Genomic DNA, 72,089 nt, shown 5'->3' with positions numbered 1-72,089 from the left:
GGAACTGTTCATGAAGAGCTGCAGCCCCACAGGAGGGATGCACATGGGAGATGGGGGGAGAGTGTGAGGATGAAGGAGCTGTAGAGCTCCTGACCATAACTCCTATTGCCCATTCCTGGTGCATCGCTGCGAGGGAGAAGGTAGAGAATTCTGGAATGAAGTCAAATCCAGGAAGAAGGGAGGGCTGGGGTGGAAGGCATTTTAAAGTTTGGTTTTGTTTCTCTTTGCACTACTTTGTTAATAAAATAAATCAATTTCCTTGAGTCCAGTTGCTGTGAGCGTAATTGCTGAGTTATCTCTCCCAGATCTTATCTCAATCCATGAAATTTTAGTTATATTTCCTCTCCCTCATACAGTTGAAGAGGGGTGTGACAGAGAGGCTTTGAGGAGAACCTGGCTTCCAGCCAGGGTCAACCCACTACGCTGGACAACTATATAAAGCAACAGAAAATAACTTATTCTGAAGTTTATGCACATAAGATGAGCAGAAGCCATATTGTCTTGAGTGGATCCTTATCTTTCCTCCTAACAGAGGAAACATGTTACTACATACACACAGACACAGAAATAATATAAGATACGGTAATTTCTAGTTAATGTGAGGAGAAATATTCATACTAATCCATGAATATTAATTATCTCATACTACAAAACACCAATTTCTCTAATCACTGAATATTTCAACCATCTTTCTGTGGCCTGTTTTTTATAGTAGCAAGAGAAAACAGAAGACTTGCTATAGACCCCTTAAAAATAAATTGATACGGTATGCAGAATGTTGCTCAATTACTCTTAGGCTGTGCCTTAAGCACCTCAGCTACAATATCCAGGATCAGGAGGAAGGGTTGGGAGATTAAAACAAACAAACAATCAAACAAAACAACCACACAAACCCACATATATCTATAGAAAAGAAAGCTATAGATATCACACAGAAAAACTGTATGAGCTTGATTTTTAAACAGATTCACACAGATTTGTCTGACAAGGCAAAAAGTGACAAGTGGGTAGTCTTAGGCAGCTATTGTCCATCCTCTGAGCCAACAGGAAAAGAAAATAAACGAAATAATATGATGACTTTTGAAATATACAGATATTAAAAAATGAAATTTAATTCACTGTCCTATATTTCTAAGAAAGCTATATTTATAGAGAAACTGTGATAAATACTGTTGAACCAGATTAAGTTCTATCATTTGAGAAAAGTATATAAATTGATAACAATGTTGAATTTGTTATTAGAGTTCAAAGTGGTTGATGGTTCACTGGAGAACACATTGCCTGTAAAGTATATTGCAAGCCACAAGTAAGGGCTTGCAAAGCATCCACAAGAACCTCTGCATATTCAGCCAGCAATGAAAGTAAGCAAATCCCTTTATTCAAATTGAGAGCAGTTGCACTAACTGCATTCTATAGGCTCAGCTAGTCATGAGTCAAAAACAGTTTGTGGTCACATCTACGTAACCTAAAAAGCTGCCAACATGACAACATAATGAAACAATTGGCACAAAATGTGCAAGCTGCCAAATGTCAGACAGAACGTTAAATTGCTTTTGGGAAAGAGCAGAGTAAGAGCTGAGAGTTACAGTGCCACTTTATTTTCTCATCTCTTCAGGTCTGACCACTCAGTAATCAAGAAGATATGATGCCTTATGAAGGCTGACCTAAACAGAGAGTAGATGGAGCTAAAGAATAAGGTATTTATTAAGGTAAGTGTTTATTAAGAGGCCTCAAATAAATCTACCTTGGGCCGCACAACCCAAAATGGCCACAGAAATGGACAACAGGTCATGGATTCTCACATTTTTGTAAGTTTTGGTCCATTAACATATTGGAGCTAATTGTCCAATTACAGCTTTAGCCCGTGAAGTCCCATCCTTCTTGTTTTCTCTCTTCAGTCTGCTGTTGTTTATCCTCTTGGGCCTGAGCTCTAGATAGGCTGTCCTTGGGTCCCCAGCTAGAGAAGGAATTGTTTTGTCTACCTACTCTGTGAAGAGAGCTTACTATTCCCTAATATGAAGCTAGACTTACACACTAAAGCAGAATAAAATCTGAGAAATATAAAAGCTAAAAGCTGATGCATCAGATACATCATAAGTGGGAAGTAGAAGAACCTTGATATAAGCTCCCTTTGGATAACAGAAAACATATATTCCCCAAAAATCCACCCCAGAACCAGAGGACATGTACTAAAATTAAACAGCAACAAACTCAAAAAGTTTGTTTGTGGTTTTTTATTACATGTTCGAAGTTAAGTGCTTAGAATCACAGAAGCTGTTAGGCAGTCATTGGGATTTGGAAGGGACACAGAGAATCATTAAGTCCAAATCCTAGCCCTGCACAAGACACCCCAAGAGTCACATCATAGGCCTGAGAACGTTGTACAAACACTTCTTGAGCTCTGTCAGACTTGGTGTTGTGACCACTTTGCTGGGGAGCCTGTTCCAGAGCCCAACCAACCTCTGGGGGAAGAACTTTATCCAGCCTAAACCTTCCCTGATGCAACTTCAGGCGAGTCCCTTGGGTCCTGTCACTGCTCACCAGAAATCAGTGCCTACCCTTCTTTGGGTGCTCTCTAATGGTTTAATTACTTTCTTATGCTGTAGCACCCAGAGCTGCCCCCAGCACTCGAGGTGAGGCTGCCCCAGAGCAGAGCAGGACAATCCCCTCCCTTGCCCAGCTGGCGATGCTGACCCTGATGCCCCCAGGACACAGGTGGCCCTCCTGGCTGCCAGGGCACTGCTGGCTCATTCTCAACCCCCAGGTCCCTTTCCACAGCTCATCTTTCCAACTTCTTGTTGCCCAATCCAAACATATTTCAGGATGTATAAATATAAATAAAGTTATTCTATGTCCAATGTAAAAGTGTAAATAACTTTCCATTTTTCATATTGAAGAAAATGGCTCTTCAAGAAATATGCCAGGGAGGAAGAGATTTTTTTTAATGGATAAACCACAATGTAATGAATAGGATTCCGAGTTCCTTTAGAAACATCTTTCATTTTTGATGCAGGATACCAGTTTTTTTCACTGGTATAACTTGTTCTTTAAAAAAAATGAGACAAAATCATCAGTGTTGAAATGTGTCTGGATATTTATACGTAATTTATACTATAACCTTTTTAGGTGTCATAATGGAAGAGCACAGTATCTTTTCCTCTTAAAAAACGGTGTTCAAGTTCCTTGGCAACAAAAATGTTAGACAGTGTATTCTAGCCAACTGACCTTTAGAGCTTATTTACTTGACTATCAGGCACTTTTGAGTATGTATAGATTTGGCACTAGACACATTCTTGCATAATTCCTGCTTCTATAATACATCTGATGAAGTTCAGGAGCTACTGAAGACAAAAAAAAAACAAAAAACAAACAAACTAGCAAAAACCAACTCAAAAAAAAAATCCAAGAAAACAACAAAACAAAACCCAAAAACAAACAAAAAAAAACCCCAAAACCAAACAAACAAACAAACAAAAAAAAATAACCCACAGTGCCAAACCACAACCTTACAAAAGTAGCCTTTATCAATGGCTGAACCAGAGCTTTCCATTTACTGAGTTTCCTGCGTCTCACCTTAATACCAGCAAACATCAGCGCAAAGGAGTTCCTCATTCTCCCAGGCTAAAAATGGACTGGAGAAAGTACCACTTTTTTGAATCTATTCCCTTTTACCTCAAAAGAACTTAACAGCTGGAACTTATCTTGCTCTGATAAGCCAGTGGAAGCATGCATTTGAGATAGGGTTTTTAGATCAATAACATCTACATGATTAATATTGCAGGGGGTCTAAATAAAGAGATACTTATTCATACTTAATTTTACTTATAAATAGAGAAATTGTTCTATGAAAATTATCTACAAACTTTAGAGACAAACTCTTAAATGCTTTTAGTGAATGTATTTGTCAATATCTTAATTGCTGAAGGATTTATCCAGTGTGAGAGACTTTGAAATTGAATCTTACTAATGAGCCATGCAATAGGAAAGGAAAAAGGCTCTTTCATTAACATAAGGAACCTAGGTTAGTCCAGTATAGAAGATAACACCTAACACAGGTAAAACAATTCTTGTTTTAATTAAGAATAATGGCTGGCTGACTCAGAACAGAAAAAAGTTGAGCTTTGGGAAAAAAGACAAAAACTTTATAAACTTTTCAAGTACTACTTCATTCTGATTTTAATATTCTTTTGTTTAAGGTGTTGTTTAAGATTCAACATTTTTGTAAGCATTTTCAGTAGTTACATTTTTCCACTACTATAAAAAATAATTGGCTCCTAAACACTAATCCAGATGTGCCTGGGTTGGATTTCTAATTGATTTAGTTTGCTATGCTTCATCTCTTAGACAATGAGATCCTATTACTAAAATTTCTCTCTTCATAATGATGCAGTTGTCTCTTGAAATACTCTGAATGTTATGCAGATCTTTTGATAGGAACATCATTACAAACTATACAAGAAATTAAAAGGACATATCTAGAAGGAAATAATGACATTTAGGCATACTAAATGAAAATTCTCAACTTTTAGATAATACAGGATAAAAGCCTTTTTTTTTTTTTTTGAAACTTCAGCTCAAAGAGCACACACTTAAATCTTTAGGACAAGCTACCCAGACTGAAGTCAAAGAATTTGTAACTGTGTAAACATGACAACCCTTACCCAGGACAGTTTGTTAAGATTCCTAAATTTGCTTGTCAAGAAAGGAGTTAACCAAGGCAGCAATTAGGAAACAGTTATAAAGAAATACAGTCACTAAAAACAGAAGTGTTCACAAGAAAGAGGAAGAGTGAAATAATTCAAGAGGCTGTAGTCAGAAAACCAAAAGTCAGTTTGGGTTTTTAAGATGGGGAAGGCAAAGAATCCATGACATGGCAGGGGAGCAAAAGACTTGTTGCAAGAGAAGAGATGTAGTACACTGGGGTTAATGCTGAACATCTGTAGCTGATATAAGTTTTGATGCTTGGACCATTTGCCTGAAGAATCTCACTGGTGTGAGACTCTGGATAAAAGCTTACCTATTAAGTGAAAGAAATGCATTTGGAAACAGAACTTTGAAATATGTTCTTCTGCTTTTCAACGGCATGGCACATACAGGAGGGCTGGCAACCCTGCAAAGGCAGTTGCATGGTGCCAATCAGTGAGATTCACAGGCAGCTGCTCCAAACAAAGGAAACCCCATGTCTCAGTAAAAATCCAAAGGATGATTAATGTGAGGCATTTCAAGTGCTACTAGCAGTGTGTATATGTAAGATTAAAAAAAAAAAAAAAGAAAACAACATTTTGCTTCTTTACCATCTAGGGCAATGCCTCAGAACTTCCTGTAAAATCAGGACAGCCTGCAGCAAAATTATTGTTTTCCCAGAATTATAGTGCCATTACCAATCCCTCAAAGATACAGTGACCCTACAAAAGAGGCACAGTATCTTCAAAACTCCCCTGAAAAAGAAGATGAAACAGAATAGAATTCCAAACACAAGATGTTTCAGCAGCATTGAAAAGACTGGAATTGCACAAAATATCACAAGCTTTCTAAGACCCTCCCAAAGTGCAGGCAATGACATAGGCTCACTGAAAGAAGCATCGTTGAGGTATGAGAGAGAAAGAGAAGGTGGAATAGGGTGCATAAAAAGGAAAAGAAAATCCACAATACTAAAAGATTGCATGAGCTACAGTAACAATAGAGCATATTTGGAAGAAATAAAACATATGAACAAATTCTGTGCAGTTTGTTATTCATATACAGATCATCATAGAGATACTTCTTTGATAAAAAATGAAACAAAAATTGCTGTTACTGTCATATAATTTGGACTTCTACCTGTAATATAACATCATTCTCATACATTCCCTGCAAAAGAAAGTCAGTTAGAACCTGGACTGATTTTTGATTTTTTACAAGAATTTGTAACCATCAGTTATAATTATGAGGGTCAAAATCCTTACACTTCTTAAGCAAAGATATTGCCCTAACTGAGGCTCCAGGAACACCAAACCTGCTATGTATTACTTAGATAGTAGCATACCTATTGTCCATACATTTTTGAGGTAGCTGTTAGTGTAACAGCAAAATATTCCAAACAGACATAGATATGTGACTATGAAAAATAAATGGTGAAAAAGTTCCTAACTTAACCCAAAAAATCTTTTGCAAAAACAACATAACAATTAGCACTTTTAAGCTTTGTAGACAATCTGAGGAAATAGTCCTACTGCCACAAAGATTTCTAAAATGGGATGCAAAATAGAAAGGTATCTCTGCTCATGGAGGTATTGCAGATGCAGACTACCCATCAATCTCTTTCTTGAAACTCACAGCAGTCAAACACAATTTATATTACAGCATAGTATTGCAAAGCAAGCATCCTTACAGAAAACATTTTATGCAGCATATAGAAAGGCAAACACAAGACAAAAAGCATTCTTGATGGCATATTTTTGCAACTTCCCTGTTCTTTAGATATGGAAATGCATGTGATACTAGAAAGGTTAAAACAGTGGAGATATGCCTCTAATCCTAACAGGTAACACAGAACCATTCATAGTTTCAGTTTTGCTCCTGAAAATGCTTAGTAGTTTTTTTTACTTCTCTCTTCAAGTAAACTTGCAAGGGTTTTTCTGGTAACAGAACACCACATGGTTCTATTATTGTTTATTGCAAATTAACAGTCCTTTAAAAAGTTGCATGAAAGATGTCTCCAGAGCACATGTTAGCTTTCAACCGTTCTTCACAAAGAACTCTTGGACACCTTTTCCCTCCCACAGTTTTATATTTCGTTTTGGCAAAGACAGAAACAGGTTCCCAGGTGAAAACCACCCAGCCAACTTCTTGCCTTCAAAGAGACCTATGAAGAAAACTAAAATATATTGGGCTTTCCTCTTCCCTGATAAATCCCTAGCTACCCACAGGTAAACATCTCTGCTTTGCAGGTATTCTCTTAGTTTAATATTCATTAAGAGAATATCAAACTCAGCTAGTCTGATTACTGAGTCTTTTTGATTACCCTCTTGTGTATTATTTTATTTTCTGTTTTTCATACGTTCATGTATAAAGCTGAATTAAACCATACTAACAGTGCCAGAGAATTCCCATATAACTATAACAGACATCTTGACAGAGAGAAAAAGCTCAGCTTCTTCCAATATTACTCCTTTTATTTGGTCCAAACAATATCTACTCTTATGCCTCACCTTTCTACATGCACCCATTTTCCCCCCATCTCCTCTTTTCATTAACCTCAACAATTTCATTTATTCTTCCAAACTTGCATAACCGCAGAATAATTATTGATGGAAAAGATCTCCAAAACTATTGAGTGCAACATTTGACCAAACACCATATTGTCAGCTAGAACACAACACTAAGTGCGATGTCCAATCATTTCTTGAACATGTTCAGGGATGGTGATTCCATCACCTCCCTGGGCAGCTTATTCCAATGCTTGACCACCCTTCCAAGGAAGACTTTCTTCCTTATGTCCAGTTTAAACATCTCCTGGCACAGCTTGAGGCTGTGCCCTCCCATTCTGGCAGTGGTTGCCTGGGAAAAGAGCCTGAACTTCACCCGGCCACAACCCCCTTTCAGGCAGTTATAGAGAGCCATAAGCTCTCCCCTGAGCTTTCTTTTCTCTGGGATAAACACCCCCAGCTCCCTCAGCTCCTTCTCAAAGGACTCACTTTCTCTACCTTTCTCCAGCTGTTGATCTATGGTTTTTTGCAATGTTTCAAGCTAACACTCTACATACACAGACTAATAGTCTGACTACTCTTGTAGGCAATCAAATGCAATCATGGAATCATACTTAGAGAACTTGATTCATGAGAAAAAAGTTAGGAGATGGAATTATAGAGGTCATGCGCAGAGTCTGGTCCTTATTCTGATAACAGAGCATGTCTAAGTGTTCAATATATTAGCATTAGAAAAAAATGTGAATGCTATGCCATTAAACTCTGCAATGCCATGGTTAGGTAATTTCCAATTTCTTAAAGCCTGCAGTGACAAAAGTTTGTGGTTACAAACAAAAAGACTTTTTTTCCCAAGCAGACAGTTACAAATGTTGAAAAACCCTTCCCACCAAAAGTATACACCTTGGAGAATATATGCTCAAAAAAAACATCTAAAGCTCTTCCTAAAGTTCATAAAAAGGGATGATTCACATTTGTGTTTTTGTCCTCTTATCTGTGAAAATAAATAAAGCTTTATAGAAAGAAAACTTATTCTGATGTTATGAACCAAGTCTATTTTGGTCTTTCCTTACATATTTGACATTGAAATTCACTAGAAGTCTTTTCCTTTGGTTCATTTTCCTGACATGAAAGCAGATAAAACCTGACAAAATTTTTTATTTATGCTCTTAAATACCTGTAAAATAAGCATAGAGGTAATCTAGAAGAAATAATTAGTTATTTTATATCAGTTAATATTTTGCAAATATTATGAGTATAATCAAACACAAGCAAGTATGCAGAATAGTTGGGGAAATCAGGCAGTAAAACAGGATGCCTGGCTCAAACCTTGACTCCCTCCTTTTTCTTTCCTAAGAAAGTGAGAGCACTGTAAGAAAGTGAGTACTACCACAGTAAGCAGCTGCACATCAGCTCAAATTAGCTGGCTACAGAAAAAACAGAGCTCAATATGAACCTGCAGCTCCTGGAGGACCCTACTCCAGGGCAGGTGGATGCCTGAAGGATGGTGTGAATGGGAAGCCCATATGGGAGTAGGCTCCTGGCAGGACCTGTAGCCCCACAGAGAGAGGAGCCCACTCTGCAGCAGGTCTGCTGGCAGGACTTGTGGAGGAGCCACACCGAAGCAGGCAGTTCCTGCAGAACTGGGCCCTGTGGGAAGAACACACACTAGAGCAGTTGTGGAGTACTGTATCACCATAGGAGAAACCCACAATGGAGAAGTTTGTGGAAGACTGTTTCCCATGGGTGGAACCCCATGATGGAGCAGGGGAAGAGTGAGAAGAGGAGTGCCAGAGATAACGTGATGAACTGAGTGCAACTCCCACTGCCCATCCCCTTGCACCACTGGGAAAGAGTGGGTAGAAAATTTCGGAGTAAAATTGAGTCTGAAAAAAAGGGAGGGATGGGGGCAAGGTGTTTCAAAATTTGGGTTTTATTTTTGTCATTATCCTACTTTGATTTGATTGGCAATGAATTAAATAAATTTTCTTGAGTCAAGACTCATTTGCCCATGTCAGTAATTTGTGAGTTATCTGTCCCTAGCCTTATCTTGATCCATGAGCCTTTTCTTATAGGTACTCTGCCCTGCCCAGTAAAGAAGACAGAGAGAGAGCAGCTGTGGTGGGCACCTGCCAAGCAGGCAGGATTAATCAACCACACCTTCTTCTTGCCCCAGTGTAGGAAAAAAGAAACTGGATTGTTCCAGAAGAATAGCCATTTTGTTTATCTGCCTCACAATCTACCATGCTCTGTTGCTAAGAACAAAAATGGGTTGATGTTTTCTCTGTTTAATTCTATGTGTGGAAATTCAGAAACACATACTGGGTAAAAGCATTTAGATCTTTTGAAGATTTAGGATGAGCTTGGATGACAGCATCCCAGAAGAACCTAAAGATAGCTGTGTGTTTCCATTCACACAAATTTCTTGTTTGAAGTAAGTGTATGGATGAGGTAAGTTTGCACAGACTTTTTGGCTGCAGATTGAAGAGGTTGCTAGCTGAGGCTTACACACTGGTGTGACAGCTTGAGAAGCAGGCCTCTCACTCCAAAACATACCAGGCATTTCTGCATTGTGTTCTGCAAAGTTGTGGAGGGCAGCACAGTGCAAATGTCCCAGTGCTTTTCTGCTTAGACAGTCTAAATTCAATTGTGTTAAATTTAGTTCACCTGGACCCAAGCTAAGTCAGTTCAGAGCACCTGTTCCTGTACCTACTTCTGGTTCTTTTTGCTAAAGGAAGGCTTATTAAATTGAAGAGTTTCTCACAAGCCTGAGGGTTATATAACAACAGATGTACTGGACAACAGTCATTGTGCCATGGACAAAACACGACATATTAACCTACTAGAGCCAAGAGCTAGGAAGCACATAAAATGATAGTTATTCATGCAAAGTTTTTCACAATATCCTTTCTTTTGCACACCTGTTAAGGCTAGGGCTTAAAAGCACAGACTGTTAAGTGCACAGGCTGTTCAAAGCATTCAACACTATTTTTAAAGCATTCAACACTATTTTCATTTCAATAGAGTGGACAAGAACAAGAACAACATCACTGTTGCTGATTAACCTCAAATAGAATTCTCTGTCTTAATACTGTGGTTTTCTTATCTCCAGCAAAAAGCACATTCAAAAAGAAGTTATTCCAGTATTCTGGTCACAGCAGATTAATAAAGTATTTTGTTTTAAAATTCTTATTTTCTCTCTCTAATTAGAGAAGATTTTTGTAAGATAATACTCTGACTGGTGGTTTTTGGGTGGTTTGTAACTAGCTTTTGCAGAAGACAAACATAGTAGCTGCTCTTGTTCCAAACTGACCTTGACTCCCTGATGACAAAAAAAAAAAAAAAAACAAACCACCAACAATAACAAAAAAACAGAGAAAAGTGGAAGAGGTTCTTAAAGAAAAGCAAGCATTAAAAAGCAGAGTGTTTATTCCTGAGACTGATTTTCACATGCTGACTAGCTGCTGCAACAGGCACAAGATATGTCATCAGCCGCTCCAAAGCCTCGCAATATTGTTCTTATTACAGGGTTTGTAACATCTGAAAACCAACTTCAGAGTATACAAAAAATATGTAATAACAATAAAGGAGTAAAACATCTTTGAGCAGTTCAGAAAGTGAACTGGCTAAACAAAAGGCAACATGTTTTCCCAGTTCCCAATGTCATGCTCATGTCATTTAATCATCTTCTATTGCAGGAAACTTAGTTGTAGCCTTGACAATGGTGTTATAGCATGTTCAGTTCTACTGTTTACCTGGATAAAATTACTTTGGTGTTAGTTCAAGGTACAGAGATTATGCTCAAGCAGAGCAAAGAGCAATTAAATCAGGCACTCCTGAGACTGCCTATTGAAACAGAACTTACAAACCAGTAATCCAATTTAAGACAGGACAGCCACTGTTCTTGAGAAGGATTATGATCTGAGTCATCAAGTTTATAAAAAATTAGACCCTTATTAGTATTAAAAAAGCCACCACTGATTATGAGATACAAAATGGAAATCGCATTTTACAATGTAAACAAATCATTGGTGCTTTTGAGCTGGAATAGGGTATGAACACTATTTTCCCTTAAGTCCTTAAATTTCAATTTTTTAGGCATCACAAAAGAAAAAAATGCTGTGTTTGTAGGTATTTCCAAATAATAAAAAGGCAAACATCTTAAAATAGTTGTAACAATTTTATAAAACTAATAATATCCCTATTATATAAATAGAAGTTTCACTGAGATGTTTAAGTCATACATCTAGCTCAACACAGCAATATCACATCAACTTGAATTTGCAGGAATATATTTTATAAAATGAAATTCTAAAGACTTATTATAAAAAGAACTTTGACCCGACTTAATTTCTTTGAGCATTTGTTTTGAAAAATGCCACAAGACTGACCTCTGCTGGGTCATAAATTATCAAACATCTGAAGTGGTACACAAATATTAAAAATTCATTTAGTATGAGAAAAAGCAGGAATTTTTTTGTGTCCCAAAATACTTTTTATAGATCTCAACAGAAAAAGGACATGTTATTCTTCACAGTCTCTCACAGGAAGTTAATATGCTGCAAGACATTATAATAAACAAGAAACAAATGATCCCACTTATTTGCTCACCAGTATTTGAATATAAAATCAGCTAAAGGACTCAGAACTACTGCTTTTTCTGAAATTAAGTTTAAAAGTTAGCACTGTAAGTATCCTCGAAATCACACAAGTCTTAGTCATTCACAAGGCCAGATCCTCACATGAATAAGTGCTCAGGTAAAAAAAAGGAAAAAAAAAGAAGACTTGCAGATATATAAACACATTACATAGTGCCTTTTATTCACCTTCGGAGTCTGCCTAGAAGTATCAAGGTCAGTTCTTCCTCTATTCAGCAGGAAACCCCACAAATGATTCCCAGAAGCTTCTCTCCATCACCACTGAAGTTTCAGAAAATCTTGAAGTGATTTCAAATCACAGTTATAAAGTGTAAAAAAATTCTCAAAAAGAAGCAGCAGTACACACCCTTAGACAGCCTTAAATTAGCATCTATGTTACTATAATTCATACCAGCCACCAGATCATGCTTCTAAGTATCTTACTGTCTGTCTCAACCCCAGGCAACGCAACTGCAGCATACCAGAGACATACCTTACCCTCCTTGACCAGACTGCTGGGCAGAGCAGAGATGATTTCCATTATCCTCAGAATTAGTCATGCCATGGCAACTCAAAATGTAACCCCTATTTGCCATAAACAGAGATTTTACTGAAGAACAAAAAGTAGTTGTTTTCTTTAGTTGCCTCAAAAATCAAGAGGAATGAAAAAATAAACTGTTTCACATCACTCAATAAATATCAAGACACTGACTGAAGCGAATGAACTTAAATAGATGTGTGACTCACATATGAAAATCCATAGCATGCAGACTGAAGAACCGTGAGATTTTGTCCAATCTTCTACAGATGATGAGCCATAATATTTACCCTTTTCTCACTATGCCTTGAGCTCAGTGACTTGGGTTTCAATAAATATCTAACAGATATGTCTTCTGAAGAAACAATAAAAAGTTATGATATGGATATGGAATGATATTCCATCATTCATATGATATTCCACATGTTCAGTAGCCTGAACATAAAAAAAAATCCCAAAACACATCCAGCTCAATCTTCTATCCAAAGAGTATTATACTCCCTTCTCAACTCAAATCTGCTGCTTATCAAGTACTGTTGTATTGTAATGTACCCCACAAGATAATCAACTGAACTCCCGAACAAGGTTGACAGAATACAAGAAATGATCTGTGATTCGGGTTTTGTTTTTTCTGATAAATGGGAAAGACTGATGTAATGTGAATTCTCAGTTGAAGGAAATAGTTCCAAATACCTTGCATAACCTACAGTTTTACAAAAGCTGCAAAAATGCAATTCTCTAATGTCAGACAGTACTGAGTGCAGAGGTCCCATGAGATGAGTCATCTGATTTTATATAACAATCTCCAATTTAGACTGTCAAAAACCACATTAGCCCCTTTGCCTCAGCATTATGTCAGGAAGCCTTGTTGTCTGCAAAAGAAACTTTTTACACATCTGTGATTTTCCAGGACATAGTCTTTCCTTTCTTTTTTTTCTTTCTTACATGACCTACTCATCTTTTTATCAGACATTTAAGTTAGAAGTGACCATGGTAGAATTTATTTTTGACCTGCGCTGTTCCATATTAATGCCTCTTGTTACTGAACAGTCTGAAAACATTGATAAGATTAGCTAACGATGCTAACACATGTTTTTTTTCATATCCCCAAAGAGAATTAACTGATAGAAAAATATATTGATTTGATGCAAAAACCTATAGGGCATCTCTCCAACATTATCCCTTATCTGTACATTTAGGGGCTTCTTAATCATTAAATACTTACAGTTATCCAGGAATAATTTTATCAGATGCTACTAAATGAAATGTTATAATGAGCTTATTGTATCCACAATATTTGGCCATATCATTGGCTCCATCAGTTCTTCCACGGAATCCATAAAAACCGGATAAGAGTCTATTGTTAATTTACCTAAATCTTCTATATAAATAACCCACCTTCATTAAATTTTCAGCAAAACCCACCAAACATTATAAAATAAATGTGTAAGCTCCATTGCTAAGGAAAGCAACTTTGCCATGCAAGATTATGTTCACTATAAAGAATTAAAACAATGCATTTAATAGACTTTAGCTCTACTATTGTTCTTTGTGTCTTCCCACAAAAGTTCTGAATAATTTTTCCCCATTTTTGCCCAGCTTTTCCATCAGACCCATTTACTATTGGCTATTTGGATTATTCTCAATTATTATCTTGAAAAATGGTGTTTGACACTGTTCTGCTATTATTCTGCCTTTGTCAGGATGATCAAGAGATTTTTTTCAGCTATAGATACCAAAAGTTTAAAAAAAGGCAATGAAATTGAAAATTGCTGTCTGGAATCAACCCTGTTTAAATATCCTGCTTCTTTTGATTACTTTTATAAAGGACTTCACAAACATGTACCAGCTTCCTTCTTTTTAAACACACACTAAATCTTCTCTTTGTTATTTAATTAGTTTGGCAATATTAAATGTGAGTTAAACATACAAACAAGAACTCAGGAAAAGAAAGTTATGTCATATAATTTTATATAATTATATTTAGTAACTCACTCAATTCCTTTTAGTCAGTAGAATGCAACACTCACTTCTAAAACATGATTTATATGGAAAAAGAAGATGTCCCAGATGTGCAACTATTCTATAATCTGAGATTCTTCAGAAAAAAAAAAATCTAACCCCAAAACTGACATTTAATAGGAGGAGATGTTGATTAAAAAATATTATAGTCCAAATCTATTTCCAAAGATTTACAAATAAATTTGCAGTGAAGATGTGCAGTAAAACCCATTTTATAGACCTTCTTTTTCTGAAAAGCTTCTCTCCTCCCACTTCTGCTTCAAGACTAATGAATTCATGAAAATAGTAGTGTTAATGCATGACAGCTATTATAAAGTACACCAAAAGTTCCAAAATAATAAAATACCTACAGAGCTGTATCTGTGAGTTTGTGTATTTTAAATCTAAGACACGAGATTATCTAGAGCTAGAATCCTAGGCTCTCAGGCAATAGGAAACTCTAAAAATTGTGATCAAGAAATAAAGCCAGTTATTTGACTTAGCACAGTCTTTGTGAAAGTCAGAGATGCTCTTACATTGTAAAATATCTTCATATAAAAGAGGGCAACAAAAGCTATGACACATCACCACAATAAATTTAAAAGTGTGGTATATTAACATACTATCTACTTTACTTTAGTTCCTGTTTCCATTAATAGAATATGAAGGCAAGATCACATAGATTTTGCCTAAGCTTCCTCTGATATGAAGTAACATCTGAAAATAATTTCAGAAAATAACATTAGTCATCAATCATTCTCTGTAGTCATTAGTGTAAACAGCTGATATCACAATCTTGGCACATCAATGAGGAGTTAAAGAGACCTCTAACAAAAACATGAGCAATTTAATAATCCTTATATATTAGCAAATAAGATAATAATAAGAATAGTAGCTATTACTCAATTAAAAGCACAAGACTAGACTAAAGGGTTTTGCAGATGGCTGATTGTTAATTTAGGAGCTGCAACAAGCTGTGTTTGTGTAAGGAGAAAGAGCAATGTTAAGTGAAGATTCAGCTCCCCTCTCAAGAAAGGAAGATAAATACCATTATTTCCTCTTTGAGGAAGTGCTGGAACAAAATTGTCACAGATGTGTCACTAATAACCAGTAGGTCAGGAGAGATGTTATGCTCAAGGTAGAGTAGAGAGTGATGGAAAAAAGATTGCTCTGCAGGGGGCAAAGAACACAGCAAAAAAAAACAAACCCAAACCAAACCCAAACCAATCAACCAAAAAAAAAAAAACAAAAACCCTTGCAAAAACCAGACCAAAAAAACAAAACAAAACAAAACAAAAAAAAAAAAAAAAAAAAAAAACACACACACAAAAAAAACCCCATACAACGGCTGAAAGATCTTGCTCAAAAAGTCTAATATTATCCAAATTTAACAAGAACTAGCTCCTACTTACATGCAAGATTACACCAGATGTTCCACTTAGATGACAAACATAGGTTTAACTAGGCCAAAAAAGCAGCAACATCTGCCTTTATTGAGTCTTCCTCCTGATGTGCTTTAAAAGAATGTCAGCTAGTCCTCTGAAGACCCTTAGTGAGGGTCTTCAGAACAGTTACTAGGAGAAGCAAAACAAGGTTTGGCTTGTGGGCCTCATGGTTCAAAGGAAATAAACCCAGGGAGGCCATGATGCTCAGTCTTGGCAATATCAAGACATTGCAGGGCTTTAACACAGAAGTAAGTGTTAAATTCCTGAGAAAGTTAATATCAAAAGTGAAGTTTCTATTACCTACAGTTTAGGGTTAGAGAATCTTTATTTTTTCTGACATATTTTACCAAGCTTACAGTCTTCCCTGAATTAGGTTTCAACCTTACTTTTTCTAACCTGCACCCTGAAAGGAATAGGCAAGTTTACTTAGCTAACCTTACTTTTGTGTTCCTACGCTATTCATCTTGGATATTTGCACTTGGTTCAGCTGTAATAAGGAGCCATACTCACATATCTTCTGTTATTGAAAGAAGCTTTTCTGAAGTGTCTCCCAAGACAGGAGCACAGTTAAAATTCAGTCTGTGAGATTATGATCTCAGAAACATTCCCTCCCTAGTTTCTTCAAGTTTTTCAAATATATTTTGTATTTTTCACAGCCTTGAAAACTGTGAGCAAATGGACCTTTTTGGTTTTTTGGTTTTTTTTTTCCACAGTCATGGAACTAGATCTCTGAAACAAAAGAATGATCAATTCATAGAAACATATGTGTTATCTTCAACTTCTCATAATGAAAACTAATTGGTAAACTTTAATTGCTGTTTAAAATAGACCCAAAAAGTCTACATATTTTTTAAAAGGGATAATAGGGAAAATTTCAACAGCACAGCAGAAGGCTTATTGGCAGGCAGTAAGATTATTTCAAAGGGCAGATAGATTGTCTTCAACTTCTCCTCTGCAATTTAGGAAGTGATGGCAGAGATCCCTTAGGATGAGCTTCCACTTTTATGCAAGACTTGCTTCCAACAAGCCTTACTCATTATTATACTTAGCGAAGTAACAAAATATATGTGTGTAGTCTAGCTACAGTCAAAGTTTGACAGCATGTAAACATACACAGAATACTGTCTACACATCTTTTATCACTCTTGAAGACCTAGCACAAAAGGTTAGAAATGGCCTCAGAACATTTTTAAAAGAAATTTTTATATTTTCTTAATATTTGAAAAGTGTATCTTTCTGTATCAAATTTGCTTAATATTATTGATGTGACGTTCAAGTATGTCTGCGAGAACAGACCATGAAAACATGTACTGTTCAATATCACACTGCCTAAGAAATAACCCAATCTATTAAAGCAACCACCTTGTTATGTACATAAGGAAACTTACTGACTGGTTAGGAAGTCAGCAAGGTACAAATCAATATTGCTGTCAACATTTTCTACTAAAATGTTAGAAATTTGTTGAGAAGTCAGCTGTCTTCTTTCCAGCACAGACTACCCTGACATTCAATATGCTATGAAATGCCCTTCTTCAAATCTCTAATGAATAGCATGAAATCATGACTCTAGGTATATAGAGGAAAAGAGCAATGCTTTAATAGATAAAAAGTAGTCTCAGAATCAACTATGTAATATGTACAATCAGGTTATAGGTACACTAGATTTCATAATGCAAAATTAATCAAACCAATAAATGCATGTACGCTACAATGCCACTTCAATATTTGAATTCCATTTTTAGAGGAACCTCAAGGCTTTAAAATTTTCTGAGAAAGTATATTCTATTGTCAAGCACCCAGCTTTGTACAATATGCAGTCAGAAAATAGGGGAAAAAGACTGCATTGCCTATCAGAATAGGCCCACATTACATAAAGTTAATGGAATTTCAAAGGAAGTTCACTCAAGCTGTAATGCACATATGAATCAGAAAATAGAGAATTACTTTTCAAAAATAAATCTGCCATGTCAGGGTCAGCAGTGTTACAACATGCCCCTGAGGCAGGTTAACTGAGGTTCTTTTGAATAGATCTGTCAGGGCAGACTAGAGTGACACAACACTGAATGAATGGTGGGTTTTTTTATAAATAGAAAGACAGAAAGATAGATAATTTTCAAATAATTTGGTTTAAATGGAAAGGAAGTATGTAGCAGATTTAGTTATTATCTATAGAAATATAGCAATATAAAAGTAAAATTATTACACCTGAGAAAATATACAAGGAAAATAAAAAGAAAGGATAAGAACAGATAGTGAAAAGGTATCACCACCCTATGAAAACTGATTGTTCCAATTTAAATGTCCAGTGGTTGAAGTAACAGTTACAATTTTGATCCATCAGGGCCAGAGGAAATCCTTGAAACCGAAAGTCCAATGGATTCAACAGGTTCAGGTGGGAATGCCCAGGTACTTCTCCTCAGGGAGGAGTTTTACAATTTCTCTTTTAACACTGTGGATCACGTGCAGTCCCAAGAAATGAGTCTGGAGGCAAAGACACAACCCATGTTTATCATGCCAGCGTAGTTGAGCCAGTTCTGCCTTAACAGATGGGATGACTACGCTCAGGCTAGGTGTGAATGTCCCTGTATCTCTCTCAGGATGGGAGAGAATTTTCTACCTGAGCCAGTTGCATAAGTGAGGCAATTGGCATGGTTAAAACAAGCATCCCACATTGCAGGATCTACTTCTTGGAGGAGTTTTCCCTTATCTGTCTCAAACCCCAGCTTGCTGCTACACAAAGATGGGTTTGTCATGGTCATCTTCTGGTGATAGGTGCTCATCCCCTCTGCACCTGGGCAGACCTAGAAGTTTCATAACCACATACCCAAAAACACTCCCCTTCCCCTATGGTTGAGGGGTGCAAACAGCCAATTGGTTGCATCATTAACTTTTAATATTATAGTCTCTCACAAAAAGCAAAGCAAAATCCAGTGTTTCATACTTACTCAAGCATGTACAGTAAGTTAATTCCTCACACTATATGTGCACAAATACAGCCTAGTTTATGCAAGACACTCATTTTCAGGGAGGAAAAAAAGCTGTTGACTAGTTACAAATAATACATTACATACAAATACATTTAGGCCTTAAAATGATAGTCAAACAAAACCACAGCAAGTGCACATTATCACCCATATATAGAATAATCCCCTTGAGTGTGTGGTGGGTTTGTTTGTTTTGGTTTTTTTGTTACTGTTTTTTGTTGTTTGATTTAAAGTAACAGACATTTTAAAAAAGAATGCTTTACAAAAATACTGATAATGGTTCACATTACTACGACCTCAATACTCTCCTCTTCTTTCAACATTTTTTATGATCTTAGCAGTATCCCCAATAGGTTTTTTGAGTAACCATGTGTGGCTCAGGCTCCTTTTGCATGAGATCCGTTGACAATACACTGTGTCTCTGTTTGTTTGCTGATATATTTCAAACCATTTACATCCGAAAGCTTCTCGTTCTGTGAAATGGTTGAAAAGGCCTTTTTAAGGCCCACATCAGTATTGGTGGTTTCTGTTTAGTTTTTTCAGGAAATAGCATCGCTTCGGTTTCAGGGCTAGGAAATCGTACTCTGTACACTTCAGGGTAAGATTTCTGAAACTAGAAAAGTACATTAATTCAAATTAAGAATTTGTTCAAACATGTACAATAAACTATTAAAGTGAAGCTTGCATTTCTGGAGCAGGGATATTATATCTCTAATGGACTTTTACACTGCTATATAGAAAATTAGGCAGTATTTCTGATTTGGGTTGAGTCATCACAGTATACTTGCTCTAAATTATTATAAATCTTGAAATCCCCATATGTAGCCACTGTTTTCAATTTCAGTATTTCTCTAGAAGAAAACATGTCTAAGACTTGATAAATCTTTTCAAATTAAAATTAGAAACTATGGAGAATTTTTTATTTACTTGCTTGAGCTTCTTTTTTTTATCTTTCACAGATATTTCTTTGTTCATTACAATTTCTTCCAACAAAGCTGCCAGCGGTTCTTGAGAGCCAGTTGCCCTTTGGTATTCAAATTCACCTGTAGTGATTTGGTGACAAAATGATGGAGGAGGAAGTGCTGCATCACTATCAGCCCCAGAGTATTTTATCTGAAGATACAGTAAAAAAAAAGAATAGCTATGTTTTGTGCAAAACACTTGCATAAATTGGCTTAATCTATTGACCACTGCAAGACATTAATTAGAGGAAATACTGAATAGATAAATTATTATCTCCAGCCCTAACTGAGTGAGTTGCAGTAAGTCAAACAACATGACACATAGGAAGCCTGTTCAGCTCTTGAAATAAGTTTACTTTTCTAGTAGAAAATAGACAAAATTGACAAAATGTTTCATCTTTGAACAAAAAGAAAATATGGTATCAGGAAACAGAAGGCTGAAAAAACTGAGCAAGTAAGGATGGTTCTAAAGAAAAAAAAAAGTTGGAACATTAATGGAAACACTTTTTAATAATTCTGTTTTCTTCACTACCACATAGTTTGCCCATTCCATGGGAAGACAGTGCTGACAAATAGGAAAACATATTTGAGAATTCTTGTCTCTAAACAAATTCAATATTTGTTTAGTTTCATTTGAACACACAGTTATGGTTGAATATCAGTAGTAAAAATTAATTAGTTCTCAAAAGTTAACAGAGATAAAATAAAGTCTTTTAAGAACTGTTGAAATTCAGAGAACAAAGGATAAATTCACTCTAGAAACAGAGAGACATAAGGGTTTTTTTCACTAGAAACTTACTTGGACTCTCTGGAGATGTACAACATGATCCTCTATGGCAGACTTTAAAGCAGAAGGAACACTTAAGATCTCTTGACAATTATCCATGAGAAAAGATACTAGTTTAGCAGCAAGAAGTTCATCCAAGTCTATTTCATCCTTTGAGCAGAGAATACAATGGGAAAACGCCTGAACCATCTGAGGAAAAAAACCCACACCATTATAATGTATTTTTCTGTCTGGGAGTGAGGAGTAGAGAATCAGGCTACATTTAAAAAGTGCTCTTTTAGAACAAATATTTTAACACCATAATATTTTCTGTACTTCAAACATATCAATATTTTTTAAAAATGTATTATGTATGGTGACATTATGTGAGTGCATTGAAGATTGCTCTTGCCTCATATAGATAATCCACTCCTGAATTTCTATATAGAATGAACAAATTCCATTTAATTCTCAAGACTTTGTCAAATAGCCACTTCACATGGCTATTTAAAGAGGGCATATGTATTCAGAGATTTTTTTAAATAACACAGAAATTTAATAGAAATTAGGCACCAGAGGGAAAACTTGAAAACACTATTCTGAAATCATCAAATCAAGTTTCAGGTCCAGTTAACTTCAGGTAGTCTTGTGCTCAAGCATTCAGTTACAAGAGTTTATTTTTGTGCACCAGTCACTTGTAACATTAAAATCACAGAAGGTAATACAGATTTCTGTCATGTACCATATATTACATTGCTGAATTAAAGCTTAGTACAAAACACTCAGACTGTAAGGATTCACTTCTAAAAACAACATTTCAATTACAACAAAAATAGTAATGAAAGACCACTTACAGTTAATTAAATTGCAACCTTGGCAGTAAAAAATTTAATTATTTTAATCAAATACTATTCATAGTTCACTAAAAACTTAATTGCTGTGGAGTGCATTTAGATTTGTGCAAGTTGCTATAGGATTTTTACAGAATGGCTCTGCAGCTTAGTTTTCCATCACACTTAATTTTTAAAGACTTTTAAATTAACCAAAATAAATACATGTTGTTAGCTAGTTAGAACAGTTAAGTTATGTAATAACTTTGTAATAAGGTGGTATTGCAAACATCAATGCAGTGATATCACTATATAAGCTCCAACAGAAGAAGAAGTAGCAAAAACTGAAGCTTACTTTAAAAGACTTCTGTGTGTGATGAAAAAAAAGAAGTACTGAAATAAACAATTGGGATTTTAATTTTTTTGAATGGCTGAAAACAGGTCAATCAGAACATTCAGCTCCATATTTTTAGCTATGACTGAAACAGGCAGCCTTTTTCATTCACACGGTCTGCAGTGATAAAGAACACTAGAGACCTCATCTGCTTTTTTTTTTTGGTTGACTTTGCTTGTTTGTTTGTGGCTTTTTTCTACTCTACAGTGAAATCAGTGGTGATTTGACTTTGAAAGGTAAGGAAGCCTCTAAATTCTGAGCAAGTTCTTTGTGCGTTCACAAATCGCCATGAAATCCCACTTTATTCAAATTCAGATTAGCTTTCCAAATAGCTGGGCCAGACAAACCAGTTCCTTAAACAAGTAAACTGTATTTTGTTTGTACTCTCCAGTAAGAACGTTTAACCTGTGCTGCTCCAAAAGTCTGTCCAGACCTTTTACCTTACACTTATACATACCAAAGTTCTGGTCCTCACTGATTCAGAAAGACGTGGCAAATCTTGGTTTACACTAATTCTTGCCATCATTCTCACCAATAACTGTAGTCTTTTCCTATTTTCTGGTGGCAGTAGGAGACAAGATATCTGAAGAGCTTCTACAGCCTTGCTGGGTTTTTGCAGTAGTCCTGGTTTATATGAGATCAGAAGGTTGGGGAGCATTTCTCAGTTATATATTTCCATCATATTTAACATAATATTTCTATATCTAACTCCCAAAATTCCCCTCTTACTCATTCAAGATTTCCTTAGAACTCCAATCCCCAATGAGACTAGAAAAGTATCACTAGGATTGGACTACTAGGACTTGTTTAAGTTTTTAGAAGATTTTCTTCTGATGCACTGTAAGACATTGATAGCCATAACCAATAACTCTAAATATTACAATACACAAAAAATTACAACGTTTTGTTTCATCCTTTGCTCTTTTATTACCTCTGCATAAACACAACCAAATGGTATGCATAGATATAGCAACCATGTTACATAAAATGTTAAGTCTGTGACAACAATTAGAGGGAAAGAAAATGTTCTTAGGCATCAGTGACAGCTATGACAATACCAACATGTGCCTCACACCTATGGACATTAAATCTGTACCTAACTCTGCTTACAGACTCTTGAGAAAACACTCCAGTGAGCATGGCAGAGATATTTGAAGACTGGATAGGCACAGTAGAAAGTGATAGTAGTTTAGGCACCTACAGAAAATCACCAAAATATCATCTTATTTTAGGTTGATAAGTCTCTGCCAAGGAAGCATCTATTATGATTTTGTCTAAACAGCACTACTATCAGAACAAAAGTCAGAAAACAAAATATCTACATGACTGAAATCTACCAGTAATTTCTGTCAGAAAAGGAACAAAGAAGAAAACTGAGCCTTTTTTTTTTTTCCATAGGACTATAGAAGTTGGAAGAGTTCTCTGGAGATAATATAGACCTCTTCACATGCTCAAAACAGGTTCATCTACAGGAAGGTGCCCAGGACTATGTCCTCTCAGGTTTTGAATAGCTCCAAAGACAGACCTTCCACAGCTTCTCTTGTAAACTACTTCCACTGTTCGATCACCTTCCAATTAAAATGCTATATTCTTTATGAAAATGAGGTTTCCTGTACTTCTGTTCCTGCCCACTGACTCTTGCCCTGTCATTGGGTATCACCAATAGAAGTCTGGCTCCTTCCTCTTCTTTATTCTTCCCGTATCAATCTTTTATACAGACTACTTAGATTCTCGCTGAGCCTTCTCCTCTCCAGACTAAACAGTCCCTGTAATCAGACTCTTCCCATATGACACATGTTCCAAGATAATTAATAATTTAATAATTTTTGATTTGTTTCACTGGACTCATTGACTAGTGCTGAGGAGACATCTCTCTTGACCTATCAGCAATGCACTTAATGCAGTTATGGATGCTGCTGATATTCTTTGCCTCAAGGACATACTGCTGGCTCATGGTCACATTAATGCCCACCAGGACTTCCAAGTCCTTCTTAGCAAAGGTGCTTTCAAACCAGTCACCCTCAGCATTTACTAGTGTATGGGATTATTCCTCCCCAGGAGAGGACTTGACATTTCTCCTTTTCTGAACTTTTTAAGATTCCTGTTTACCCATTTCTGCAGCCAGTCAAGGTCACCCTGCATGGTAGTACAACCCTCTGCTGCATAAGCTACTCTTCCCCATTTTAGTTTTTTGCATGCTTGTTTAGGGCATTGTGCCCATGGACAGAATGTCCAGGGCATGTTTAGGGCAGAATGTTTAGGACAGAGTGTGCCACCATCCTGGTCATTATCAAAGTGTTAATCATTACTGGCCACACTACCAGCCTGTGTTGCTCCCCACTGACTGACATCCAGCCAGACTTTGTGCCACAGCCCTGAGCCCAGCAACTGAACCAATTTCTGAGTTTCCCTCACTACCCACCTATCCAGCCTGTGCTTTCTCAGGTTGCCTAAAAGGATGGAACACAAGTGTTGAAAGCTTTACTGCTCTGAACATAAATAGTATTCACTGCTATTCCCTGATCCACCATTTTGGTCAACTCCAGGGTGTAAAACATGGAAACTGTTTCTTATTGAAAAAGAAGTGTGGAGTAGGTAAGGCATTCCAAGGAGAGGGGTAAAACGCTGAAGTTAATTTTCATAGGAAAGCTTTTTCTAATTTCAAAGGAAGATTTGGCAAGCATATTAATGCATATGTTTAGAAGAGTAAGGAATGATTCCATATCAACACTTCACTTTTTTTTAAAGAGAACACAAAATTAATGTTTGATTTCTTGAAACATCGCATAATTTTCATTGCTTCCTCATACATATTGGCATGAAATCTTTCTTCTAATTTTACATTTACAAAATACTGTGAAATGAAAGTAGTAAAACCTGAAAGATGTGAAAAAAAAATGGAAAAGCAAACAGAAACAGTATGAAAGCAGAAGAGTAAGTTTTAAAGATATCAACAAGAGTTGTCTAAGAAAAAGAAGTCAGAAAATTGAATTATATTCCATATGAAGCAAGATGGACAACTCATAAAGCATATACACTAAAGTCCAGAAACAGAAGTGTCATTCTGGATTCCTTTCTCATCTCAATAGTTTACTAAAAAGTGTTGTTCACACAGAAAAAAGCTCAAAAAACTAGCATGCTACAAAGTGGGTTTACTTTTCAACTCAATCGTTCTTTCTCAAATTTGATTACATAAAATGTAATCAAGCATCTTCCTCTTTACTATCTTTCAGTGAGCCATCTGTAAGATCAAAATTGCCAATTTTAATATAGTGTGAACCCCTGGGAAGTTCTAGTTAATAACTAAAACATTGCTTTTTTTAAACACTACATTAATTAACGTAATTTCTAAATTAAAGCAACATAGTATTTCAATTCCCTTCAAATAGCATATTTCCGGGGTTAAAAACTGCGTTTAAAACCCTAATCCTTTCTAATCTAGACTTCAGTCAAGCAATTTCTAAAAGCTTATGAGAGTTTTTAAGACATTTAAGCACTTGTAAAAAAAGAAAAATCTGTTAAAATCCATCTGTTGGATGCTGAGCAATGAACAGAGGCCTTTAATATTATAAAGACAAGCAATGAAAGACTTTTGAAATGATGTGGTCAAAAATACAAAAATAAAACCACCATGTGGTATGAAATAAATTTAAATATTAAACTGTTCTCTATGTAGAATGGAAAGGACAGGTCCTAAAGAATTCATCTGTGATAGTATTTAAGTAAGGTAAAATAACTCCAGGAAATTAGAGAATTTTTTTTCATTAGATTCCAAACTACTTACCTAACACACTAACAAATATATCAAAAAAATGAAATGTGAGAAGAGGCTCTTTCATCTGGCCAAAGTAGTCCACTATAGTTTTGAAGACATCTCTTTCAAAGCCTGAGTACGTAGGCTGCTTCATATCTGTACAACTGGGCCCTACAAAGAACAAAAAAAAAAACAAAACAAAAAAGAGAGAGAACACTGATTTTCAGCCACCAATCAGATCACTATTTTCTAATCCAGCCCATTAAAATGGATCATTAGAGGAAAAAAAAAATTTAAAAATTGATTCTTCAAAATAAGTGAAATTTTATTGATCTACTACTGGACTGATCTATTTCCAATAGGTCTAATGAAGATACAAAGCAGAGGAAAAACATTACTAGAGTAGTTAAATGTTTATATAATTCATTTAAATAAGCTACACTGGAAGGAGAATACATGCTAACAGGTATTTTCCAATTTTATTTTAGAAAATCATCATAAAAAGACTAAAAGTGAATATAAACAGGATTTAATAAAGTGGTGAAGACACAGTCAGTTCCATTTATTTTTTTGGGGGTGGGTTGTTTGCGGGATCTTTTTCCCCTTCTGAATTTACTTACAATTTGCTAGACATTTCATTGCAGATAATATCCAATGAGGTAGTTCCTCTGCGCAGGGAAGAAACAGAAGTTAAAGGACAAAAAAGAAAAAAAAATATTCAACTGTTGGACAAAAGCAAAGCTGAAAACACTTTAATATGTTTCTCCTCTGTAGTAAATCAAATTACTCCAAAGGCAGGCTATACCTTAATGTAGGATCTAGCTTGAATTATATCTATACTTCAGTTTCTCCACTACTATCATACAGTTATGCATTCTGCCCTTGCAGCTCAATCAGCAAAACAGGTCATATCAGAAATCTTTAACCTACTCTTAAAAAAAAAAAAAAAACACAAAAAAACCCCTATATAGTTCATATATAGCCTTCCCCAGTGCTATACAATAGTGTTTACTTTGTACCAAAGATAATGAAAAGCACTCATATATTCAGTTTTGCAATTTCTGCAAGGAGGAAGTTAATATTTTGAGATGCTCCAACTGCCTTTGAAATGAGCACAGATACGCTCTGAAGGCATATTTTATTCACAACCAAATCAGGTTTCAATGTCATATTTAAATTTCTCTACAAATCATATGAAAAACATGGTGGCAATAATACTGTGATATTTTACAGCAGTAAAGATGTTTTATTCTTCCTCTGAGGTGCAAAAGAGTTTTAAACACGGTACTATCTCCAAAACACATTGACTCAAACTCTCAAAACTCTCTCAATGTACATTTTGGCTCTCTTGTAATTTTTAATATATTTTTTCTTCATGTAAACACTCCAGGTAATTAAAAGTGTAGGGCCAAGAAAGTTACCTCAAAGTGATTATTAACCCTATATTTATAAATGGTTAAAAGTTGCTGCTGTGTTACATTCATTTTTCAACCCTACTAAAGCCAGAATTTGTTTAAGAGAGCAAATATAAAATAAATCCTGACTCTTACCATTGGGATACCAGAAGAGAACAATAGCATTTTTAAAAAAATAGCATTGCAAAAACTAGAGTTTCTACAAAGTACATTTCAATATAAAAAAATTAAATTAAAATTTCTAAAATACTTACTTGATTTGTCCTCTAAAGTGACAATGCCTTGCTTATTGACATTATAAACATTTTGAACTATATGTTTTGAATTCACAAGTTTTGTGTCTAACACTTCATCCAGAGAATCCAAACCCAACACCTTTTGTAATCTGCAAAAATACATAAACACACAGTTCATACACCATCTAATCTGGAAAGGGCAAACATGAAATATTAGGATACAATTCGGAAAAAAAAGAGACCTTCATTTCATAGAGAATATCTCCAGCTGGATGACAGCTGTAAGGACCATTCAGCGCAAGTCCTGCTTCTCTCAGAACAGCCTAGATTTATAGAATAGCCTAAACTGGAAGGGATCCACAAAGATCAACTCCTGGCTCTGTGCAGCACTACCATAAAAAATACCACATGCCTGAGACCACTGTCCAAACACCTCTTGAACCCTGTCAGGCTTAGGTGCAGTGTCCACTTTGCTGGGGAGCCTTGTTTCAGTGCCCAACCACCCCCTGGATGAGCACTCTTTTCCTAACATCCAATCTAAACCTCCCCTGACAACTTCAGGCCATTCCCTCAGTCCTGTCACTGGCCACAACAGAGAAGAGACCAGTGTATTCTTCTCCACTTCCCATCACAAATTGCACAGTAATGTCCACTCGGCCTCCTCTTCTCTAAGTTAAAGAAGCCAGGAGACCTAAACCATTCCTCATATTTTCCCCACTAGACCCTTCAAGATCTTCATAGACCTAAAAAAGTTTTGTTTTAGTACCTAGAAAAAGTTTAGTAATTTTAATAACTAAAACTATACCATATAACAGAAAGCGCTGCCAATATGTTCCTTGAACTCTGTCAGCCTTGGTGCTCCCTTCCTCAAGGAGGCAGATCGATTGCCCAGTCACCCTCTGAGTGAAGAACCTTTTCCTAATGTGGAGTCTGAACTTCCCCAGCTGCTTGATTCCATCTCCTTGTGTCCTATCACTGGTCACCAGAGATCTTCCACATCTCCCCCCACTGCCCTCTCTGGAAATTGTAGGCTGCAATGAGGGCACCCCTCAGCTTTCTCAAAGCTTTCAGTGACTGTACAGCTCTTTGCTCTATCCAGATCTCACTGCAGGCCCTGTCCACCCATGAAGGAGTCCAAAGTTCCTTCTAACCTAGTATCGTGGACAAACTTAATGTACATTCAATTCCTCCATCCATATCTTTTACAAAAACATGGAAGAGCAGTGGCCCTAGAATGGAGCCCTACAGAGGGCCACTGATGACTGCTCACCAGAGATAACCACATTTACTACAATCCTTTGTGCTTGACCCAAGACCCAGCTGCTCACCTGACAATATTATGGGCTCATCAAGCTGCATGCTGGACAGTTTATCTAGAAGGATACTGTGAGAGACAGTATCAAAAGCTCTGCTTAAATGCAAATAAACCACATCAACTGCCTTCCCTTGGTCAACTAGATGAGTGACCTTGTCATAAAAGAAAATTTAATTGGTTACGCAGTATTTTCCCCTTCTAAAACTGTGCTGGCTATGACCAATGACTGTGTGTCTCTCAAATATTTTATTATTAATGACCAGAATTTTATGGGTGTAAAATTATTCCATAATTTTATGGGCACTGAAGTGATACTGACAGGCCTGTAATTAACAGGGTTTTTGTTCTTTACTTTCTTAAAATTGAGAAAATATTTGCCAGCTTCCAGACAACAAGGACCTCTCCAGAATCCCAAGATAAATGAAAAAAGAAAAAAAAATGCAGGAGAGAGATCCTGCAATAACGTCATCCAGCTCTTTCAGTATCCGGGGATGAATACCATTGGGCTTCATAGCTTTAAGCACATCCAGCTGGAACAGAAAGTTTCAAACAAATTCAGGGTCAGCTATGAGTCTCCCCATTCCCACAGTCATACTCTTCCAACACAGAGCTGTTGGAGTCCCCATGTAAATTAGCAAACTTAAAGAGTCCAGGACTTTCTGTCATGTGAATGCTACTGCTCCCTGATCAAGCTGTCAAGGTTTCAGCATCCTTCCACACAATCTGCTGTGCCAACCCTGTCTGCCCACCCTTGTCTGTTGCTAGAGCTCTATCAGGGCCTTTATGCGAAGGAGGGGCTTGGCCACCACTGCCCCTGCTTTCATTTGCCCAGGTCCTATCAGCTCTGCCATGTGAGCTCCAGGCTACCAGAGGGTCTCTCCATTTCCCTGAAGTTATCTTGGTTCAGGAAACCCAGGAATACACATGCACTAAAGTGATCTGCTGCCCATCATGCTCTCACCAAAACTGCTCACCTCAGCACCAATGCATGACATGTAGATAATGTGCTAGATTTACACTAAAGTCATCATTAGTAAGACCTCAACTATGCCGTAACATCAGCTAGTACGTATTATTTTTCCCTTGCAGAAATAGTCCAAAGCAATCGCTTTAATTTTGCATAGGAGATTCCATTTGAATATAGTAAAGAATATCTGAATCTCAAAGCTTCAGCACTCAATTAGCTACGCTATTTATCTCATACAAAGTATTGTACTTGCCGTTGAAAGGTTTCATAGCACTTCCATGGAAGTGCTTTTATTTCCTAGCAACAAGAAAAAGAGACACAGAAAAGAAGTGATTAAACAAGACAAAGCCCACACAACAAAGACTTCTATAACACAACATGCAAAAGTCAAAAGGTACTAAGTACAGTAAAGTTTTTTTTTTTTGCAGACTTTATTTGCTGAATTTGTTAGCCAAATAACAAGTGGTGGAGTTAGTCTAGACACTATGGCTTTGAAGGCAACGATGAAAAGTGAGTGGGTGAAATTACAAGTGTTACCAGAGAAGACAGACAAGACTATTACCTACTACATGGTTTTACTATAACAGCAAATGACTCATAAGTATACTCACTGTGATAAAGTCATGGATTTCCATATCTCTTCTATATTTGCTTGTGTTAGCTCTCTGCGGAACACAAGTTTGCATGCCGGTACTTCCCCGATAGCTATGCTGTGTCGCTTGTACCACATCTCAGAGTTCTGAAATCAGAAAAAACTCTCCTCATTAACTGGTCACTTTTCAAGCGTTAAACAGTATAAAACATTTACAGTACAGAATCGCAAGTGTTCTTAAATTCCAGTGAAGTCTTCAGGATGCAAAGTAAGTATTTGTGTTTAAGAGAAATGAAACATTTTCTCAATCTTACACACATATATTTTTCAATTCCATAACTTGTCCAAAGCTGAAAAATTACGTGAGTCAGAATAGCCATTAAAGTTCAGGAGTCAATGGCCTTTAATCCTATGTTCAGGTCCTATCCATGATTAAAATCAGTTCATCTACCATTTTTAAGATTAAACATCTGTTTGTGGAAAAGTTACTGGAGAATTATGAGATACCAAAGAACTAGAAAAAAATAATCCTTGTTCAGCATAAACTAAAATAACTAAACATTAAATCCAATAACAGGTTCTATACATAAAGAAAGTAAAAGCAAATCACTACATCTGAAAGCACTCATCAGATCTAGTCCACCATTATTAAAGTGTAAAGTAAATCTGAGAATGCAGAAGACCACTATCCTTCATGCAACCTTCACACCCAAGCTTGATCCTTGAACATTGTCATCAAGGTATCAACGGGTGGACATACATTGCAGCTTGTATCAGCAGCCTCCTTTTCAAGGCAAAACTCCTAACCATTCCAGTTTACACTACAGAACAGTTTTAAAGCACATTAAAAGTATTCCTTACAGCCAAACCACAAAATGCATTCCAGGAATGCACTTAAATACTACAAGCACTAATTGTCTGTCACTCCATGGCAGACTAGACTAGAGCTATTTCGAAGCAAATAGCACCCTGTGAAATTAAAGGTCTGGTCTTTCACATCAGTATTTCATGACACAGACCAAAGCTCATCAATCCACACACAGCCACTAAGTACTCAGATTGGTGCTGAAGCAATTCAAGGTACCACCATTTTCAGCTGTCTACTTCAGCATTCCAGTAGAAGCTAGACCTAATTATAAAAAAGGCAGCAGAAAGCTTACAGCTTTGCCTCACTTACAATCCACTGTATTAATCCAAACTGCCAATGGAAGAGACTTTCAGCTATGCCAAACTCTATACTGTTGTATCTGAGTGAGATGCAGAGGCAGACTTTTATTAATTCTTATCAGGCCAGGATGTTTGGATGGAAATTTATAGCACAGTTGGAGGCTGTATTATATTACATCTTCAACAGATACTTGCTCAGTAACTAAAATACTCTATTCTCTTTTCCTGTCTTTGGCACCATCTTTTCTTCTACCTACTATTGAAGCCCTAAGGACCATGTTTTTCATCTTCAGAAGCTTGCTATACAAGAAGAGTACACTTTATATGCATACAATTGGATTGTAAATATGGAATAACCATTCATTCAGAACATATAGATGTCCAGAAAAATGGTAGGAGATACTTTTCCAAATAGACTATGGTTTATCAAGAAATCTAAGGCCAGAGTCCTGCACCAAAGGATAGTAATAAAAAGGCAAAAATCATCAAAGAAATCCTCAGTTCACCAATTATGAGAACGCACACATATAAGATACACTGAAGGAAGAGCTTAGAATATACACAACTCCAGAAGCCTAGTCTTTTACTAGTCTTTTACTATGGCTGATAGTTTTTTACTATGGTTCATAAAATTTTTGTTTACTAATAAAAGGAAGTTTTTTCAACAACTTTACAAAGGCTGGATCAATTCAGATAAGTATGAGGCAAGATGACTTTCCAAGCTTACAAAGGATAGCTGAAAGATCAGGACCACTTCTCCTTAGCCAAAACATATTCCTTATGGAAAAGAAAATTGAGTCAGTAACAGCCTTATAGCAGCTAGGAAGGTTGTAACAACTGTATATATTCCAATACCTGAAGTGTCCAAATAAGAGTTGCAGTGTGACTATTTTGTCTGGTAATATAATAAATGCCCTATTGGATTTTGAGCAAACTGGAATGAAATATGGGAAAATACACCCATGCAGAACTCAGATTGCTCAGGACATTGCAATGTGTAGCACAAAGAACACTAAAATCTTACTTCTCCAGCAAATTCTAAGAAAAACTTAACTTCACAAAAGTTTAGAATAAAAGTATTTAGCATTTAATTTTATAAGCAAGTACTTTGTGACACAGCATAGAGGTCATCAGATCAGTTTTACTTTCCAAATATGCTTTTGTCCAGGGAAATAAAACTGGGTGCCTTACCATTGTGACAGATTTCACTGGGATGTGTTCTTGAGAAGGGCCAGCCCTCGGTTCATTCCAGTCTGGAAATTTAATTACTTCCTTTCCGCATGTAGGTTTTTTTGGATATGACTTCAGTGGTGAGGAAGGAGGAAATCTAGAATTAGAGAAAATTTTTAAAGCCTCTGAATGCCAATCTAGTACATATTTACCAATGCAAAACTGCAGTCAGCCTTCACATGCAAAAATACAACAAATGCTTTGGACATTCACAGCCCAACTTCGTTCGCTGTAGACTGGTATTACATGATATGTAAAACATCGTGGAGTGTCTTGCTTGCCCTTCAGCTGCTGCTCCAGAACAGTTCAGGTCCTTTGTACCTCCCACGACATAGCTGAGCCTTGGGTGAATGTCTGATATCCCAGTGCATCTCATGTAGCACTAGCTGTCTTTGCATAGACAATGACATAGGTCTTCACTAGAAGATATTGATTCTGCTGAAAAAGCCATGGGGATGTTTTCCCCCTGTCAAGTGCTTTGTTAGCATGCATTTCCTAAAGCAAAGCTACATAGCTAAGTCACATGACTAACACTCAGATTTAGTTAGAGCGCATGCAAGTGTCCACACAAAGTTTTGCCCACATTACCAGGTTCTCCTGTGTTTACATGCTTTCTATGCGAAGATCATATCCTGCAGTTCTTTTCTGGATCATATCCTGCAGTTCTTTTTTCCAGCTGGTTTTGCAGGTAACTATTTGACTTCTTAAGGCATTTCAAGAAGTGCCTTGAAGAAATTAGCAGAAATAAGCCCTAAACCAGCCCTTGTAGAAAATAAGGAAAACAAACTATCCAGGCTGACCAGCATCAAATTATTGCTAAGCTTAGGTCAGAGCACGTACAAAGGAACTAATGACAGCATATCAGAAAGACAAACCAGTTAGATGGAAACACCTCTTCAGACTGGCCGAGATCCAATCGTGTCTACTTTCACTCCCAGGTTTTAGATGCTGAGATTCCTGATGCTTTAAGAAACTGCTTAAGCCTCATTAACTCTTTTAAATCAGAATGTAAAAGACAGTTATGTCCATGATTATGCAACAAGAGCTTGTACAGTACTGAAGAGCACGTGTTTGTATCCTACCAGAAAAAATGCTTGAGAATTCAAGTTTCTCCAAAATGTCACCCCATCCTCTAAAGGCACTTCAAACACTTAATAAGTTTTTCATTTAGATTTGTTCTGCAGTTTGGTTAGTCCAGTACTGTTACACTGAATGGTTAAACACATTGATTGTTTTGACCACACACTGAGCATACTCCACAGTGCTGTTCAACAGCACATCCACAACACAGAGATATCACTTCTGCCAGACAAACCCTTAGAACAAGCAGCAAGCATCTCACTCTAATCCTGCAAGATTTACTCTGTTTTTTAATGGTAAGCCAGACTAGATGTTCAGCTGTTGAGTGTTCTCAACCATTTTCAGATATTCATTATTTAAGAGTTTAATATTAAAATAGAATATACCCACATATCTGCAGCCTTTTTCCTTTGCCTTACACTGTTCTCAGTAGTTTCTTGTTTCTTCTCCTGTACTTCACAATTTTTAGGTTTGTGCTGTTTGCTGCCCTGATTTGCAACCAATCAGTAAAAGAACAAGTTCTTATGGGCAGAAAAAGTAGGTACATTCCCCTTTCTCAAGTAGCATTACAGCAAGATCTAGATGGAGAAGGATTAATGTCACTCAAAGTGAAGGACTGAGAAGCACTCCAAGGCTGACACATTAAGATCAGAATTGGTTATAGCCAGCAACACTTGTTTGGGGAGTTTATAAAAAGAGGAACTAGAGATACCTGTTTGTGTCCAGAACAAAGGATATAGAACAAGGTCAACTAACAGTGATGTCCATGATATAACAAGTATTACTGCTGAATTCTTAAAAGATTGCTATCACTGCAAGAGTGGTAACCCTTTTGCTTTTAATAGAATGTCTTAGATTTAAAAAAAAAAAAAAAACTTATAAAGCCCAACAGCTTTGAAAACTGTAACTTCTCATTCATTATTGTGGACTCAGCTGAGCCAGTAAGTCAGGACATACTAATAAGTCTTTGCTATTTTTAGAAGTAATATTAGATCTCATCTTCACATTTAATACTTGCCAGATACTCTCACACGATCCAACTTTTGGCAATATTTCTTTTGCATACTCTGTGGGCAAACAAGGGCAGACAGCTACACTTACATGTGAAGAGTGACACAACTGTGTACCACAGTGTGCCATTACAGCATGTTAACACATAAATTTATACAGAAGGTATGAAGCATGTAAGTATTTCCAAAGTAAGCACTGTCAGTAGAATTGACTAGTACCACTACCTCCATCAGCACTGTGAGGAGAAAAAACCCGTCTTTTACATGTAGCATTAGGATGGTCCACCAGAGGGAGCTGCCAGGACATTGAATACATGACTAAAATAGGCTGGAAAACCGACGTCTAGCTACTTAAATAGGAGAGAAGCATGTTTTAATACTTAAAGCCACGAGTAATGTATATAGCTTATTTATGCACCAAGCACCAAGCCCAGTGAGGAAAAAGCTAGCTCCAGTTCAAGATGCATGAAAGGTATGCATATTTAACTGGAAAAAGTTCAGTTACTAACTTAATTATTTTTTCAGTGGGAGGAGGAAGAAAGAACTTCACAATAAAATATATAACAAGAGTTCTGTTGTCCAATAGCAGACCAGTAGGCAGAGCACACATAAAATTAGAAGAACAGAAATATTTCACCCAGACAGCTTCCACAGCCTGCAGGTCAGTAAAGTCATGACTGAAAACACAAATAAATAAAATAACAAAATAATTTGCATATATACTTATGTTAATGCAAAATATACAAAAAACCCCACAGCCACACAAACACGGCAAAATCAAACCAGACTATTTCCAGCAGTTATCAAACCCCATATTAAATCTTTTAAAAGAATTAATGGCCAGAAATATTTAAAAGACCAATAGAGCAAAATGAAAAATTGACTTAATACATATCAAGTGGGAATTTAGTTCTATCTATATCCCCAAAAAGAATTTTAAGAAATCATTACTTTTAAATGAATATCTAAAATTTGAGTATATAATAATAGCTATAAAAAGTAGAAGCCTAAACTTATTGCTAGCCTATTTTCCCTAATGTTTTGCATGATAAGAACTCCCATTTCCTCAAAAGAAGGTTCACCATGATAAAAATTACAAATCTCGACTTGAAGTAATGGTTATCTTTATAATACTTCTGGCACCAAACAGGATGTTATCTTTATAATACTTCTGCACCAAAAAAGATGGTACAAATTCAGAACCTGCAACTTCTGTCCATTCAAACCTTAACGGAGGTCACAAGAAGTCAAAGAATCCAGTCCAGTAATGCTAAGTTTTTATTACAAAGAAATTTCTTCTCCTCTGTTAACAAGCCATCTGCTGAGATGCTCAACTGGGATAAGTAAGCAACCATCCTTGAGGATAAGCAAATAAAGCTTTGTCCCTTGTCCATCTACAAACCAAGGAGTATAATCTATATTCAGAAGGCCTTTCTCTTCTCTGAGAAGAAGTGGAGACAAAAACCAAAATAATCAGAGGGTTGGAGTGAAGGAAGACAATTGGAGCTGGATGACCAATGGCATTCTCACTTCCACCTGTGCGTCTTAATATGTACTCTTCCAGCACCAACAAACCTGATGTCTGCCATCAGCAATGAGAACTCAATACCATGTGAAAGCTGCAAAAGCTTTTGTTGATATTCAAAGAATGTAACTGAATAGAAGTGACCTTCAAAAACATTCCAAAACAGACAAAAAAACTGAAGTCAAACATTATGTCATGACAGCTACCCGTTACAAAGAAAATGAGTCTTTAAAAGGAAAAGAGCAAAACACATCAACACCTTTTCAGAGCCATTCTTAAAAAATACTTGTAAGACAGGAGCAAGAGTTATTATACCCGGTTTCCAAAAAAACAAAGTTTTTTTCACCGTATACAGGCTTACCGATATAAATGGCTATCGTCTTCAAAATCCTCTTTGCCCCACCTTCCTTTAATATCTTCGATTACATGATTTTTCAGGAATTTTTTAAGCAGCTTAACCGTTTGATCGCGAGTCACTTCTGGGCCAAAGTTTTGGTTAGAGCCAAGTAGCTCATGCAGACATTCCACTGCCTCCGAGGCTTTGAAGCAACGCTCGTAGCTCTTGAAACGACAGCGATGCTTCCGTAAGGGCATTCCAGCACGGAAGAGCTCGATTATCTCGTTCCACTGGGAAAGAGCAAAGCAAATCGTCAAGGGAGCTCTTCTCACAGGTTTTCCTGCGACCAGAACGCAGCCAGTTCTATAAGCAGAACTACACCCTTTTTTCACCGTCTGCGTTCACAAGAACATCGAAATCCTAACTGTCGAGTTTAACTGTCGAGACCCAAAAACAAACACCAGGTTTAGGAGGCTGAAATATTTAGAGTCCCCTACTACCTGCAGACCTACGGATACGGCGCTAGCCTCCCTTAGGTTTTACCAGGACAAAGGCTTAATCTGCCGCTCCGCCCGACCGGGCTCTGCCCCGCGCTAGCCCCGGGCGCCCCCACCCCGCAGAGACGCGGCCTGGGAGCACCGGCCGGCACCAGCAGGCCTGAGAGCGAGTGGCCGGCGCGGACAGCGGCGCGGACAGCGGCGCGGACAGCGGCGCGGACAGCGGCGCGGACAGCGGCGCGGACAGCGGCGCGGACAGCGGCGCGGACAGCGGCGCGGACAGCGGCGCGGACAGCGGCGCGGACAGCGGCGCGGACAGCGGCGCGGACAGCGGCGCGGACAGCGGCGCGGACAGCGGCGCGGACAGCGGCGGGGACACTCACCAGGCGGGTGGCGCGGTACGGGCCGGGTCCCACCAGCCGCGGCTCCATGGCCGCGGCCGCGCCGGCTCCGCGCCGCGTTTGAATCCGGCCGGGCGCCGCCGCGTTCGCCCATTGGGTGGCGGCGCGCGGCACGTGATGGGCCCGCGCCGTGCTTGATTGGCGGGGCGGGGGCCGGACGGGTACGCTGGGGCGCGGGCCGGAGGCGCTGCGCGTGGCCCCGCCGCGGGCCGCAGCGGCGGTGTGCGCGAGTGTCCCGTGGGGCGCAAGGTGCCGGGCTCTGCGCGGTGGTGCCCAGCAGTAGGACGAGAGACAACGGCCAGAAAACTGCTGCACTGGAAGTTCCCCATGAACATGAGGAGGAAGTTATTTGCTGTGTGGGTACTGCGCACTGGAACAGATTTCCCAGAGACGTTCTGGAGCCTCCCTCATGGAGAGATTCCAGAACCATCTGCACTCAATCTTGTGGCCTGTGTTCTGGGATGGCCCTGCTCGAGCAAGTAGGCTGGACCAGGTGATCTGCTGTAGTCTCCTCGAACCTGGCCTATTTGGCGATTCTGTGTGTGGCAAGAAGTTAAACCATGTCACTAAAACACTGGCCAGTGAATTGCTGCCCCAATAAAGAGAACACAGCCTTGGCATTAATTAAACAAACAAAACAAAAAAACAACATAAAAAACCCCTCCAAACCGTCAATTTTCAATGTTTTTAAGTTGTTTCAAATCAGTTTTTTTGTTAAAGAATTTTGTTTTGATTCAGGCAGTGTGTGGGATGATAATTATTTGCAAGTACATTTGATCTTATTCCTACAGGAGATGGGTTGATACTGGTGCTACAGAACTCATTGAGTTGTTGTATATTAGCTTTTTATGAGTATTTTAAAGAAAGGGTGATTTGGAAAGTAAATAGGAAACATCCATTTAAAGGCAGGAGATTTTGATACCAAATCCCCTATCCTGCATGGGCAGGGATGTAACTGAAACTCCTGTGATACCTATTACAGATGAGCTATCTCTCTCAATTTTTAGGACTCTCACAGGAGAGGAGCGGCTGGTAACACCAGTGTTGCTTTCCCACCAGGTCTAAGGAAAACAAAATTTTAGCCTCATTCCCCTAACTATCAGTAAACATTCACCATAACACGGATGACTTAGCTGACTGTTGGACTCTTCTTTCCAGACTCACACAAAAGTATACATTTAAGTATGTGAGATGATGCAGAGTTTTTAGGTTCAGATAAAGATTGTGCGATTCTCACATTGTGTGTAGGAGGACAGGATTTGTTTTGAGCTGATGTCATTGGCACAGTTACACTATATGCATCCTCTTAGGCTGCATCCATACAGCTAGCTCACTGTGAAACACTGCATTCTCTCTCTCCAAATGCTTTAAAACTCCCCCAAGACTAAACCACTGTGCAAGATATTATGCAGTGGGAATCTGACACGGCACTTGCTGACAGCCCACGGAATGATTAACATCTCCAGTTTCTGCCCCTGCTTAGTAGTTTCTTAATCTCAAACAACTGACTCTGGAACCCTTTGGTTAGTGTACAACTCTAGGAAGTATTCCTGGCTCCTTTCTGTCAGTACCTGTCCACATGCAGCACTCCTTAGTTTTGACTGTGCATAGTCTCAGCTCCTACTTAAGCCCAAGTGAGTTTGAAAAATCAGTTGCAGATCTAGCTCCCAAACCAACAAACAAGTAGCTGTCCCTTCACACCCAGCTGCAGGATGCATTTCTCCATCTATATTTGTGGGCAGGGAAGGAAGTATGATTGCAAAATCAGAGACCAGAACTAGGACTTTCCCTACCAGCACAGAAATCATCTGCAGGGCTACAGAGTAATGCCTGCTTCCTTGCACAAGAAGCAGAGGGTACTATTATCCAGTTTTCACTACAGACTAGCTATAGTCTGTATATAAGGCTGTAGCCTTTCCCTCATAAGGCTTGCATTTCCCAAACACATTTGAATGTGCAGGCTCAAGAAGGCCTAAAAGAACCAAATTGTCCCACTTCATTCATCAGTACTTATGTAATAAGTAATATTATATATATGCATTAAAAATATATATAAAATTGGAAAATCCTTTCCTGCTATTTGAAAAAACAGCAATAGGTCTCTGTCCTTAAAGCCCCCCCTAACATTGGAGGCCAGGGACTTACATACAGGCCAGAGCTAGCTGGATTTGAGACATTGAATCAGTGGTGGACTGCATTTCCCACCAAAAAGATGTATGGTCCCTGATCAACATCACAGCTGTTTAGGATCATGTGATAGAGCACCTCTCCACATATACTGCTGGGAACTGAACACTGATGATTCAAAGATCAAGCATCTGAAATTCAGGGGTTACAATTTAAATTTCAAGTGATCCCAATACTTTCTGAGATCTACTTTCAAGCTGCCATGACAGCTGACAGCTACAGGGATTAAATAGTAATTAGAAAAAATATAAATTATTTCTATTTGCTTTAAAAAACTTGATGCAATCTCAAAAGAAAACATTTGCAACTCATGTTCAACCTAAAGTTTACATTTCTTTAGCATTTACAATGCACCATAAATGTCAGTAAAATGAAAGTGTTCAGGTAACAAAGCTTACTCTCTTGGAATTGTGCAACAGGGAGGCTATTAAAATCTGCCTCAAAGTCTTGAGTATTTGAAAATCCCACAGATCAGATCAAGTAAAAAGGAAATACTGCAAGTTTCTTTTTTCTAGTGTTGTAGAAAACAGTATATTTAATGGTAACTTTAATCTAAACACATTTAATTACTCATTTCCAGGTCTGCTGCATGCACCAATTCCTTAATAAACTCATGCAGTACAAGCAAAACTTACAAATAGCAAGTTCCTTTGATTTCTACACAAATGTGAGTGACCCTAACAATCTGCCTAACCTTGGAAAACAACATACTGGGTAATTCTACACAGAGTGGAGCAATGCCCAGTCACCACTGCCTGCCCCACTTTCAGAAGCTCAGAGAACATCACATATTTTTTTGCCTGGTTCCAGACAAGGTAACTGGAGTAACTTTAACCTTGAGCTGATAAAAAGAAGCTGTAATAATAAAAAAAAAAACCACGATGACACAAACTCTTTCTAGACATGTATTTCAATAGATAATGGAAATGGAAGAATGTAGAGCACAGTACAATCATGGTAGGCAACATTTCAGATTTAAATCACTAAATCAATTTTTTTTTTTACATTTTATTTGACTACTAAGATTTTGGCTATTGAATTAAAAGATTCCATAATCCTCCTAGCCCCACTTCACAAACAACACAGGCTACCAATTTAAAGTATATCCATAGACACATTGAATAATAAGTATATTTGGCTACAACAGTGAACAAATCAGTAAGATGTTTTGATCAGTATGCTACAAGACAATTCAGATAATCCCCATATTAGTAGCTTTCCAACATTTACGATAATGTTCAACTGAGTAGAACATGAAATGAATTCAGTTCTCCTAGTAAAAGACAGTATATCCAAAAATCTGTGATCTTCAAATGAAACGCTGTCTTGACAGATTAACATACAATCCTTCCTTTAAAGTAATACAGTTTATAAACAGATGTAACAATATTTATGTATTAACTATATTAATATGCCTTAGATTCTAAAAACAGTACTTACTGAAGAATCATTCTTATAATAAAATGCAGCTGACAGTCTTAGCAACTTACAACATTTAAAGTGAAGTATTTTTTATCCCCCTCAAAGTGTGTTCAAAGTACTCAGTACTTGTCATACACATTTTAGTTTTTCCAATTATCTTTATTTTTGTGCATTTTCTAGATAGAGACCTCTTTTTGTTTTTTAATCAGAGATCCACAGTTCTTCCCCACTCCCATGTTCTGAATCCCAAATAACTTACGGTAAAAATACAAATTCTGTTTTGGAAGAAAACATACAAAATATACACCATGTAGTGTGCGCACCTAAATGTCTTGATTGTCAAGTAGTGCAAGTTTCCCCTTTGACAGATACATTTCTTTGGTTTTAGAGACACTAATTTGTTTCACTGATCTTTGCTGATGCCATTTCTTGCCATTTTTGGCAGTCTTTGTCCCTTCGTGTAAGCGTGGTACCAGAAGTGGAGAAACAAGACTAAAAACATGGAGCCATAAAGCCAGATAATAAACATGAAAATTGGATACTGGTATGGACAATCATCCATGATGTAGATTTGTCCTATGTGGACTGTAATCATAATAAATTGGACCTGGAGGAAAAAGGTGAAGAAAATAAGTATTTTTAAAATAAATTACAACCTTACTACAGAAGTTTAAAAAAATTCAGCATAGCTTGTTTGCTGAAAAACAGATAGTAGGGGTGGAGTGGGTGGAAAGCAAGGAGCAATAGTACAAGTTCTTAATATGACAGAGATGCACCTTTATAGCCCATCTCCCCAAAATAAACCAGGTTTACGTAATAAAAGAAGACAAGTTCTGGGACAAACTAAGAAACTCATAGCAGGAGAATAGGATTCTACCCTGGCCAGTTCAGATAAAAAGGAAGGAGGCAGACAGTGTTTGTACAGTGACAAATGGGAGGCTCCTTTAGAAAAATTAGCCAGGAAAAAAAAAATGTAACCATTACAGGGTTAGGGAACAATAATTCCCACCTCCCCTGCACACTAGTATGTGACAAAAATACACTCCACATGAACTCCAAGTTAATAGTACACTGGTAGTGCCTCTAGGTCAAAAAGACCAAATTATAAATATTCAGGCTACACTGTTTGGAGTTGCACATGGTTACATTAGCTATTCTACCAAAACCAGCCCTGGTGCAAGCAGACAGGGCACTCCTTTACCTCCTCCATCAGCATCTTTGCTCATTCTAAGCCAATTGTTTAGGCAGAAACTGAATATTGAAAATCCACCTATTAAATGAGGTGGGCATGCAAAAGCACTCAGAAGAGCAACCTTCTGAAAGTGACATAAAGTAGATAAAACACTTAATATACACTTAATATACCCACACTGCAAGAGTGGGTTTTAATGCTCTGGAGAGAGCATTAAAGAGAAGTAAATTTTCTAAACACATATATTATACCAACTGTAAGCTCCACACGTGGGCATAACTGAAAGGACAAATGTATTGCTTTTAATCCATGTTAGCTGCAAGCAGGTTTTTGAGAGGTGCTTGTATCAAAGACAGTTACTCACAAGTTGTATAGTTGTCATGTACTTTTTCCACCACAAATATTTATGATAAGCTGGTCCCAAAGAACAGATTCCATAGTAAGTGTACATGACAACATGCACAATACAGTTCAGCAAAGCATGAAATGTTCCTAAACCACCTGTAGAAAAACAAAACATAGTAGTAGTATTACAGGAGGTAGTTAAAAAGCCATGGAGGTCCTAGCAGATTGTCTTGAGCCAGGATATGAAAAACATGTACCACAAAACCTAGACTTTGACTAACCCTCAAGGTATTTTACTTGAATTGGGTTGATAACAGTTCTGATGGATCACATCACTTTTTTGTCTCAGAAAAGGTTTATCTAAGCAATCCCAAAACAGCAGTAAAACCCAGCTGATCTAATTACCTGTAAAAACATTTTAGTGGAATTTTTTGTTCTTTGACTTCATTTTTTTATAATTTTTTATTAAAACATTTATTTGATAGAGACACAGAAAAGTTGGTAGAAAGCACTGCTCCTGGTTTTTGCCTCCTTTCTAGACATCATGATGAACTTCAAAAAGTTGTAGAGGATAAGTAGTAAGTCTCTTCTCAATCCAGATTTGCAGATTCACAGGGAATGAAATACAGTTTCAGACAGTAAGTTTTCATAATCATGGACAAGTGTCTCACAGATACACTGTAAATCTCAAAACATACTTACAGTGAAAGGGAAACTTAAGTAGAGCCCATTCTGGGGTAAATTTATGACGAACTGTTAGTACATGAGCATTTCAAAGAACAGGTAAGGAAACACTTCCTTTTTCATTGGATTAACCATGGAGCTACATGATCCTGCTCAAATTAGCTTTATTTTAATGAATGCAAAAAGGTAAAAGTGATCCAAGAAGCAGCAGACAGCAAAGTATTTTTAAAAGAAACATGGACATGAAAACAATGATCATCAAAACGAAAATAAGATGACATAGAAGGAGACATTTAGTGAGAAAAAGAGTGCCATTTTCCCATTTAGAATCATTCAAATTAAAAATAAAACTTCTTGTGTTTTTAGTAGCTCACACTAATCTTCCAGCATGAGAAGGCATAACTCCTCCAGCTGTGATTGCAAACTTTCTTTGAAACTTAGCTATTTGTATTTTTAAAAATAATTTGAATGTTCTTACAGTTCAAATATGCATACTTTTTTTGGCTTGTGCAGTGAATATGCAGAAGAAAAAATAAATAGCTAAAGCAGAGAAAAAAGGAACCTACACAACAGTACAAAAATATGCTCCGAAAAGCAACACTAAGCATCATTTTATAATTCTCTGTTTATATCAAATCAGAGAAAAAACAGCATCTCCATCCATAACTGTTGGGTTTTTTACAAACATACTGAAAACTTTACAGATGCTGCTGTTTAGAAGGACAAGCACTGATGAAACTGAATACAAGGTAAACATCAGCAGGACTGAAATTCTTGGGAAAAAAATTAAACTTATCAAACAACAGTATTTGGAAAGATAAATGTAAAGATAAGCAATAGAGTTCTTGGAATACATACAGCTCTGCATAAATATGAGGCACTATTACTAGCAGAGGACAAAATAATTCTTATACACTTTGTTGAAAGTATTTGTCAAATTATCACATGGGAAATTTGAATCTGATGCAAAACCAGAAGCCCTTAGCTGGTATACTGATCCAACGTCCAGATATAAAGGAGAAAGTTAATCACCTATAAGTGGAAAATTTTCAAGGTTGAAGAGGAAGGACTGTTATTTGCTGCAGGTTGCTCTCTACAGACCTATAAACACACTGGGGTGTATGCTGAGACAACTATTCACAGTTTTATTATTAACTTAATACCACTCACTTAGCAAGATTTGAGAAATACATAATCAATCCACCACTTTCCTAATAACAGAAATTCAATAGATACAACAGAGGTATAGCCAACAAGGAAAAGCTGCACACTGGAAAGGTTCAAAAGATGTACCAATTTTTTTGAGTCCTTTCTGGACCACTCCAAAAAAAAAAAACAGACAAAAAATAGACACTAACAGATCAGACTGAAAAACAATGGAATAACTGCTTCACCAATTCATCACTAATTTTCTGGGACAAAAAAAGAAAAAAACACAAAATATATTTTTAGGTAAACATGTATGAAACCCCACTATTTCTCAGTAGAAACTCCTAAAAAAGCCTAAGCTGTCCCAGAAATGGATTAATAAATGCCTGTGCATTTCTTCACTCTGTGCTTTTCAGACTATTTTCATGGCAAGTTGATATGCCACTGATAATGTGGCATAGGAAAATGCATGCAGACACACCGAGCAGGAAAGGAACAAGTGAAGGTAAGCTGAGAGTGGCCAAAGAATTAAAATTCAAAACAATTCAAATATGTTTCTTTAATAAAAAAGGTCCAGAAAAATATTTCTATAGTTTCGTGAAAACTAAAGTATCAGGTGTAAATAAATCCCACATATGCTACCTAAAGCCAGTTAAAGAAACTGCAACGAAGACTGAATAATTTCTCAAATAGGAAAAAAAAAATGAACATAGTCCTCCTCTCCAACACAGTTCTAACATCATAGGGGGCAAAATGGTTCTGAAGCAGTTTCAACAGTTATTTGCTTCATGTATCTCCCCTAGCATTTTTCAATGACTTCTCTTTTTCATCTAATAATGTTTTTTGCTTGTACTCAACTCTCTTCTCTGCACCTCTTCTTCCCATAAGAAATCAACACTGAACAAAATGCTGTCAAATAGGAAAAATGAGTAATCCCCACCCATTTAAATAATTATGGTGATCTCAGTTGTTCCAAAAAATATTGCAGAAGTCTAAATTTAAAAACACTGATGTTTCCAAGGTGTTTAATTCTTTTTTTTTTGTGTCTTCCATAGGTAACTTTCACTACCAGAAGATATGTTCAACCTCAACTCCACTCTCTCTCCATACCTGCAGCAAATTTGACTCCAAACCACCAGGTCCATGGCATGATGGAATGATGAAAGACATGCAGGAATGTAACTTGGTTGTTTTTCTTACGCAGCACAAAAAATATCTGAAACAGATTTTTAATGAACAGAATGTTACAGAAGATAATCAAGTCCAACATATTTAAAGAAAAATGTACACATCAGTGCTGGTTGCTCACTACATTTAAAAGTTCTTCACAGCTACAGTGTTGGGAGAAGAAGGAAAACTGAGTGACTGTCTGGTTATGCAAACCAGTTTTCAAAAAAAAATTAAAACCAATAAGTAAAATCCACTTGTGAGATCTCAAAAGCCAAGGCAAGGTTTGAAACCAAATGTCAAAGGCTGAGCCATCACCTACGCATGTGCAAGATGGACTTGCTTGGATTGAGAAGTCTCTACAAGCATCAGATTTTAAGTCCCCTGAACTATTAATGAAAAGCCATTTGAGAAAATTACCTGAAGGACTAACAGTAGAAAATACTATGTTAGAGAAATAGCACTCTATTATGAACTCTAACTTAGCTACCATTGGAAAACATTTAAATTGTACAGAATATATGTAGGAATTCTTAAATTTTATTGACAGACCTCATTTTAAAGTACAGGCATCAAGGGAAATGTTAAGGGAACACAGCAAAAAAACCCGTAAGAAGTCAGGTCATGGAAAGGATAGTGTCAGATGGCAAGCAAACACAGAAGAAAAGAAGTCTGGTGTGCAAGAGAAAACATTTGAAATCAGCTGATTTAAATACAGCTAAGAAATTACTTTTGCAGTAAAACAAAAAAAGCTGATGAGAAACAGGTACCTAGTTGTCTGTATTCAAACAAATTTTTTAAAAAATCAGGCTCGGGACTAATTAAAAAGGAGCACTATAACCTGTGGGGAATAAAGGCAAATAGAGGAATATACTTGTCAGGATTTTCCAGTTTTATCACTCCTGACACCTCCATTACCATTCCATTTGGTTTAGTCAGTAAGATCTCCCAGTGTTGAATCACGAACATTTGCAGATGAAAAGTCAGTCAGCTTTGCTCAGATGATGTAGAACATCCTCACTGCTCATGAGTCAGCTCCTGAACCATCACTATTGTGCCCCAAACAATAAGGCAAAAACTACAGCTAATTCCAACACTCAGAAGCTGGTTTGAAAATACCTCAGTCAGTCTTGGGAAAATGGCTGCTGGTGAGCGAGGTCTGCATTCTGCTTCAATGCATTGCTGCTCAGACTTTGCTTTAAACAGGTTAGAGTGCCAGCCTGACATCAAACATCCCTATAGTCACAACACTCAAGATAATCTCAGGAATTTAGAGCAAGTAGGTATGGCAATTTTGTCCTGCATTCAGAGCTGCTGATGATATGAATGGGGAAGATAAAATCTGAAGATGATGTGAAAAAATATTCAGCAGGATCAACTGGTTTTTATCTGCAATGTTGAGACAAACATTGCCATAGCATAACAGATTAGTGTACTCAGCTGTTAAACACACACGATATCCAGACTTCCTGAACATTTAAAGGTGTGTTGTTCCCTCATTAACATTTTTCCTGATAATGAAGGAAGAACAGTGTAAAAAGACAAGGAGATACAAAGAGATAATACAGGTAAACATCATGATGGTATTCTAGTAATTGAAGACTGGAAGACTAAATAGAAATCAACTTATATCCTCAGCCCTGAACAGCACCAGTTCTGCTGTGAAAAGGAAACAGAGCCACTTCTTTTATTAGGCTACAAATACTTACAGTGTCTAGTAATTCAATGAACTTGGAAAAGAAGTAAAGCCAACAAGTTCGCACCATCTGCAAGAATAAAAATCAAATTGTCAAACCATAAAAGTCATAGCAGGACAAATTAGTATCTCTATAAAGGAAAGTATTGGGCCAAGTGATGTTCCAAGGTTAAGAGAAATATTTAAATGTATAGTTTGATTGGTTTTTCTTTAAAAACACAAAATTTTTAAACTTAAAGGACTTTTAAAACCAACAAAAACAAGCCAGTGAATTCCTTGCCTCTTTCTTTCTCTCAGCCAACCAACCCATCCCTCCAGTTAACACATGTGCTCTACATTATGCAAGAAGGTATTTCCATTTAGTGCATTGCACTCTACAATAGTGCATTCAAAAAGCAGGCTGTTCAAAAAGCATTTCTCAAAATAAAGTAAATGTGTAACATACTACTTTGAACAATCTGGTCTAGTGGAAGTTGTCCTTGCTTATATCAGGGCCGTTGGAACTAGATGATCTCCAAGGTCACTTCCAACCCAAACAATTCTATTGTTCTATGATAACAATTCACCTTTGTCTTTGGCAACTTACTCTTAGAGCTGTTGGTGACCTTGAGTAGTCAACGATATCACACCGGAATGAGTATCCTGTGGCCCAGCCTGACATAAGAAACTGGAGGAAAAAAAGGGCAAAGATTAACTTTACATCTTTTGAAAAGTTCATTAATTTTGGATTACTTTTGCAGCACTAAGCAGGAGGGGGACAACAATATTAAAAACACCTTAAATCAGCAACTTTGTCAATCATCTACCTGTGTCTGGGATAGCTACCACAAAAATCCTTTGCTGTTGCAGATTTATGAATTTCTAATTCCAGGACCACACCCATAGACAAGAATTTTCTTCCTACACCCATTATTTCAGCTTTAGTAACTGAAGAGAAGAAAGAGATGCATCTCAAAACCAGTGTTAAAAAACAACTTACTGTGCAAGTAAAACTGCAAAACCAAATACAATTATTTTGAAAATTGCTATCACAGCTAACTATCTAATACTAAAAAGAATACAACACAGCATCTTAATACTCTAATAAAACCAGCACAACAGAAAGCCATTTCTAATTATCATTAAAGACAAGGAACAAATCAATATGCATGATGTATATTTAATACCATAGTCTCTAAAATTCTGCTTAGTTAAACTTCATGATTCAATTAGTTTTCCACTCATATGAGTGATGAGAAGCTACAACTGAGAGCACGTGACCAAAGGACTATATGTGCCAAAGATAATATAATCTTTTCTCTTGGAATATATTGAAGTTTGGACAAGAGCAACAATATTAGTATTGTAGTTGGCTTATTCTACTGCCAGTATGACATCTGTATTTTATATCCTCATGATGCTTCTCATTATCACCATGCATGGTAAGAGCTTCACCTCTCCTAACTGAAGCAGGCTTTAGTCCTTTTAACTTCCTGAAAGAACTGATTGCTTAAAAAAACAGGTTACTTCAGAACACCAGCATTAAAATACACACCAAATGACTTGGTTTCAAAAAGGGAAAGAATCAGCTTCTTGCTGACCACCAGACAATAGTAGAAATTCAATTGGTTACACTCTGTCCATGGACTCTTTCATGAAATTGTAACATGGAACTTTTGACAGCAGACTTATTGAATACTGTGCCAGTGTCAGACACTAACAGAAGTTTAATTTTTTCTTCTGTTGTTTCTTTGTGGGCTTTTTTGTTTTGTTTTGTTTTTTTATGAGGTTTATAACCAAAACCAAACTTGGAACCAAATTCCAAAAGGAAATTCAGCAATTAAAAAAAAAAGTCTAAATAGCAAAAGTGTTCATCTTGCCCACCACTTTCCATACAACAGTCATGACACAAAGTAGCTGCTGCTGCAGTTCCTTTAGAAAGCTTAGAAGAAATGTCAGGTAGTTCACTGTAACTCATGATAAAATTCATGCAAATTAAGCTAACGGGAACATATCCTGCCAATTTAGCACAATAATCTGTCAGCTTTTTATTACTAGTTTGCTGAAATAGTCACACAGCCTGGGAGTCACACACAGCGCGAGTACTGTGCACAGTGATGCTTTCCCAAGCAAATGTGTAAGGCTGTCATTCACACAATACCATCAACAAATAGCTACACTTCAAAAAAGCCCACCAAATCCCAACAAACAAGTAAAGCCCAACAGCAGCAAAATCTCAACATTGCTTTTGAAAAAAAGGAGAATTTGCTATTTTGGGGCTGTGGGGAAAATCAATGTTAAAGATACTAATAATTTGGGCTTAGGGGGGAAAGCAGGGGGCAGAGGTTGGAGGTTTTTTGTTTAGAGGGATTTTGTTTGTTCATTTAAAGGACAAAAAATGCTTTGAATTAGATTTTGTTAACCTCTGTCATTGATTTCTGTCGTTTAAAAGGCAGATCTAACTGAAGATTATTTCATAGTAGACATGCTCTATACAGTGTTTGAAACATCAGTTGTTGCTCTTCCCCTTAAGGGCAGGCTGTCACATTATCACGTAGTAGGACAGAAACAATTACAAAATACTAAGAAAAGCATACTGTCTGCTTTACCTGCTACAGTACAAAGAATTTAAATGATGAAAGCTTTAAACTTTTTTAATTATATATAATAACACAAAATGTTTCATGTTCTCTCTTTCTGGATATGACTTATTCTCTTTGTCCAAGAATTACAAGTTTCGCATACAGCTTGGAGGATGATAATTACTGCCATGACAATAATATTCTTTTTGAGAATTGCAGCATAGGAATTATATTAATAAATTTATTCAAAGTTAGTTGTTGAAGACATGAAATATATGAATACATTACAAACATAGTACTTACTTCATAAGTCATATATAAAGAGAGGGCTACCACACTAAAATTATAAAACGTCATGATCTGCCTGAGTTCAAAAGGTTTTTTATTTTCCATGAGTTTGGGTCCCAAGGAAGTGACAAAATAAACGTAGGTTCCAATGATAAAAGTTGTTGGAAAAGGTGAAGACATGAGTGGCCAGCCTTCCAATCTTGGATCTAGAGAGGGTAGAGGGAGAAAAAAAAAATCACATGTCTATAGTCTATAGTACTTACTAAAGCAGCTACAGAAAAGTATTTAGTTCCTGATGGTCTAGGTTTTTCTGTCACTAATCATGTTTGAGAGTCCATTCACCTCAAATCTATACAGACTAGATAACATGATTTAACCCATGTAGAATTCAGCACTTCTTTCTTCACATATCATGAAAAGGAGACACAGACTCACGAGTGACATGATTTTCTGTCTTTACAGCACAACAAAGCACACACTTTCATATGACAAGGAAATTATAATACAACAAGCAAATGTTGCAAGTTATTTCACAGTTATTCCAGAGAGCTGTATTGCAGAGGCACCTCGTTGTAAGCACACCCCACTCCCTCTCCCTGCAGATGAGGCTGGCAGGTATTTCATCTGAGCATCACCATGATTTCACTGCACCCTTTTGTGGTTCATTACAGAGTCCCAGATCACCAAAGACTGACATATTTCTCTATAAGCAGGTGAACTGACACAAACCTCATGTAATTTTTATTTTCTTTAATTATTTTTTTACACTGACTTTTGGAAGATTTGGTTCAGAATGATCCCAAACTTAACTACTGACTCAGTAAACTGCTGCTTTCATGGTTTCCTGCTGTATTTTAAGGGTAAAATTATACTACTGTTATTTTTGTCAAGTGTTTAATTCATAGCCAAATGTTTCAAGTCAGCAAATTTTCAGCCCACAGCATTCAAGCAACCTTTCACCCATGAGACCTTCTGATGTGGTTAACAGCCACTGGAAGTGTAAAACAGATTGAGGAGGAGAGCACTTTATAATGCTGCTCACAGCTTGTGATGTGCCAGTGCTGCTGCCCACAGACCAAGGAGGTCTGTGACCCACAGCATGAGGAATCTGCTCAAGTGTGCTGCAGGAGAACCACCATCTCTTCACAACTGATTGTTTTTATTATATCTACCCTTGCCCTGCTCCTACCAAACCTTTTCCACTGTTCTTCCCAGCCCGATCCTGAGAAAACCATGTTCCACCACTAAGACTATGATACAAAATGCCAAATACAAACACTGTTGGGCATGGAGACAACTCAGGGTCTGGAGGCATGGACACTGCAGCAGAAGTGCTTGCTCCATCTGAATCTACTTCACCCTGTCTGTCATACTAATTAAACTCCCTGCTCACTTACAGGCTCTGCTTTTATGGAACAAGAAAAGTGGTGCTCAGCTATGCTAGAAAAGATAAATCAGTAGTCTTATCTATCAAACCTTGACCACTTCTCAATTTTTTTCCAGGAATTAGCTAATCCCTGTCACTATCTGTCTACCACAGTGAGAAACACTGAGACTGATGGGTCTTAACCCCAAAATTGAGGTCTTCTCTATCAGCTTTTGGTAAGCAAACAGAATAAGGGAGTTGCAACATAATATCGAAGTGGGATTAATATCCCTTACTAACTGCAACAAGAGAAAAACATCTCTTTTCAAATTACCACTGTTACAGAGTTAATTACTCTGAGGATTAATTTCAAAATACTGAAACTTATCAGGGCTTGGATTTTTTTTTTCATTTTGCAAAAGCAAAATGCAGTAACGCAATGTGCATTAATTAACTGATAAAATGCAATTGTTTGGTAATGAAAGAGAGTTAAAACTATACATTCAGCACCATAGGAAAAACTCAAACTATATATTCAGGCAACCAGAGATACTAACAGGAGAATCACTGTCTGCACTTTATTTACTGACTTTAATTCCATAAACTACCTGAGTTTTGTTTACTTTCTAATTTAAAATGCAGAACCTAAACCGTCATGTTAATAGGTTACCTAGCAAGCCTTACAAATATTCACAAAGCTGCTTCTAAGTTGATAAACAGCACACCAGCATAGCTACATATTGCTATTCAAAATTATTGGGAGTTAGTAAGTTTTAGATTTAAATGACTCACCGGCATCTTTAATCCATTCATCATACAGTAGTATAGCCTTTGATGTCAGATTGCTAAAGGCCATTCTCATTTGATTTTTATGATGCTGCCTGCAGAAAACAAGGTGAAACAGAAATATGGATTTTTGTCAATAAAGAAAGATTAATAAAGTTTTTTTGGGGTAAGATTTTCAGGAAGCAGAGTGATAAAAAAAGAGAAAAGGCTAACAGAGCACCATATGTCACATACAGATCAGGAAGCATTAGGTGGCCACATCCCACTATCCTTGGGTCTAATTTATAGCAGAGATGCTATGCACAACAATATGATTTTGCAATCTCTACATACAAACCAGGTGCTTCTGTGCCATAAAGTGTTATCTCAAGAAACTGTGCTGTGGTTAACCATTATGGTTAAGAGGTAAATATGAATAAACAACAGATGCTTAAATTATTTTTTATCACCATCTCCACTTTAAGTCCAAGCCACCGATATATGAGGAAGTTCAGCTTTGCAACATTTATTATTGAAAAAAAAAATTATAAATAATAAGTATTTCTAAGGTATGTGGGAAGGATAAAAGGTACCAACATGTCAGCATACTCCTTTTAAATACAATAATTATCCATATTATAATTAGTATGCAAATCCCACTCTGATGAATCAACTGTTTCCACACCAGAATCATGGAATGTCATAGTACCAATGGCAGCACCATTAACCCACAAAAATTATCCAGCACATCCACTTTGCATGCAGTACCTCCTACTTATGTAAAACTTTTCAGAGAATTATTCTTATACGAATACTGATTTTTGCCCCACAATCAAGCACTCATCAGCCCTTCTCTTGCCTCATTTCCCCTAGAAAATATCTTTTAAAAATCCCAGCACATTTGATGGTGTTTTTCTTATACCAACTCAGTGTCTCACTTTACCACAGGAATTTTCTTAATACCCCTGCACAATCTTCACACTGTATTCACCTTTATTAGTAGTAGTTTTTCCTTATTTCAGGCTGCAGCACACCTTGATAATCAGCTCCCTTCCTCTGGCAGCCATTCTGCATCTCCTCCAGCCAAGCCAGCTGCAGGTTGACAGAGCCAGTTCTTCCCTCATGATGGTAATGCATTGCTCTCCTCAGATCTCCCCACTATCATCTTCTCATTTATCTTCACCTTAACAGTCCAGAAAAACAATTTCACCCTTATTTCCACTTCTACAAGTACATCCTCTTCACTGCCATTTCACAGGAATTTTTAACCACTACACTCACCCTTCACTGCAAGATGCAACATAGACAAGCCTGCCTCCATTAGAGTTCAACTGATCTACTTCATTCTCATTTTGCTGCCCATTTGTTTCCCTGGTTGCACTTCTGTCCTGTGTCTCTGAATATCTAAAACCACCACCAGTTTCATTTTTGGAAAATATTCCCTCTGCAAGTCTCTTTTAAGTTTTAAGATATTTTCTAGAAATATCATCCTCCAACATCAGCATTTCCCAATTCAATGTCACTGCCTTCACGCTGACCATTTTCATGCATCCTGTATTCATATTACAATATTTGCTTCAGCACTCTATGCTGATAAAGGTGCTGACAAAACAAGAAGTAGGGGGCATCCTCTTTCTTTACTAATGGAAACATGAGGAGCACACTTGCATTTGTTTCTAGCAATCACATGACAGAAAGGAATTTATGGTTAGAGGCAAATTATAAATATTGTTGTCACCTTTCTCCACAAGCCAACTATGGATGATATCAAACACACGTAAATCCAATCCTGTCCTGAACACCAGGTACTTCAGAGTGCTCAACTGTGACAGCCAAGCAATTCAGCCATAACTGGTGCTGGGGAGAAACCGTTAAAAATGTTTACTTTATAAATAACCATTGTATTAAATTGTTAGACCAATTACAATAAATTATCCGTTTAATCCAGTATTCTTTCCATTTCAGACACATGAGAACAGTCTGTCAAGAGAAAAGGCATGGCAAACTGAAAGTACTTCATGCTGTGGTTATAACAGAATTCAACCAAAGCCCACAGAAACCTTGCGCAGAGCATGGCTCAATTTTTCAACAAATATATTCACTGAGTACAAATAATCATAATATATTTAACTGGTTTTTTGGTAAGAAAACTGGCTTACTGATTTCACTGCCACTCAGTTTTCCCACCCTTGCATTACTGCAACTCAGACTGGCTAGCTTAACATGCTGTCCAAGACTGAAGTTAAACAAGAAATCTGCTTCAATACATGCTCTTAAAAATCCAGAAAATTCAATGTAGACTCTAGCACTAAATCAATTACCATATAGTATCAGTGTATTTGGTTTGCATAGCCAAGCTTTGGTGGGGGGCGGGCTACAGGGTGGCTTCTGTGAGAGCCTGTGAGAAACTTCCTCAGTGTCCAGCAGAGCCAGTCTCTGGTGGCTTCAAAGATATATGTGCCACTGGCTAAGGCTGGGCCAATTAGAAATGGTGGTAATGCCTCTGTGATAACAGATGTAAGAAGAAGAAAAAAAAAAAACCACCCAATGTTTGTGCAGTTGTAATTGCCACCAGAGAAAGGCAGAGTAAGAACATGTGAGAGGAACAGCCCTTGCAGACACCCAAGTCAGCACAGAAGGAAGGGCAGGAGGTCCTCCAGGGGCCAGAGCTGAGGTTCTCCTGCAGCCCATGGTGCAGACATGGTCAGGCAGGTGTGACCCTGCAGCCCATGGAGGGCCCTGGGGATGCAGAGATCCACCTGCAGCCCCTGGAGGACACCCACACTGGAGCACATGGATGCCTGAGAAGAAGCTGTGAACCCATGGAGAGAGAAGGCCATACTGGAGCAGGCTGTGGCTGAAGGACTGCACCCCATGGAAGAGTGAGTGACATTGCAGCAGTTCATGGAGAACTGTTGCCCATGGGATGGACTCACACTGAAGAAGTTCATGGAGAAGTTCTCCCATGGGAGGAGACTCCATGCTAGAGCAGGGACTCCTCTCCCTGAGCAGCGGCAGAGATATGTGATGAACTGACTACAACTCCCATTCCCCATCTCCCTGCCCCACTCTAGGGGGAGGAGGCAGAAGTGGGAAGGAGGGAGGGGTGGGGGGGAGGTGTTTTCAGGTCTCATTTTACGTCCCATTATTATGCTCCGATTTAGTTAGTAATAAATTCAATTATTACCTTTAATTTGAGTTTATTCTGCCTGTGAGTTGCCTGTTGCAACTGCCTGTTTGGTGAGTGATCTTTCCTAATCCTTATCTTAACCCATGAATCCTTTGTTGTATTTTTTTCTCCTCTGTCCAGCTGTGAAGGGGAGTGAGAGAGAGGCTTTGGTGGGCATCTGGCACCCAGACAGGGTCAACCCACTACAAAGGGTTTTGGGTGTTGATTATGACACCCTCTTACAGTTGTCTTTCAACAACTGCAAATTCACAAATACACAATTCTTTACATTTACCCACTTGACTCCTCCACTTTAATTTTTGCATTGGAAATCAGACAAATGTGCTGTCAGCATTTGAATAGCAACTCTTATGCCTGCTAGGCATTGAGGCCAAATGCAAAACTTTTATCTGAAATCCAGCTATTTCCAATAGTTTTCTTGTAGTTGTATTAGAAAGGCAGATGATGAAAATAGTGAACCTGGCCCTTGCCATACTGATGGTGAGGGATTTGTCCCAACTCTCCTGACCCCAGCATTCACAGCTCTTCTTCCTTTAAAACAGTCCTCAAAAGTTTAGACAGCAGATGCTCTCAGCCTTCAAGATTTATTTTCTGTTCATAGTCAAGCAATAAGCAACTCCACCACAGTTACTGAACTTTTTCTGAAAGTTTCTTGAGTTCAGTAACTCTGAAGTTCAGTAACTTGAGAGAAGGATTTACACAGAAAGCAGCCCCAGCCTCACCACTCAATAGTGACTCATCTGAATCTGAATCTAAAGGTAAACAAAATACAGTGAATTAACTCCAATTGCTTTAAGAAATAATGTCTGCAAGAAAAACAGTGCTGTTCAGAACTTTCTTACTGTTAAAAGATTTATTTAAAACCAACTTTTATATATGACATTACTATTTCACTTTCAATGTGTTTTACAATTCTACCAATTTTCTTACCTAGCTACCCCATTTTCCTTCATAAATCCACTGCTGTGAACAACAGTTTACATTCATGTTAGGTTCTCAGGGTAATTATTTGTTAACCACCTACAACAGGAGAGTTAATGGCAGCATGAAAAATATTTTGTCTTACCTTGTTACACTTACTTCACACATATTCATACACACTGGAAAATAATATGATGAAGGCCTGCTTTTTTTAATGGAAGAGTAAAAAAAAAAAGGAAATCACATACCTACACACAAGATAAACAACTAGCTTGTGCTTCATCAAAAAAAAAAAAAAAAAAACCCAAACAATTTCTGAAAGACTGGTTTTTTATAGTACAACTGTGTAGTTAAGAAGTAAACTGATAATGCTTTGACCGTAATGCAATCTTCCAAAATGTTTGCCAGTTGGCTACAGAAATTATCTTCTAAGAGACTGGAAAGAGTTCACCTAAGGAGTCAAAGAGTTGGGGCCAGAGAAGGCCATTTGTTAAATATACAGTTTTAGTTCTTCATACTATAAACTCATCTGCCTGTTATGCATTTGTATAGCCCTAGTTCAGTCAGGAAAACATGTATTTGATTTACCTACCTGCTAATGTACTTATAGAATCAGTACATCAGCACTTTTATTTCCAATCTTCCCCTTTCTGCTCATATCAAAATTTAAAAATGCCATTAAAATGCACAATAGATTGTCCAGTTTGTAGCAAACTCTCAAAATTAGGTAACACAGACTCATTTTCAAAATTGGGTCATTTAAAACAATATATTGCAAACAGTTTACATAAACTCAAAAATGCAGTCATGTAAGTATTCTGGCAGCTTGAAAAGTTCTAAATAACAGAGACAGTCCTCTCAACCACATGCAATTGGAAAACAACTTTCAAAATCACCTAAAAAATGTATCCAAGATATTCAGCTCTTCAAAAGAAATAATCACTACTTTTCTTTTTTTTCAGTGGAAATAACACTGTGTACCTAAGTTGAAGTCAGTGTAGCAGCATTTCTGAAGATATCTTTAAACAAATGTGCCTCCACCACTGTAAGAAAAGGAGATATAAGTGAGGCAAAGGAGGAAAGTGTTTGTGTTAAAGAGCAAAGTAATCTGCTGTGCCCTGGTTGCCAGCAGGTCAGCAGACATCTGGAAAAGCCCACTAACTGCAGCTGAGCTAAGGCATACAGCTTGGCAGAACCACTTCCAAGTTGTACCATTACCTTTACTGGAGAGACAAGGGCAGATAAGATTGTTTACACCAACAAAAATGCCACAAATACTACAGCAAACCATATGAGAATGTCTGATGATGAGAAGTGGTAAGGAAACAAGCTATTGGAAGTGCTCAAGTTCACTTAGCTCACAAAACTATTAGTGATTTTTGTAATGGGAATTACTGGTATGCCTCAAATATTCCTAATTTTTAAATGAGAACAATAAGTTTCTCATATTCCTTTGGTTAACCTACATGAAAGATATTTGCCATTTTTTATGCTTATTTATTTCCCCTACATAGTTTTAAAATAATAAAACAGATATCGAGATTTGCTTTTAAATAGTAATTTTACAAAAATTGTTTAATGTTAATGGCTACTAAATAAAATAAGCACATAAAAACTTCACCAAAAAATACACAAAAAAAAAAAACAACAACAACAGCAACAACAAAACCAGAATGAAACAATCTAATATAAGCTCTGTCACTCCAAAACCAAACTTCAATTCAGCATGAACTTAAAACACTTAACATTAAAAATACACATTAGAAAAAAAAGCTTATTATGAAAAAGACAGACAAGATACTTTTACAGTGATCCTTTAGAAAACGTCTGGAGATTATGACAACCCAGAGCAGAATTCAGTGCTCTATTTTCCACCTAGGATGGGTCTCAAAAACAAAGCTTCTGAAGTATCACACCTAGCCCGGTAAGACAGTGATGAGTGGAGGACTGTCTACCCTGCAGACCCCACTGGAAGAGGGGGAGAGCCTAGAGCAACATTGACACATGCAGGTCTGATTTCAAAACTATAGCTTAAGAAATGGCAGGTACAATTATGAAACTTTCATGTTTCAGAATCACTTTGTATACTGTTGTTAATTCTGCTTTTGAAGTTCAGAAGGTAATTAAATTAGGACATTTCACAGATGGTATCTTAAGATTTACCTGGGAAATACCAGCTCTGCCCTTCCTATTTCCCAAGGCTGTGTATTACTTAATTGCAGTTATTTTAACTACATTACTCCCTATGTCACATGGCAAGTAACTACAAACTGCCTATTATATTACACGGGTTACTCACCCATGTTCTGCAACAAAGTTTTAAACTTTAGCTGGGTGTCACCTGTTGTTATGGATTTTGCTGAGAGAAGTTTCTGTCACCTTTTCCTTTTTTATGCTGCCTTCTCTTAACCATCCAGCCCAGTTTGTGAGAGATTCATCTCATATGCAAGTTTGCTAAATCCTGCTTAAAATTAGATGACTTTTTGATAATATTGCTTATAAACACTGCCTCTGCTAGATGACAGTGGACATCCTAAAAACAGATTACTGCGGCTTAGAAACTTTATTAGAACATTTTCTAAAATTCCTCACTGTAACTATTCAATAAGATATCTAATGCTTATCTTGTGTAGTCACCCTTACTGAATTTTTTACATAGCACCTCTTTATTTAATCCTTTGCTTTTTAAACTAGCATAAAATCTGTTATTCATCTATGTGACTAAAGTACTCTAAGTAGCAAAACTAGTGAAAACAGGTTTCATTTCAACCACATTTCACATTGGTTTTTTGTCTGTCCAATGATTTCCCACTTTGCTACTGTGTAAAATAAAGACCAGTTTGTATTTGCTTTCATACCTCTCTATAAATTGTTAAAAGAATAGATACTGAAGACTTCACAGCAAAGCTGAACAGTAACAACAGGCATGGAAAATCCCCTTCTTATGGGAACAATTTCAGGAGTATAGCCCTGCTTTGTACCCAGCTCCCAGCCAGAATTACATGGCCACTCTCCTGGATCACATACACTGAACCAATCACCAGTATCTGAATGAGGATGGCCCCCTGTGCAGTCCAGTCCCATAGCATCACTGCCAGTGGGTCTCCACCAGGCAGCTGCAGGATAAGCCACGGCAGTTCACCAATCCAAATTAAAGCTTAGGCTTTGAGAAAGAAAAAAAGCTACTATTTCTCAGTCAACTCATACTTGAAAGGCTGAACTGGCTTGTGCAAAGGAAACATTAAAACTCACAAACTGAAATGCCACAGAAAGGGAGAAAACTGGGAATAACAGCCCTGTCATAGATCCCTTTAAGCTGATAATGAAGTCATGTAGGGAGGCCACATCATCATCCAGTCCCGCCTACTCATAGACGATCCTGTACTAGATCACTAGTCAATCATTTGACATGCTCCACCTCAAAAAGTCATCGCATTCTTCACCAGGGACACTCTACAAGATGAGATGTGAAGCCACAAAAATTACATTGTGCTACATTAAGGCAGGAAAAGACCTATCATCACCAGTATCTTAAATATATCACCTGAGGTTGCAGGGATGCATGTGAAGTGATCCTAGGGACTAATCTTCTACATCACAGAGAAAGACTTATCAAGTGTAAATAGTTCTTGCAACCATAGCCTGGAAGGAATTTTCTTTACAAGTCTGAATCTACTTATCAGGTTAAATCAAGTAGGAGACTCTGGGCACATCCCTGAAAAAGTTCTCAGTTTCACTTAGGATTTGAGCACCACGGACATCGCTGTATCTTCACGAATTTTCTCTCCCCATGCTTCCAGTGTTTCAGAGAAAACAAACAACATTAGCAGGGGTAAAGTTCCTAAGATTTCAACTTGTTTCAGTGCTCCCCTGCCTTTAACAAAAGCTTGTTATTGAGCATTTAAATGTCAGCCAACCTTCAGCCAACTAGTCTCACCTACCTACTCTGCTGCAGTGAATGTCTCCTCTTACAGCTTAGAACAGCTCTTCTCCTTGGTGCCCCAGTGCATAACTTACACCTGGCTCTTTTGAGTTTGATTCTAGCTCAGTGACACCAGCTCACAATGTCACCTAGACCCACATACACAGTGATCCTGAGGCACACACAGCATGACAACTTTCACTTAGAAGTCAAAATGAGGTTGTTAATGCAACCTCACTTCCATTAGATAATGGTGTATCATTACCCTTCTCAAAGGCCTTTGGTAATCATTGATTTAGTAACTGGGCCATATCTGACCCAGGTTAATATCCTCCTTTCCCAAAGGATTTAGACTCTCCTGTTTCCTCCTTACCTTATTGTGCAACTAGGAAAGCAGCACTTCAGATTTACTTGAAAGACTAGATCAACTAAGCTTTAGGTCATTTTAAACAGACTTTCACAAAACATGAACTAAAGGCTAGAAAGCAGTAACACAATCTAGTTTTTTCAGCCATGCCACGCAATCATGCTAACTGTGCTCCCTGCTCGTTCATCTACAAGCCAACATCTTCCTAACATACAGAGCTCTTACCCATTCTGTTTGTTTTTCCTCCACAAACAGCTATAGTAGAGACATATCTGATAAGGATATGTAAGAATTATTTACAGCTGTGGTGTTTCTAAAGTGTATGCACATCATTAGTAACCAAGCAAAACAGAATATAGAGATCTGTACTGAACTAGAGGGGAAGGACTGCTATTTACCTGCACTGCAAAAGATAACACAAACTGGGTTTTTTAAGCTGCCTAAAGAGAACATTTTTAATACTCAGTTTTTACATAAGTTCTAAAAAGAGAGAGGGAGTGCACATGCCAACTAAATACTTTGAATGAAAGGGATCAAAGGCATCTGATGTCTGAGACTATCCCCTTCTCTTAGCAGCAAGCTGAGTCATTGAGTTGGCTCCACCATATCATCTACGCTAATTCACAGTTAAGAGTTAATGCATAAGAGTTAACTGAATATAAGGCTCTCATACATTGAATTACTCACAATAGAAGCAGTTTGCTACCAAGGACTTGGTTTGTGTTTACCCACCTCTTAGTAGAACAACAACATAAATTGTCATTAAATAGTCACTCTTTGTGGGGTGGGGGGTCACTCCTTGGAAGCTAAACAGAAACAGAAAAGCAGAGCTAGACTTCAGCTTCCAGAGAAGACTCCTTACAATAAAAGGGAACAGGACTCGTTACATAGGTAGTATACCTTGCTAACCTAGCCAATGCCAATGGAAAAAAAAGCAGACAAGCCTTTTTATTTCCAAAGACATGTCATAACCAAGTAATCAGTGGCAATGGACCAGTTGGTATTCAGCACTAGGAAAAAAAAGATTAGACCATAATTTTCACTTGCAGTAGACAAAGACAGGTAGATGGGGCTGTCTTTGTAACATGAAAATACATCAGAAAGGAGTTTTATAGGAAGAGGAAATGGAAAAAGAAACATAAATAATTACCTTAAGAACACAATACTCACTTTAAGAAACAAGAGGTGAGCAAATAAAGTGAAAAATATTCATAATTATTAAAGGAAGAGGTGTTTTTCCATAGTTAAATCTTGTGTATAGCTCTTGTCACTGTAGTTGCCATGGCAAAACAACATTGCAAAATCAATGCCATTTTATGGAATTTTTATTGCACCAGCTCCAACCTTGCTGGGTTCAGAATATTAGTAAGTAGTAATACTGATAACACCCGTCAAGAGTTGCAACATACTATTTTGTACACCCTCTAACGCAGCAATTTACTGTAGTTGAACTGCTCCCACACCACTCTCCCATGCTGACGTGAGCTAATTTGCTTTACCATTGTTTCCCACTGCCTTGCAGTTGCTCAACCTACCCACCACCCTCTGGGTCCTGGGCCGATATCCTAGGCAGCAAAATAATGCATTCCTTCTGCTCCTATTTTGCTTGCATTGCAGTAGGCAGGCATAAATTTTGAAGGCAGCTGACCTAGAACTGACACCCTCCCTTCCCTGCCCCCTCTTTTTAAGCTTCCATGCAGCACAGTGGACATGCTGCTGAGCATTGTAAACATCAGCAACTGCACCCTCCCTGGGAGGCTCTTCCAAGAGAGCAGGAGCCAGCTGTGCTGGCACCTTTGGCAGTCTTGCACAGTGCAATGTGACCTTTTGGAAGTGTGACATGGGCAGCAGTGGCATAGTGACAGGTGATGGCAGAACTTTGAGGTGACAAAAGCTACTTTAAAGGAAATGTCCCAAGTGATTTTTAAACTAAAGTCTCAGAACACTCCTCCTATCCAAGAAAGCATGCTGACAGTATCATTAAAAAAGCTGCTGCTCCCATGTCCAGTCTTGGCACATGTACTTTTTGGAGCACTCCAGGAAGCAACTACACTGCTACATCCTAAATCCTTCCAGTCCAGAGCTGGTAATTTATACAGCTGCAGCTAGAAGTTTCAAATCACTGAGGGATATGCAGGGAGGTATACAGGACTTAGGTTGTTGTTGTTTAAATTAACATTCTTCAGCATGATGAAAGGTTTGGTTAATCACTATGAAACACACTCATGTGTATTAGTATCAGACAACCCATGAAGGCACATTATACTACTGCTTGGAGACACAGGCCTCTCAGTCAGAACAACTAAATAGAGGAGTAAAGTCAATTTCTTCTGGCACTCCATTTATTATTTCTGCATCCCAAAGAACATCTCCACTTTAAAAAAAAAAAAAATATATATATATATAGGTAATTAGCTTATACTTACACCTGACCAAAGTTACTGTGGAAGAGAAAAAGTGAAATACAGTCTCTGTACAGTCTCTGAAATGGAAAAGCCAGATGTTTCTATCATACCCCATACTCAATGGAGGTATCACAATGGGGTGCAGAATGGAAATGGACAGCAAATAGGCCTCTGAAGTTTAATGATAACTGGAGGAAATTACCCCACAGGCTCATCTGAAGTCAAAGCCACTTGCACTGGGATTATATGTTGAATCCAGAGATGAATGCATGGAAATTAGTACATTATAAACCTCCATTTGATTATATTCAAAATTTGAGTAAGCTCCAGTCATCTTGCATGTTGCTTACACTACTTGCCTGATAACTTTCCCCATTACCTTGTCCTTCTGAGATGACTCACCCATTGGAGGCAGATCCAGTTTGACAGCTTGGGCACATGGGGTGAACACAAGAATGGGAGCACCTCTGCTTTCACACAGTACTACCGGCAGTTCCAAAAATACTCTTTCCACTTGCTATGCAGATACCCTTCTAAGGACTATGGAAGTGCTGGACTTTCAAAGGGTTCTTACGACAGACTTGGAGGTCAGAACTCAAGAAACAGTATGGAATAGGAATATTCATGGTTGCCTAAGCATTAGAGTGAGGAAACATCCAGACACAGTGACCCAGAGCAGGCAAAGGCCTATAGAGACTAAAGAAAAAGGTTGTGCAGGCAACACAATGTTATATGGACAGTAATCAGAACACAGCCTAACCTCAACAGCTTGCATGAAAGCAAAACTATCCCTTACCTAAAAACATTAACTGGCTTGATCAGCAAAAGTATCTAACAGGATTTTTTTAACCAGATCTTGTTATAAAAATCCAACCTTAAATTTTTCATTCAAATTCCAAGAAATCAATGTGCAGGGGTTTGCAGAACAAAATGCAAAACAGAGGTTGGTATTATGGGCAAAGATACATTAATGACAGTACCACAGATTTAAGTACACAGTTGTTAAGGCATACTTCTACTCCAGATCTAGTTATCTAGACCTTAGTTTCTCTGCTAATAGGGATTTCTAAAAGTCTTCATTATTTTGCACTTTCTGGAAGCTCAAGAACAGCACCAAAAGCAGCACTGTGAAGGCCATGAGTTTATAACTCAAAAGCTTTTTTAAATCAGCCTGGAACACTAAAAGGTAACTTCACAGAGAAGCAGAATCAAACAACACATCCATGTGCAAGTTTAATCACAGGTATGTAAGGATTTTTCCATCTTCTATGAATATTTTCCACTATCAAAATAGAATGCACTTTTTACCATCTTTCCAATCATTTGGAGACCACCTAGGACCACAAGCCATCTCTGCAGCTTAAAATACAACAGCTCATCCAGACAGCATGTAGGGATGAACCAGCTATGTCTGGGCAAGGCAACTGCACTTTTTTTGTCCACTGTTCAATCCTGAAAGATTGCCAAATATAAACAGCTTAAAAAAAAAAAAAAAAAAAAAAAAGAGATCCCATCAACAAAGTGCATTAGACAATGGATGTACAACATCAGAGAGACAATAATACTTCCAACAAAGAAGCTTGGCAAGCAGCAGAGTACTCAGCCTAATACTAATATTCCTTTAAAACACCAGTATACTAGAAACAGACAAGTGTCTAACAGTCCACTCAGCATGCTACAGCAGTAAAACAGAAGAAAACTGGACTGTCTCCAATACAAAAGAAAATTAGACTTACGTATTGCTATGTTATCAAAAGCAAGTTATCAAAAAAAGTCTTAGTATTTTTGACATGCAGGTTTCAATGCCTTGCAGAAGAGCTCAGTCAGTGGGTTTGGTTCACTCTCCGTATGGAACTCTCAGTCCCCAGAGAAAAAGGGGCATGTCTTCTACCAGTTAACACAGCAAAACTGTAAGCAAACCCAAAGTGTTGTGTGCTGGCTCAATATTCCAGTTAATATGCAAAGCTAGCAGGCCACACCCCCCTTTCTGAACCTAAAGCAACACCGTAGACCTCATCAGGAAAGCAAATGTGGTTTGCTTCTGCCTCACTTCAGGATGACTCTATTGCTCACATTTAAACCAAACAATTTGCTTTTACACACATTCTTTGTCTTATATATACATTATTCAGGTGCAGGTTCATCCAGCTGACCATATCCAAAAAGCATGATGCCATCCCACTAACTGGAAAGGAAGACCGGATCTCTTTCCACTGCAGTCATCCCAAAGAATGAGCCAAGGTCATATAATTTCACAGTCTGTGAAAGTGACTCCCTCACTTACCACAAAAGTCTTTCTAGATTCAATCAAGTTTTGTCTGATGCTTCAGCACCTTGGATGAAAGCAACTGATGAAATATCACATTTTACAACAATATGCGTAAAGTCTCTACAGAATAAAAGCAAGAACACCAGATTGCACAATTTCCACACCTCCAGAGGCAATTTTCCATTGCATACTTTTAAATGTAGTTCAAATAGGGTATATGAGATGTTCAGGTTTAAAATAAAATAGCAACCTCATTTCAAAACTGGGAAATATTCCAAAGCAAACCAGAACTCAGCATCGTCCAGTCCATGTTCAGGAACACTTTCTCCACAACTTCCTGATAAGCTTCCCTAATTGATCAAGGGGTCACTTCAGTTTACAAAAAGCTGTTTCAGGATAATCTGAAATTCAGATGGACAATACCCCTTAAGATTTCAAGCAGTCATTAAAGGACTAGTTGAAGGAAGCACAGAGTATTCTATTCTTATTCTATTCTTATTCTATTCTAAACCTGTATTTTACATTCCCTTATCTCTTTCTAAATTCTGCCATGCTCCTAGCTAGAAGTTAAACTGAGTGAACTTCCTAAACATCAGAGCTATGGCATGAGGCTATTTACAGCCTTGTCTTAAAGTTTTTTCCTTTTTCATGTAAAAACAAACTTAAGCAAACTCCTTAACAACCTGACTCGTTACAGAACAATGGGTGCTACAGAAACAATGTTGTCCGCACAGCAGAAATAATGAGAGTGATTGTAACAAGGTTTTTGAGAAGTGCACCTTACAAGTAGTTTTATGAAAGGTTTCATTTCAAAGTTGACAATGAACATTTGAGTTTATTTCATTATCCTCTTGGCTGGTCGACTGTATATTCTACAATTCTCATTCACAAGAGACAAAGGGGGACAGGGCACTTCTGCAGTAATAATAATAGTAATAATAATTTCATCAAGCTTGTCACACCCCTTCTGTACAGTTAATGACTAAAAAGTGATTTTTTTTTCTTCAGCGCTGAACAAGTTAGAACTCTGACTACAAAATTATAAAGAATGTATTTAATCTAATTTTTCCAACTGTACATTTAAACAAATACAAAAGAGATTGTTGTGGATGTTAAGAATGCAAATACTGTAAAACACACTGTTCTCAATATACCTGAATCCAAGTAATTTTCACCTGTACAAAAGGAAACCTTACCAGCTACTACTTCTCTGAACTGACTATAGACATTTCCACATGCCCATCTCCATCTATTCATAATGTCACAACTTTCCTGAAAGAAAGAACACAGTACCAATGTGAAACTGTAAAAGCATGCAGAGAACCACTGAATCAGGTTTTTGTGACTTTGCTTTAAGTCATTTCAGGACTGATGATACAATGCAAATTATTTCCAAATCAACAAACTGATCTTTGTGAGTCAGAGTACAGCAAGAGTTGTCCCCTTCTTTTGTTAGAAAACAAAGAATAAAAGGAATAGAGTAAGCTATATTTTTATCTCAGGCATAGCCATAAACCCTGAATGCCATCACTGGGATAGTAGCATTCTCTTGAATTCCAGCCCATGAGATGCCTGTTGAAATTTAGCAGCTTTTTGCATAGTACATCCTATTTCTTTTTCTTCGCACAGGGTTTTGCAGTGCACTAGACAAAGTTATGCTCACATTCACGTGCATTCAGTGAGGCATTGCTTTAAAAAAAAAAAAAAAAAGTCTTTGAATAGAAGCTCCCGGCACAGAGCCCAATGTGCAAGGCCCATATCAATATAAAACATAATCCAAACTACAAAGAATTCATAATACAATTAAACACAGGCAGGCAGCATGTAGGAATTCATAAAGCTGCTACAAGCAGCTTCTCTTGAGCACAGCCTGCTCAAGCAGAGCAAGTCTGGCTGTTTACAGGGTAAGTTTGCAATTATAAGAGCACTTTGAATAGTACCAATGTAATTTTAATCAACCTCTCTCCCCATTACTCATACCTGCTCCTATGTCACCCTTGACTTCTGCTGGAACAACCATTTTTCTGGCTGCATAATAAAATAGATTGGGAAACAGACCCAGTGCTGGAGAGCAAGCCTCACAGAAAAAGAAAGGGTATTTTTTAACCCAGGCTGTTCCTCAGTGCTTCTTAGTACCACCTTTCACTGAAAAATACTCCAGCACAAAAGAAAAGTGACACAAGAAGCACATGCAAAGAAATGCATTTGGAATAATAGAAATGTTGGTGAAACTGCAACATCAGCCTAAGTAGGTATGACAAGCGGAGTGGAAATAAGGGTTGATGTGTTTGCTGCTTTTACCCTGGCACAGTTAAAAGGGGCAATCTGAATACCATTGCTCCCAGCAAATAAGATGATTCATAGTTTACTGACACCTGTATTTGTCCTCCTTGTGACATCTGTGCCTCTCTGCACTTGGAAGCCAGAGTTTGGTTTGGGCTGGATAGGCTTTACAGGTAGCTTTTTTAAGAGATTTGTGTGCTACCTCAGGATTTTGAAATTAAATGCTACTGAAATTCAATTCCTCAGACTCTCATCAAGAACCAAGATAACACTTAAAGACACTTAAATCTGTGGTTCTCTAAACTGTTTATTCATCTCACATTACTTCATTCACGAACCACTTATAGGTGTTTCCTAATCAACATCTTCAGTGATAAATTGCTTTGTGTAGCTGTCATAAGCAGACAGAACACAAATAACAAAATACATGCAGAAGAAAAAGAAAAGACATATTGACAGACATGTTGAAAGCATTTTACTTTGTGAATTCAGTAAAAATAGAAAAAAACCAAACAATAAAAAAAAACAAACCCAAACTGACCAAAAAAACAAAACCAAAACCAACTATTCAATATTTCCATGTCAATGATCAGCATTAAACACTGAAACCAAAGACAAGTAAAGGTAAGAGACACCTGAGTTATTCTGGTGTCTCTCAGCAGTGTAAACTCATGTACTTAACATTTTACTTTTTGGATTTCAACTAAATTTCATATACATAGTAAAAAATTCTTAACTTCTATGTCACTGGCAACTTGGCTAAACTTTTGGCAAACTGGAAATGTGACAACAGGCACTTAAATTACTGCATGATCCTCTAGCTTTAGAGGTACCTTTTAAAAGGAACTGTTTAAAAAAAAGGTACAATAGGTTTACAAAAGTAACTATATGTTTTGTTCATTCTTTTGTTCTAATAATCTCATCTTTTTTAGGAGTAAAAGGTTTAATTTCCACCCTTTAGACGGCATTTGTCCTTTACAGGCAGCAGTGAGCTTCGGTAGTGGGTGAGGTCCCAGGGCAAGCACATGGGACTTGCTCCCAGCATTGTGGAGCAATGCAGAGTAACCACTCAGCTTTCGGGGCAGCTATCAAGCATAGACCAACTTCCCTTTAAGTACTCAGACAGGCCTACCAAAACTGCTCTTTGAAGTTAATAATCCATAAACTGCAGTAGAGGAAAACATACTTAAGTCTGCCATTTCTTGAATTTAATACATACTTGGACAACAAGAAACTGATAAAAACACTGCCCGTGTGCCACATGCTGTGACTTCATGAAAGAAGACCAGAACAGTGAAGAGCTGCAGTGAGGGACAGAGGAATAGTGAGGGGAACAAGTATTTCTTCCTTTCCAGCTGCCCAGGCTTTGAGAAGCAGCTTAAAGTGTCAGACATCCATTAGCCTGAAGTGAATATGAGTGTTGGACTACAACATTATTTGTATAAGATAAGCTCTGCCACTGAAGATGTCAACATCCCATCTATTCATATTTGCCTATATACTATAGCTCTACTATCCATATTTTACAAGTTGTTCTTGATCCACTTCAGACAGAACAACATCATTGGTCTTAACCCGTAACTGATAGCTAAACCATCTTATTTCAGCTGGGGCAGATGAGGGAGCTCACACCAGCCTTCACCAGGAAAATTATGGGGCAGCAGCCTCTGACAGCCATGCTGAGGCAGTCATCAGGCAGGGAGAGATGCCACATGAAGTCTGCCAAGTTAGACCCACAGTACAACAAACATGATTTCACAGGCAGCTACTGAAGATCCATAAAGGGATCTTGGCTCCCTTCCACCTCCTGCCCTTGAACATGGCACAGAGGTGACATCCTCCCACTTCCCTCACCCCACACATGCCCATCCCATGCACTGCTTGTGCCTCTGCCTTGCTCTGCAGCTGCCCACACCTCCAGAAATTTGTGCGTAAGGCAACCAGATACAGGCAGGCCAGAGGAAGAGATAAGACAAGCATTAATACAGACACACTGTGCAGAAGCAGCTTTAAGAGGAAGAGCTGAAGTTCACAGTGAGGGAAAAAAAAAGATTCCCAGTTTATTGCAGCAGAGAGAAACAAAGCCAGGAAGGGCACAGAGAGGCAAGGGGTGCACACTCGGCAAATGCCATCAAGTCATGTCAAGATTAAAAAACGCCCCTGATTAGTTCTTTTACTGATATGCCACTAGTTGATAGGCATTTCACGGTATTTCATGAGCTTCATAATGAGTTAAATCCTATTTGGCTTGTAGTCCTTGACTAATGCTGTGGCATCTTTCCCAACACATTCCATGAATATTGCTTCCTGTACCAGAACCTGTCTTGCTCTACTAATAAATACTTAATATAAAGATCACATTATATTGAAATACCATAAAGTTACATTATTCCCTGTATTTTCAACAGAGGTGCTGCCTAGCAAAAATTTCAAAGAATAATAGAATGGCCTGGGTTGGAAAGATCACCTAGTTCCAAACTCCTGCCATGGCCAGGGACACTTTTCACTAGACCAGGTTGTTCAGAGCTTCATCCAGCCTGCGCCTTTCAGAGATGGGGCATCCATAGTTTCTCTGGGCAAGCTCTTCCAGTGCCCAAGCTTATGTTCCTCTAGTTTTTCAAATCCTAGGTCTTTCTACATTTTCTTCAGGTAAACATGTGAGTACAAGTGTTCACACTCCTCAAGGAAGTATTTTCAGGGTATATCCACACTGCCTAATGCCATGTCAATACACCATGATTCTACCTCTACCTGAGGCAGCTCCAAGGCAGCCTGAGTGCGTTCCAGGCAGCACCCCGAGTGTTGAGCAGCAGAATAAGTCAGGCAGCATGCTAGTCCCAGGCTGCTCCCAACAACCAGAAAAACTTGTTGAAACTTCTCCCACATGGTAGTGTTCAGTACAGACCTACACATGGGTCTGGGAAAAACTGAATTACAATGAAGTAAGGAAGAGAGTATCCATACATCACTGTAAGTTTTCTGGTTTGTCTGAACAACTTTAATTAGCATACCTTGATTTCCTATCTAAGTGGGAAAAAAAATCAGTAAGAGCTGGTTTATTGCCTTACTATGACTTTTCAAGCATCATACTAGTCTGTCTTGGTGACAGCAACATCCAAGACCCAACCAAAGTTTCAATTCAAAATGTATTTACAAATCCACAAATCCACAAAGTTACAGTTCTATAACAATATACATGAGATCTACAGTTGCAAAGGACAAGTCTAAGAGCCTGCTCCAATGTAGCCTCATCAACACCGCCCCCCCCCAGCTGGCACTGACCTGCCTCCTTGGCTCCTGGCCTCACTGCCTATGTGGCCAGTCCTTAAGGACAGACCTGCCCCACATGGCAGCAAAAGTGACCTGTCTCCAAAGAAGAGGAAGGCAGCAAGACAGATAGCCAACCTTCCAGCTTGCCAGACAACCCCTGGCTAGACATCACCCCTCCAGCCCTACATTTTAATATCACCATCTTAAGCACATGGGCCACACTTCTTCCCTGACTGTCTCTGACCTTCACCCTTGAAGAGAAAAACCTCCATTTCTAGATGCCTGGGATCACCCTTTGGGAGCAAAAGGTGTGGGAAGAAAAAAGCATTTTTAAACAATAATGTCCCTGATGCAGTGGGGCCATGCACATGCCACAAAGTAACTTGTTCTTCATGACAGGAAGGAGAGCTCTGTTCATGTGAAGCATAGCCAGAGGTCCTTGAGAGACAGGCACCGGGAGGTGTGGGGCACAGCCAGAGGGTTTGGAGGAACAAGTACTGCTTAGTGCCAGACCCAGTGAAAGGGTTTAGGGGGCGGTGTAGGGCATAGACAGAAAGCTTGGAAGCTAGGCACTGAAGGGTGAAGTACACTCAGTGGGGTTGGAGGAGGAAGCACCAGAGAGCACTGCCTGAGAGTCTGGAAGTGTGGTACAGGAGGGTGCAGATAGGGAGAGGGACCAGGGATGCAGGTGCACCCAAAGGACGAAGGTGAGGAGTAAAAAGTCTCAGCGCGGCACAGCCAGGGGTTGCGGAAGAGAGAAGAGGTACGCGGGAGCAATCAGGGAGTTTGAAAGGAAGGTGGGCAGGAGGCAGCCAGAGACCCGTCCCGTCCCGCCCAGCCCAGCCCTGCACGCCCCAGCGCGGGACAGACCCTGCGGAAGAACGCCGAAGGCTCCTGTTCCCAAGACCACCGCGGTGCCCCGCGCTCCGGTTTCCCGCTGGATCCACTCACGTGGCAGCAGCGCGCCCCACCTGTCCCCGCACCGCCGGGCGGCAACTGCGCGGCGGCACCGCGCGGCCCGCAGGAGGGCGCGGAGGGGGCGGCCCGCAGCGCCCGCTCCGCCCCGGCAGCGCCCGCTCCGCCCCTGCACTGCCTTCGGACCGCCCCAGGCCGCCCCCGGCCGCCATGCGCGTCTCTCTCGACCGGGTGTCAGGGCTGAGTTAGGAACCTTCGCGAGCGAGACCAGAGAAGGCCGCAAGTGCGATCCGAGGGTTGGAGCACTTCCCCTGTGAGCAAAAGCAGAGGGAGTTGGGGCTGTTCAGCCTGAAGTCTTCACGGAGATTTTATAGTACCTTTTAGTGCCTCAAGGGGCATATAGGAAAGATGGGGAGGGACTTTTAACAAGGGCATGTAGCGATATGACAAGGGGGAAT

At 38.1% G+C, this 72,089-nt stretch overlaps 2 protein-coding genes across 4 annotated transcripts; both read right to left on the bottom strand.

Annotated features, from left to right (window-relative positions):
• Positions 1-17,378: 17,378 nt before the first annotated feature.
• DEPDC1B (DEP domain containing 1B) lies at positions 17,379-37,366 on the bottom strand. 2 transcript variants are annotated; one of them, XM_053932814.1, is made up of 11 exons: positions 37,250-37,366; positions 36,394-36,659; positions 32,379-32,514; positions 30,040-30,167; positions 27,165-27,295; positions 26,116-26,163; positions 25,526-25,666; positions 22,199-22,365; positions 20,551-20,727; positions 19,717-19,902; positions 17,379-19,402 (listed from the first exon to the last, which is right to left on the bottom strand). In XM_053932814.1, exons 1-11 carry the CDS (start codon positions 37,295-37,297, stop codon positions 19,241-19,243), a joined length of 1,590 nt encoding a protein of 529 aa, XP_053788789.1. In that variant the 5' UTR covers positions 37,298-37,366; the 3' UTR covers positions 17,379-19,240. The 2 variants fall into 2 exon arrangements, with proteins under 2 accessions (XP_053788789.1, XP_053788790.1); XM_053932815.1 differs by lacking the exon at positions 19,717-19,902.
• Positions 37,367-40,346: 2,980 nt separating this feature from the next.
• ELOVL7 (ELOVL fatty acid elongase 7) lies at positions 40,347-71,657 on the bottom strand. Of its 2 annotated transcripts, XM_053931698.1 has the most exons (8): positions 71,587-71,657; positions 52,117-52,205; positions 49,974-50,164; positions 47,696-47,776; positions 47,123-47,179; positions 45,357-45,462; positions 42,433-42,569; positions 40,347-41,483 (listed from the first exon to the last, which is right to left on the bottom strand). In XM_053931698.1, exons 2-8 carry the CDS (start codon positions 52,184-52,186, stop codon positions 41,280-41,282), a joined length of 846 nt encoding a protein of 281 aa, XP_053787673.1. In that variant the 5' UTR covers positions 52,187-52,205; positions 71,587-71,657; the 3' UTR covers positions 40,347-41,279. The 2 variants fall into 2 exon arrangements, with proteins under 2 accessions (XP_053787673.1, XP_053787674.1); XM_053931699.1 differs by lacking the exons at positions 52,117-52,205; positions 71,587-71,657 and adding an exon at positions 47,916-48,036 and having other exon boundaries at positions 49,974-50,053.
• Between the last annotated feature and the right edge of the window lie 432 nt (positions 71,658-72,089).

The sequence above is a fragment of the Vidua chalybeata genome, chromosome Z, assembly GCF_026979565.1.
Source record: "Vidua chalybeata isolate OUT-0048 chromosome Z, bVidCha1 merged haplotype, whole genome shotgun sequence".
In the NCBI taxonomy this organism is placed as follows: Eukaryota; Metazoa; Chordata; class Aves; order Passeriformes; family Viduidae; genus Vidua; species Vidua chalybeata.
This window is presented reverse-complemented; position numbering and strand designations above follow the sequence as displayed.

Bases quoted from the DNA above. Each gene is read 5' to 3' on its own strand.
- ELOVL7 (XM_053931698.1), bottom strand. From the start codon at position 52,186: ATGAGAATGGCCTTTAGCAATCTGACATCAAAGGCTATACTACTGTAT. The intron at 47,777-49,973 runs GTAAGTACTATG...TTTTTCCTCCAG, and splicing joins CTTTATATATGACTTATGAA to TTTCTTATGTCAGGCTGGGC. The intron at 45,463-47,122 runs GTAAGTATTTGT...AATCTGTTTCAG, and splicing joins TCATTGAATTACTAGACACT to ATATTTTTTGTGCTGCGTAA.
- DEPDC1B (XM_053932814.1), bottom strand. From the start codon at position 37,297: ATGGAGCCGCGGCTGGTGGGACCCGGCCCGTACCGCGCCACCCGCCTG. The intron at 32,515-36,393 runs GTAAGCCTGTAT...CTCTAATTCTAG, and splicing joins GACGATAGCCATTTATATCG to ATTTCCTCCTTCCTCACCAC. The intron at 30,168-32,378 runs GTAAGGCACCCA...TTCTGATTTCAG, and splicing joins CAGTGAAATCTGTCACAATG to AACTCTGAGATGTGGTACAA.